This window comes from Helianthus annuus, chromosome 13 (assembly GCF_002127325.2).
Source record: "Helianthus annuus cultivar XRQ/B chromosome 13, HanXRQr2.0-SUNRISE, whole genome shotgun sequence".
Classification (NCBI taxonomy): Eukaryota; Viridiplantae; Streptophyta; class Magnoliopsida; order Asterales; family Asteraceae; genus Helianthus; species Helianthus annuus.
The window spans coordinates 147271040-147343128 of NC_035445.2; the positions used below are offsets into that span (position 1 = coordinate 147271040).

The 72089-nt window shown below is 38.3% G+C and overlaps 2 protein-coding genes across 6 annotated transcripts; one reads left to right on the forward strand and one right to left on the reverse strand.

Annotated features, from left to right (window-relative positions):
* The first annotated feature begins 20592 nt into the window (after window positions 1–20592).
* Window positions 20593–27732, forward strand: LOC110899661 (putative disease resistance RPP13-like protein 1). 2 transcript variants are annotated; one of them, XM_022146552.2, is made up of 2 exons: window positions 20593–24585; window positions 27513–27732. In XM_022146552.2, the coding sequence occupies exon 1, from the start codon at window positions 20705–20707 to the stop codon at window positions 24581–24583; it is 3879 nt and encodes a 1292-aa protein (XP_022002244.1). In that variant the 5' UTR covers window positions 20593–20704; the 3' UTR covers window positions 24584–24585; window positions 27513–27732. The 2 variants fall into 2 exon arrangements, with proteins under 2 accessions (XP_022002244.1, XP_022002243.1); XM_022146551.2 differs by lacking the exon at window positions 27513–27732 and adding an exon at window positions 25049–25353 and having other exon boundaries at window positions 20594–24585.
* Window positions 27733–57247: 29515 nt separating this feature from the next.
* On the reverse strand, window positions 57248–70135 carry LOC110899660 (protein transport protein SEC16B homolog). Of its 4 annotated transcripts, none has more exons than XM_022146549.2 (15): window positions 69931–70134; window positions 69529–69594; window positions 66947–68931; window positions 65597–65911; window positions 64892–65020; window positions 64069–64191; window positions 63809–63967; window positions 63065–63196; window positions 62832–62966; window positions 62157–62284; window positions 61945–62053; window positions 60908–61225; window positions 59888–60019; window positions 58862–59148; window positions 57248–57920 (listed from the first exon to the last, which is right to left on the reverse strand). In XM_022146549.2, exons 3-15 carry the CDS (start codon window positions 68459–68461, stop codon window positions 57413–57415), a joined length of 3990 nt encoding a protein of 1329 aa, XP_022002241.1. In that variant the 5' UTR covers window positions 68462–68931; window positions 69529–69594; window positions 69931–70134; the 3' UTR covers window positions 57248–57412. The 4 variants fall into 4 exon arrangements, with proteins under 4 accessions (XP_022002241.1, XP_022002240.1, XP_035837520.1 ...); XM_022146548.2 differs by having other exon boundaries at window positions 59888–60025; XM_035981627.1 differs by having other exon boundaries at window positions 59888–60025; window positions 66947–68389; window positions 69931–70133.
* Between the last annotated feature and the right edge of the window lie 1954 nt (window positions 70136–72089).

A 72089-nucleotide genomic window follows, 5' to 3' on the forward strand; every position in this document is an offset into this window, starting at 1 on the left:
CTTCCTCTTCCTCTGCCTCGTCCTCTTCCTGCATATTCTGATCTATATTGTTTTGATCGCTCATAACTATTACTATGTACTTGAAATGCTTGTTCCATCGGTGTATCATCATATTGTTTTAGTCTTAATTCATGCGACTGAACAGTGGACATGGTGTTTAAATCCTTGGATTCTTCGATGGCAATAACCACTGATTCATATTTACGCGTCATAGTTCTGAGGATTTTCTCTACAATACGTTGTTCTGTTATGTTTTCTTCATTTGACCGTAATTAATTTACTATGATTGTGGTTCTATTAATAAAATCCTCTATCGATTCATTCTCTTTCATTCTTAGGGCATCAAATTCACATCTTAGGTTTGAAGTTTTACCATTTTTACTCTTTGTTCGCCTCTTTATGCCTTGTGCAGGACATTCCACGCTTCTTTGGAAGTTATACATGTAGCAATTCGTTCAAAAACCATTTCATTAACCGTCTGGAAAATGATATGCAGTGCCTTCTTGTCTCTCTTAACCTTTTCTTTATGCACGTTTTGATCATTCTCAGATGCCCCAAATGCAAGTTGTTTATACCCTTCTTCCACAATCGTCCATAAATCGTATGATTCTAACAAAACTTTCATTTGTATATGCCAGTGATAATAGTTTTGTCCCAATAATTTTGGAATCTGGGTTTGAATGCCACCATTTGTTGTCATGTTCTGTGCTTTCTGAATCGTGAAATTGCAGGATCACCGAATGATTGTAATGATTTGGAAACGTAGATCGTGATGGCTCTGATACCACTTTGTTGGGATTGAGATTTTTTGTCTTAGGGTTTTGGAATTAGAAGAGAATGAATAGACAATAATGTTCTGAATTGAATTGGTGAATTCGAATGTGCATACACGAAGTACATATATACATGTGACGATATGTATATCATACCCGTCACTATCTATCTATAATAATATGTTACATGAACTGTAATAAACTAAGCATATATTATATCTAAACTAATAAAAGATCTAACTTATAACTCTTCTTCTAATAGATATGTAGGAGGTTGAAACTTGTGTATTGAAATCGGTGAATTAATGGTTTTCATCAACGGTTTGTTGTTCTTGAAACGAGTCAGCTGGTTGAGCAACCGAGGGTGCGTCCTTCGGAACGAAGAATTGTGGATTGATATGTAGGAGGAAGAAGGTGACTGGAACAACTTGGTTGGGCTCACTTCCCATTTATTTATTCGTCGGCAGTATCCGCAGGCAGGACAACAGCTCTAGGTCTGACCCGTCCTCACTACCCATTTATTTATTCGGAATCATATTTTATATAAACTCGTACTTTTGTTTTTATCCTACACAATTCTTCCAAAAGAATAGTTTGTTTTAACTTATTCAAAAATTATATAGGTGATTAAATTGACAAACTATTTTTTTTTTACTTTGTTTAAAGTAATCAATTAAGAGTAGTAATTTTGATTGACGTTTTAAGTGGTTTTTGTTTTATTTTATCAATATTTTTTTCCTCAAACTATTGGCTTTCTCTATTAAACCTGGCTTGAATGAAACATGTTTTTTTGGACGACAACTTTCATCAAAAACCAACTCGCAAGATGTTAGAAGAAAACAACAACAAATACAAAACATTAATATATCAATCTTTTCATATCAAAGAGTCAAAGGGGGATGTGTCATTTATCCAAAAGGTAGCCAAGCGATTTGAAGTTTTCCACTCTTAGCAGTTAAAGCGGTTTTGTTGGAGAAGATGTGGTCATTTCTCATTTTCCATAAGCACCAACAAGCCGCCAGGATCACCCCTTGAAATACTTTATTTTTTCGACGACCCAACTTAGCATGTATGTGCGAAAACTATTTGAGTATATATACAGTTTGTATGTATAATAGTCAGTTATGGTTGTTGTAGTTTGTTGATAGTTGTTAGTGAGTAGTTAGTCTACTATATATAGACAATCTTGTATCATAATCAGTAATCAGATTAATAGTTGTTCTTGATACCTCTCTTTAAACACCAATAGCAAATCACGCACCAAAAAAGTGAATATTGACTGAACTCCATACAAGTTGCTAGAAGTGCTAAAATTTGGTACGGTCGGAAGTTTTTTTCTAAATACTGGTTCAACCAGTTTCTGACCAGAAAAAAAGCGCATATAAATATTGGGTTGAAATGGTCGTGTTTTAGTACCAACATTTGTCGAACACTCGTCCTTCCACGGGCTGAGAATTGGCTTGAGGTGGCGGGAATTGGTGGAATTCTGGAACTTTTTGAGCTTGAAAACTTAGAGTGTCTATTGGTAAGAGATTCTTAACCCATTGCAGCACTTTTTGAGGAATATTTTGGTGTTCCGAATGGAAAAGTTGACATTGTTGAAGGTGGAGCAATCGCCGCTTCCTCTGCTTGTGGATTAACACCTTCCTCTACCCATCTTTTAAGTTTATCATCATAATAAAACTTGTTCTTCTCTCCAGTTTCATCTAAAAACGTACAAAACGAAGAGAGAAGTCAACCTAGCGGCCAAAATAATATTTTCAACAGGCCAAACAAAACGTTAAGGAACTATTACCTGCTATAATACAAAGAGTTAAGAACTATTACTTGCTAAAATGTTTGAAAGTTGGTAGGTTTATCCAACATTATATGTACTACAAAAATTCTATTTTGTCACATCAACTAACTTTGGCCTCTCAACTTTGACATTAACCAACTTTAGCCCCTCAAGTTTAATAATGACATGTTTAGCCTCTCTACTTTAGTAATGACATATTTAGCTCATTAAGAACTTTAGCTCCTAAAGTTGAGTAAACTGCCATTTTGGTCCCTGAGGTTTGGTCACTTTTGTCATTTTAGTCCAAATCTCAAACATTTTAAATCTGGGTACCTGTGGTTTCACTTTTATTGCCATTTTGGTTCAAAAATCAAATCACCTCTTATTTGATTATTAAAATCTTACTATTTTGTCTTTTTTTTTTCAGGGGTAAAATTTTCCATCTCAACTTATTATAACATATTAATAATTAAATTAATTATATTTAATTCATTTATACCCTAATAAATATGGCAGCAGATTATCTTCCCCAAATAATCTTCATCTTCCCCAAAATCGCCACACAATCTTCTACTAATTACTACTATCATGAGTCTAGTTTTTCTTGAGTAATTTGCTTTATGCTCATCAATGGGGGGCTAAAGTCTTCATCATCACCATTTATCACCTCCAGCGACCACCACCGAACCTGCAAACTTTACGATCAACTTCTCCGATCACCTTGATTCTCCGTTCACCATCTTTCATCGTCCTCGCTCATCATCATCATCAATGTTCATCTTTGGTCTTCGTCGGACGACAACCATCTGTAACTCTTCATCGTTCATCATCTTCGTCGATCTCTATCGTCGTTATTTTCAGTTCCGTCATCGTCTCCGGTCATCATCATTGTTCATCATCTCCGACAACAACCTGAAACCTGCAACATCGACCACCTCCGTTCTACGATCTCCATCACCGTTCACACCGATCACCGTTAAACCTCCGGAACACCATCACGACCTTCTGCCACCTTCGTCCTCCATTGTTGAACAGAAACGTCACCGTTAAAGCTCAGGCGGCTGAAGTTTTTCTTTTGGGACAAAGATAGTGAATTTTAGGGTTTTTATTTTATACTAATTATAATAATTAATTAGTGAAGATGAAGAAGATTGTTGTGGGATTAGGGTTTGGTGTGTGGCAATCTTGGGGAAGATAATCTGCTCCTATATTTATTAGGGTATAAATGAATTAAATATAATTAATTTAATCATTAATATGTTATAATAAATTGAGCTGGACAATTTTGCCCCTGAAGAAAAAGACAAAATAACCAGATTTTAATAGTCAAATAAGGGGCGATTTGATATTTGGATCAAAATAGCAATAAAAGTGAAACCATAGGGACCCAGATTTAAAAGATGTGAGATTTGGACTAAAATGGCAAAAGTGACCAAACTTCAGGGACCAAAATGGCAGCTTACTCTAAACTTTAATAAGAAACAACTTTAACCCCTTAACTTTAATAAAGACATGTTTAGCCCTTAACTTCAATAATAACATGCTTAGCCCCTTACCTAAAACAACTTTAGCCCCTCAACTTAATAATAAACAACTTTACTCCCTCAACTTGAATAATGACATGTTTAGCCCCTCAACTTGAATAATGACATGTTTAGCCCCACAACTTTAATATGACATCAAACAACTTTAACTCTTGCAATTTGCTTATTTTTATCTACGTTTTGAACCGTTGTGCAGCGTGGACGGTAACCCACTAGATAAACTTATTATATTAACTGAATATTTAGAGGGTGTTGATGCACTTGTGTCTGTACTTTGTCTGTATTCTGTCATGATGTAAAACGATGTCTTTGTTAGTCTTGTAAGTTTGACCAAGTCAACCATCCTCCTGGTTTGACTTGGACAAACAGTTAGAACATGATTGTAATATATCTGTGTCGAAGGATGGGTCATCGAAGGATTGTTTCTATCCTTCGATGAGCTCGAAAGATATCCTTCGATGGATACAGATGGACCCCGAAGGATATACCATCCTTCGAGGTATATGTGGATCCTTCGATAGATGTCTGATCGATAGATGATCTTTCGATCAGTAAACCTGATCCTTCGACCAGACGATCTGTCATGGGTATATATATACTCATGTAGTGTTCACTTGAACACACTTACTCACACAGATAGACACGAGAGACAGAAACAGAGAACACATAGTGAAAATCTGAGAGAGATTTCTGTTGAGAGCACACACACACGAGTGCTTTAGAGGGTTTGCAAAACACATTTGTAAACATAGCTTTGTAACCGAACCTTTCATTCGTATTAATACAAGTGGTGTTAATCGGTGAAGATTGTGTGTTGTGTTTGTGCTTGTTCTATCTCGGTTTGCACTCTAGCTTGGATTCCGCACTTGCTAGTGTGTTGAACATAACAAGGATAAGGTTTAACCTCATCCTCCGAGGGACCTACAAGTGGTATCAGAGCCGTGGATCTTTTCCTTGTTAAAAGCGAGTTTATACAAGACTTTGGAGTGTTTGGACAAAACTCACATAGTTTAGCACCCGTTTTTAGTGTTTTTCTCGCATTTCTAGACGTAAAAACGTGTTCTAAACTAACCGGGTGTGTTCAAGGACGGGTTGGGTAACTTAAAACTTGTTTTTAAGAAACTTGGTGATTTCCGGCCAAAATTCCGGCTTACTCCGGTGACCGGTTTCTGGATAAGGACTCTCCATTTTAGGCAATATTTTATTTGTCAAATCTGAGTTGGTAGAAAGCATGGTCTGAACATACCTTTCTGCCGAAAGTTGACTACCAACCCATCACCTTTTTCACCAACCTGTCACTCTGTGTCAGCTGTGTCAGAAGAGATCGAAGGATATCCTTCGAAGTCGAAAGATCATCCTTCGATCAAAGGAAGTTCGATAGATAAGCATCTTTCGAACATCCTTCGAAGTTTGTGACATATCCTTCGATCCTAGGAATCTTTTCGAAGGATATATTCGAAAGATAAGGATCCTTCGATTGGAGAATCTTTCGAAATCATTGTTCGAAATTCAACAGTGATCTTTCGAACACTGTTGATCCTTCGAACAAGCATTGATCCTTCGACCCTAGTCTGTTTAAGTTTAACAAGTTTGTGTTTTTCAGGTTTTTCGATCAGGGATCCTTCGGCTGGTCACTTATAACTTTTTAGTTGATTTGAGTGTGATTTCCAGGAATTGATTTCATAAAAGATGAATCCAAGTTGGTGGGGAACTCCGGCTCCAGATAGTGGAAAGTACATATGTACAAGTTTATCTCCATCATGGGCCGAATCTCCGGTGTCGACATCTTCACAAACAAATGCCATATCAACCGGTCAATGGGCATTCGTATCGAATCAAACTCCGAGCATTCAAAGTATTCTCTTAAGCGAAAGCGAAACAGGAAGTTTGAATCGATCTCCAAAGTTGATTCACTTAAACGAATATCCGGGTTGGGTTGACAGATTCCGTACATATGTTCTTGGTCAAAATACAGAGCTGTGGATACGTTTCACCACAGATTTCGATCAAGCTATAGAGGTTGCTGCTTCGTCGACTGCTACGTTTGCCGATCTTCCAGAAGATCAAAAGAAGATCTATGATTTGGAAAAGAAAGCGTACGCCATTCTCACTCAGGCGTTAAGCAAGGATATTTATCACCAGTTTGTCAGCTTCAAGACAACAAAGAAGTTGTGGGACGCGTTGAAGACAAGAGGGGTAGGGAATGAAGCAACACGTCAATTGCGTCATGATCTTCTCAAGAAAGAATTCGACGGTTTCACGTGTATGGATAAAGAGTCTTTGGGAGATATGACAAGCCGATTTTATCATTTGCTTACCGAGTTGAACAATTTTGGAGTAGTAACAACTACAGCAGAGGTGGTGAAGAAGTTTGCTGATGCGTTGCCTCCCCAATGGAACAGTTTCTTGGAGATTTTGAAATATAACGGGGTTTTGGCTACTACAAACATCAACGACTTCGTGCAGCTTTTAGAGAACAAGGATCAGGAGGAAACCTTAAAAGCAAAAAGAGTTCCAGTGCCACAGAATCCTGAAATGTATTACGGAACTTCAAGTACTTCTTCTGCAAGATCCATTGTGCCAAGCAACCCTGGTTCACATGCTCCATTTCAGACGACTTTTGTTACAAGCACGGATATGTATGGCAATCAGATACGAGTCCCTGTTAAGCCAGCTCCCACCACAGACATGTATGGAAATCCAATACAACCACCTCCTCCTACTCAAGCATGTTATGGAGGTACATCATCTGCTGGTCAGCAATCAAAGCCAGATATAGTACGGCTCAACACTTCAAGCTTCTCAAAGGTCAGTGTGGAAGTAGCAAAGGAACACATGGAGCTGCTTAACACTTTAGTGAGTGCGTACTGCGGGCTAGTGGAAGGTCAGATTGGTAACATTAATCTGACACAAGAAGACTATCAGCAGATCGATAAGGAGGAGATGGAGATGATGGACATCAAGTGGGCCTTTGCCAGTGCCGTTAGACGAGCAAAGGATTTCATGGAGAGAACAGGCAGAACCAGCTTGGAAAGCAAGAAAGACACCAAGTATGGGTTCGATAAGCAGGCTGTTAAGTGCTTTAATTGTGGTGAACGTGGCCATTTCAAACGTGAATGTACGAGGCCATCTCAACATGGGAACCAGAACCCTTTCAGAGGTCAAGGGAACAGGGCAAATCAGAACCAAGTAAGGAACAATGAGCGTACATTGGTACCTGTTAACAACCAGAGCCAAGCGGGACCATCAAATGCCAACCAGGCACTTGTGGTTCAAGTTGATGAAGGTTGTGATTGGTCAATCCAACTGAGTGGTGATGCTCCAGATGGAACAACATGCTTTGCTGAGGTTGTAAAGGATTTAGTTCACACCAGTGGTGGAGAATCTTCCGCCAATGGTGGTAAATCTTCTGAGGATGAAGACTCTTCGGGTTATAGCAGGAGTTCAGATGAAGAATCCTCAAGTTCAGGCGATGAAAATGTGGGTGAGACATCAAGTGCGTCAGTCGATGCAGATATTGATGAGCTTTTGGAGGAAGCTGCAGCAAGAACTGATAGAAGATCTATTTTGGTGGATCAAGCTGCTTATTCTTCGTCTTCTCTCCATTCAGCCTTTATGGCTAATGTCGACAGTTCATCAAGTCAGGTATGTGTCGATGAACCCACTGCTATTAATTGTGATAACTGTGATAGTTTGCGTGCTAAATGTGATGATTTAGAAGCAAACATGTCTGAGTTGCAAGGCAAACATGATGCTTTACAAGCTAGTTTGTTTGACTTGCAAGACAAACATGTTTCTTTGAAGGATAAGTGGTGTGACTTGCAAAGCAAACATGAGGCTTTGCAAGAGAAGTATGATGTGACATTCATCCACAACCAGAAGTTGACTGTGGATCTTTCCAAATGCACTGAAGCCAATATGTTTTACGAAAACCATGAAAAAGAGTTTAAGTCGGTAATTGAAAAGTTAAAGAAAGATAAAACCGAACCGACAAAAATGGTTTCAAGAAAACAAACTGACATTAATTTGTATATATCTCGCCTTGAGATTATGCAAAAAGAGATGGCTTGTGTGAAAACCGAAAGTGAGGCGATCCAACTTAAGCTAGACAGTTATTTGAGCTCTAGCTATGTGTTGGATCACATCATTGATGTTCAGAAAGAGAAGCGGGATGTCACATGCATAGGCTACAAGAAATGTCCACCACCAGTGAGACACAATTATGATGCGATGCCTGACGAGGAAGATAGAGTGTTCTTTGAACCATCTGTTCCTCTAGATGTAAAGGAGTTTGCTACAGGACTCGGATACCAGAAAGAAGTATCCTCAGATTCAGATGTGTCAGCAGAAACATGTGTGTCTTCTGCTGAATTGAATCAGGATCCTCCTGTCATTATTGAGGATGCTGATTCTTCTGATGATGAATCTGATGATGTTATCACAGCAAAGTCTGATGCGGTAGTCAAAGATGAGGACATACCTCTCGAGAATTACATTCTATGTGATCCTCCTGCAAAACCTGCTAAGACTGTTGCAATCGAGTCCTCTTCTGAAAAGGAGTCGGAGAGTGAGAATTTGTTGTACACTTTGGTTGGGGATGATAAGATTTATTCAGACAAAGATTTTCCGATTAAGAATGTTAATCAATCATTAATCAGTAAAGTCTTTGAAAATTCGACAAGTAAGTTTTTGGGAAAGACAGGACCACATGTTACAGTTACACAGTGTCCTTCTATTCCAAAGGCCGAAGTTCGAAAACAATTTGGCAAAAAGAAATTACTAACAGTGGAAAAACAGCAAAATCACACCAATCAAAAGGGAAAGTCACCGGCTCAAGCACAAAAGAAGCCGAATCAAAAGAAGAAGAAGAATGTGAACTTTGTGAAATCAAAGGGAACGGACAAAATTGAAACTTTTGAAAACAAATCTAACTTAGATTTTGTTAAGAAAGCAACTGTACAGAAAAGAAATGAACTAAGTAGTTCAAAACCTAGTACCTCGGGTTCACAAAGCTCATCATCATCGGCTAGACGATCATATGATACTTCGGGGTTTGTTGAACGAAGATCATGTTTTGAGTGTGGAACAATTGGACATATAATTCGAAATTGTCCATATCTTCATAAACAAAAAGGCAAAGTTGATGTTCCCCGTGACCAAACTGACCGTAAGCAATCTGTTTCTGTAAAACAAGATCCCCGACTTGTAAAAGAAAGGGAAATGAAACAGAGACGCCAACAGGTCAAGAAAATTGAAAAGGTGATTAAAACCGATGTGGTTAACAAAACATCTGTTTCTGTAAAACCAGACAATTCAAAAACTTCTGACAACCATGAAGTTCAACTTTTAAAGAAAAACACTGGTAAAACAAAACAGACCTGGAAACCAAAAACGGTTACTGAATCAGGGGGACCATCACAATTTACCAATCATCAAAGACAAGAAGTCATTGTTGTTGATGAAAATGGAAGACCCAAGACCACAATGGCTTGGGTCCCCATCTCCAACTAATCAATTGAGTTCATGTGCAGGGTGTTCCAGGAGGAACTATCAGTAGTCATTGGATTGTTGATAGTGGGGCATCCAGGCACATGACAGGCGACATGAAGCTTCTCTACGACGTCAAATCTATTAGAGGAGGTTATGTTGCTTTTGCTGGAGATAAGGGTGGTTATATTATGGGTGAAGGAATGATATCCAACGGGATTGTCAGCTTTGACAAGATTAACTTTGTGCAGCAACTTGATCACAATCTTCTTAGTGTTTCTCAAATCTGTGACAAGCAGTTCTCAGTACACTTTGATGCTAATGGATGTTATGTGCTGAAACCCGGCTTCAAAATCCCAAAAGAATGGATTCTCTTGTCTGCTCCAAGGATAAATGATTTGTACGTCCTTGATATGAGCCAGGCTATTACTACGTCTTCACAAGCAACATGTTTCGTTTCCAAAGCCACAGAAAAAGACTCTATCTCTTGGCACAGACGTATGGGTCACATTCACTTACGTAAAATGAATCATTTGGTTTCAAATGAATTGGTGAATGGTGTTCCTCTCAAAAATTTCCATCTTCAAGACGTCTGTGTTTCATGCCAAAAGGGTAAACAAACAAAGAAGAAGCACCCTACAAAGAAGATCAACACGGTGGCAGTTCCTCTTGAACGTTTGCACATGGATTTGTTCGGTCCTGTCAAGAACAAAAGTATTCGGAATGATCAATATTGCCTCGTGATTACTGATGATTATTCAAGATTTTCTTGGGTGGCGTTCATGGCACACAAGAGTGAAACCTTTGGAATTATCAAAAACTTGATCATTCAGATTGAGAATTTGTACAAGTTAAAGGTTAGGCGGATACGTAGCGACAATGGTACTGAATTTAAAAATCATGCCATGGCGGAGTTTTGCACTTCAAAAGGTATTCTTCATGAATTTAGTGCAGCTTATACTCCTCAGCAAAATGGCGTCACTGAACGTAAGAACCGCACATTGATCGAGACTGCTAGGACAATGTTGGTAGAGTCGCAGTTGCCCATTCCATTCTGGACTGAAGCTGTGGCCTCTGCATGTTATACATTGAACCGAGTCCTTACAGTCAAAAGGCACAACAAGACCTGCTTTGAGCTTCTTAACAAACGGAAACCAGATTTGTCTTATCTTGAACCGTTTGGAGCTCCATGCACAATGATCGATCCTAATGGAAAGTTTGGGGCAAAAGCGATTGAGGGATACTTTCTTGGGTATGCCACCCCTAACTTACGAGTCTGGAATCTAGAGACAAAAAGGGTCGAGGAATGGTCTGAGGTCAGAGTACAAAGGCACACTTTGCCAGTCAAATGTCCTGGTCAGCCTTGGATGTTTGAGTACGATGACTTTTTCAATTCGATCAATGTTGAAGCCGTTGAAGAAAATGCTGCGGCAAGGATGTTTTTCGAGAGTGATAATGCAACAGTCTCACCGGTGGTTCGTCCAATTCTTGTCAATCAAGAACTATCTTCGGTGAACAATAATACTCTCGACAATGAGGATTTTCACGATGCTGCCGAATTGAATGAATCTTCAGAGGATGATGAATTTCTAGATGCAGATCAAGAAGCTCCAACAACAGCAGTTCATGGTACTTCGGAAGGTACTCCTCCAGTGGATGCCACCAGAACAGCTGAAGCTACTGCATCATCCTCTTCGTCAATTCCGGGCATTGATTTAGTTGTTGATCTTAATCTCAACAACCTGGGTATAAATATTCCAGTTCAAGAAAATCCTGAAACAAGGATTCATAATACCCATCCTCAACAAAACATCATCGGAAATGTGCAAAGTGGCATTCAAACAAGAAACATGTTGCGGAACAACAACAATGCAGGCTTGTATGCAGCTATTCGAGAATCCGGGAAACAAAATGATTGGTCTTTCGCGTGTTATGTCTCACAGGAAGAACCAAGAACTTGGAAAGAAGCCATGAAAGATAACTCTTGGGTGGAAGCAATGCAGGAAGAATTGCAACAATTCCAGAAGCTAGGTGTCTGGAAACTCGTAGAGAAACCTGCTGGATACAAGAAGATTGGTACCCGTTGGGTTTTCAAATGCAAAAAGGATGACCGCGGAGTTGTTATCCGGAACAAAGCACGATTAGTCGTTCAAGGTTTTCGTCAGATTGAAGGGATCGACTACAACGAAGTATATGCACCTGTTGCACGTCTGGAAGCAATTCGAATCTTTCTAGCCTCTGCGTCCTTCAAAGGGTTCAAGGTTTATCAGATGGACGTGAAAAGTGCATTCTTACATGGTGTGGTAGAAGAAGAGGTGTACGTCGAACAGCCTCCAGGTTTTGAAGATCCTATCCATCCCGATCGGGTTTGGTTGCTCAACAAAGCTCTCTATGGTCTTCATCAAGCACCGCGAGCTTGGTACGCAACCTTATCTAATTATCTGCTGGAGAATGGTTTTCGGAGAGGGCTTATCGACTGTACTCTTTTCATCAAAGAACAAGATGGAGATCTTCTACTGGTACAGGTATATGTTGATGATATTATTTTTGGTTCTACTAATGATGTCTTGTGTAGGAATTTCGAGCGCATTATGCAGGATAAATTCGAGATGAGTGCTATGGGGGAAATGACTTTCTTTTTGGGCCTACAAGTGCAACAAACAGAGTCTGGGATATTCATCCATCAGACTAAATATGTTGGTGACATCTTGAGCCGGTTTCAGATGTCCGATGCAACGCCCATTGGTACCCCATTGCCGATAAATCACGGAATTACTCCAGACTTGAAGGGTGAAGCTGTTAGCCCCTCATACTATCGCGCGATGATCGGATCTCTTATGTACCTCACAGCATCAAGACCAGACATAATGTACCCAACGTGCCTGCTTGCCAGATATCTAGTCAATCCGAAGGCCTCACATCTTGCAGCTGTCAAAAGGATTTTTCGTTATTTGAAAGGTTACCCAGACACCGGTCTATGGTACCCTAGGGATAGTAACTTTGAATTGGTCGCTTTCAGTGATTCTGATTTTGGCGGATGCAAAATCGACGGCAAATCCACAACGGATGGATGTCAGTTTTTAGGAAATCGCCTAGTCACATGGCAGTGCAAGAAGCAGACGTGCGTCGCTACATCAACATGCGAAGCTGAATACATTGCTGCCTCAAGTTGTTGCTCCCAAGTCCTTTGGATTCAACAACAATTGCGGGACTACGGTTTTGAATTCCTAACTACTCCTATTTACGTTGATAATTCTGCTGCACTACAAATCACTAGAAATCCTGTGCAGCACTCAAAGACCAAACACATCGAAATCAAATATCACTTCATACGTGATTGCTTTGAGAAAAGGCTAATCGATGTTGTTAAGGTCCACACCGATGACCAACGTGCCGACCTTTTTACCAAAGCATTTGACAAATCAAGATTTGACTTTTTATTATTGGTAAACGGCATTCAGGTCAAGCCAGAGTAAAACCAAAATCGGAAAATCATTTTTGTAAATACCTTTGTGTTTAAATTTGTCTTAGTTTATTGATTTTAGGGGGAGTAAATCCAAAATTTGAAAAATCCAAAAACATCGAAAAATTTCAAAAACACAAAAACAATAGAAAAACAAAAATGAGTTCCTGGCGAGCAAAAGAGAAAATGATAGTACATCAGTGGTCTATCCAAACCTCTTTAAACCTTAAATGAAAAACGATAAGCAGCTCTATATAAGATGTATCGGTAGGCTCACAATCATTTTAAAGTGTGCAGGGTGATATAAATCTTAAACCGACTGAAGACCAGGTGGGAACCATTCATTGGCATATGGTCTTAGTACCGAAATTTCGTTTGATAGATTGCCGAGGTTCTGAGATATTCGGTCTTTATGCTGCTTATCATCTGTGTATCATGGTTGTATCTTTTACCGAAAAATAACGGGGACGCAAGTCTAGATCTTCCATGATACTATACATACGTGTACATATTGCATACGACCTCAATAAGTGATCAACAATCACATGTCCAAACAAATAAGTGATAAAATATCACATTTATCCGGGAGCCAAGTTCGTCTCTCTGCTGTACGAAAGTACTGACCTGTTCACGGACTTGCTCATGTGCCCTCATGCATATGAAAATCAAGTTCCTCATCAATAAGTGATTCTATCACATAGGGCTTGTTTTCAAATCAAAATAAGTGAGAATCTCACATCATATACGGTCAAACAGATGATAATCGGTATACTCACCGGTAAGATGAACCCTCGTGCATACCTTGATACGGGAATGTGTCGTGATGTGGATGAACACCGGTCGGTAAGTATAAATCATACCTTAATGTATCCCCTCGCCATGATTACATCTGATAAGATGAGCTTAAGTGGACGACAATACTGATAATTGTTATAGGATGCTTATCTTAATGTTAACTAACTGAACAAAGAGAGTGTCTTGGATTGACCGTACACTGATATGATTCTCTTACCCTCGAAACTCGCAAAAAGAATGTCTGTATATATTTATTTACTGCTTTCAGTCTTTATATTTTAAAATATTCTTAAAATACCAAAAAGATTTTAAGTGTGTTTTAATATAAACTTTATAAAAGCCAAAAAGATTTTATTTCTATTCTAATTTCGATCGTACGATGTTGGAACTCGAGTCTTCGTTGCCTGAAACCTGAACGAAAACCGAATTGACTAAATCTTCATAAACGGTCGAAATTTGCAAAGTTTTGAAAGTTGAAATCTAAAACGGACAAACTTATTAAACTTTCAAACTGTCGGACGGTGTTTGATTGAGACATGGTCATACGTGTGTCATTTGTTTATACTAACTATATTCCAAGCAGTTGTTCTCATTACGCGTTTAGATTTCTTGCATGTGCAGATTCTAAAGTCAAGGAGAACATGATCGATGACAAGCTTCGGAATGAAGACACAACGTGAAGGCGCTCAAAAGATGAAGATGATCGAGTTGCCGCTGGCCATCATCAACACCACAAGGATCTCAAGCTATAAATATCAAGTCATTCACGAGCATAACTCATGGGGGAGCTTATGTTAAGGGGGAGTTTGTCAACACACTTCATACATGATACGGGTAGTTTGTTGATACACTCTCTGCTTTCAAGACGTGAAAACTTTGAAGATCCTCCGACATTGAAGACTTGAAAGGACATCAGAGTCTTGAAGACATGAAGATCAAAGATGATCAAGATCGAGACAAAGCTACAGCCAAGGGGGAGTTTGTTGATGCACTTGTGTCTGTACAGGGGGAGTTTGTTGATGCACTTGTGTCTGTACTTTGTCTGTATTCTGTCATGATGTAAAACGATGTCTTTGTTAGTCTTGTAAGTTTGACCAAGTCAACCATCCTCCTGGTTTGACTTGGACAAACAGTTAGAACATGATTGTAATATATCTGTGTCGAAGGATGGGTCATCGAAGGATTGTTTCTATCCTTCGATGAGCTCGAAAGATATCCTTCGATGGATACAGATGGACCCCGAAGGATATACCATCCTTCGAGGTATATATGGATCCTTCGATAGATGTCTGATCGATAGATGATCTTTCGATCAGTAAACCTGATCCTTCGACCAGACGATCTGTCATGGGTATATATATACTCATGTAGTGTTCACTTGAACACACTTACTCACACAGATAGACACGAGAGACAGAAACAGAGAACACATAGTGAAAATCTGAGAGAGATTTCTGTTGAGAGCACACACACACGAGTGCTTTAGAGGGTTTGCAAAACACATTTGTAAACATAGCTTTGTAACCGAACCTTTCATTCGTATTAATACAAGTGGTGTTAATCGGTGAAGATTGTGTGTTGTGTTTGTGCTTGTTCTATCTCGGTTTGCACTCTAGCTTGGATTCCGCACTTGCTAGTGTGTTGAACATAACAAGGATAAGGTTTAACCTCATCCTCCGAGGGACCTACAGAGGGCAAGCAATCAATTCTACATATGTTGATACTAACTACAAAAAAGCTGATTTTGTGATACCTATTTTCCTGGCCAAGGTTCTAGACTATGGGGTGTGGGGCGTGTGTTGGGGTGGCGGATTGGGTTTAACGCTGGCCAAGGTTCTAGTCTTTGTTGACCGTTTAGCTAGCTGTTAAGCATAGCCGTTAGCCAAAGACTATTTAAAAATAAATTCTTTTAAATATTTCCTATATAAACCTTTCATTTCTTACTCATTTTTACCATACAAAAATTAAAAAACCACTATAAAACTCCAAAAGAATATATAAAATGAATTCTTCAAGTTTAAGCGATTCGTATGATAAATTTTTTTTTGTCATCCTCATCCGACGATGGGGCGGAATTATTATTATCAGCAGTGTCGATGGTGGTGAAAGCTATTGTTGAAGATGCAGATGAAGAGACTTCGTAACCCCAACCCAAATGGAGGAAGAATCCCAACCACGTGGCAAAAGGTTACGGTCACCCTAAGACAATTGGCTTACAACAATAGTTCCGATATAATGGACGTCTATTTAAAAAGGTCGGCATGAGTGGCTAGGGAAAGTCTTGACAATTTTTGTGCGTATATCATTGAATTATATATGAAAAGATACTTGAGAAAACCGATGATTGGGATGATCAGCAGTTTAGATTGTGTGAAATGGGAGTGGGAACTTTGTCCAACTACATGGCATGTCTCTCACGCAAGTGGATATCATGGAATGCCGGCTATGATACTTGAAGCGGTTGCATCACAAGATCTTGGATCTGGCATGCATTCTTTGGTACGTTTGATTCACATAACGATATAAACATTATACACCACTAGCCCATTTTCAATCATCGCATAAATGGTATGGGACCGAAAGGAACATGTTTTTGTAAATGGGTTGAATACAAGTATGGGTACTATCTTGTTGATGAAGTTTACCCTCAGTATGTTGTTTTTGTAAAATCATTTTCAAGAGATGGAACCCTAGATCCTAAAAGAATAAAGTTTAACAAAGTTTAGATGGCGGCACGCAAAGACACGAGCGAGCATTTGGTGTTTTGCAGAAAAGGTGGCGTATTTTGAGCATGCCTTGTCGATTATATGAAAAAGATCAACTAAGAAACGTGATGTACGTGTGCATCATTCTACACAACCTGAATTTAAAGGATGAAGGGCATGCAATCATTGAATACTATGGAGAGGAGCCTGAATCAAATAACGAAGATATTAGTGACGAAGAGAGAACGCAAAATCAATAACTAATCGAGTCAAGACAAATAAATCCAAACCTTTGAGCTGATTTGGTAGAACACGTTTCGACACTTCCTAGATTCGACTCCAATGAAGATGAAGATGAAGATAGAGACGAAGATGAAGATGATTGATTTTTTTGTGATGTAATGTATTTTTTATTGTAGTTATTTAATATAAATAAAATTTGTTTTTAAAATTACTTTACTAAATTCTATGATAAATATAAAAAACAAGAAATAGAAAATTAGGTGACACCTAACACCCCAATGCCGTCTGGCCACGCCCCTTCCACACCCCACTTTTTTCGTGTGGACTGGTGGAGCCCACACCTTTCACGTTAGGGATGAGATCGGTACGATACCAGTACTGTACCGGTACCGATACCGTAAGTACCGTTACCAAAATTGAGGAAATTGTGGATACCGATTACCGTACCGTATTTATAGATCCGGTACCGGTATTTTGGTACTTTACCATATCGGTACCGATTTGGTGTCATTCATTGTTTTACCTAAAAAATCTTATGTGCAACTCATCCATCTATTATTAATTGAACTAGAGTAATATATAGAGGAATGTAAACAAAGTGTAAACATATTAAGTCCTCAAAAAAATCAAAAGGTAAACATCCATGGGTTCAACTTTTAACATCCAGATTCCAACATGTCTAAAAAATCATCATAATTGATTAAATATAACCTAACAAAAGAAATTTGATATTGGTTTTTGTAAAACGATGTTCAAGAAAATATAACTTCATAGTGGAGTCTAAGATGATAGCAAAATACATAAGGTCATTATTAAATTTGGTATTAATACCGGTATTTACCGAAAAATACCGGGAGCGATACCATTTTTTACCGATACCGATTTTCGAAAAATCTATTACCAATACCGGTACTGTTTATGATCCGTACGGTACCGGTACGGTACCGGTATTTCGGTAAAAAATCTCATCCCTATATCATGTGTCGAGCAATGCTCCCAACCCAAGACCCTCCACAACCCATAGTCTTAAAGACCAAATCCACTTGGAGCAGGCGGGACCCAAACAGACCAAATCGTGATGTACCAGATGCTTTACTTTGTGAACCTATGGAGGTTCCTTTTTATGAATCAACCTGATTCAACGTCAAAATTTCTCACATCAGATAATAACCTAAATAGCTAGATCAGAAAAATATATGCAAGGCGTGGATTATGCTGGAAGGGTTTTATCCTAAAATGTGTACAAAGGAATATTAGAGCATCCACAATAGAGGCATTTTTTGGTGCTTTTAAGGAGAGAGAGTGTGATATGAAGTAGAGATAGTGTAGTGGTGTATGTGAAAAAAAAAAGAGAAAAAATGAAGGGAAGAAAGATATGTGAGTGTGATGTAAGAGAGAGGAGAGAGAAGATAAATATTTGATGGATTTTTTTTGGTAAAGGAGGACAACACCTCCGGTAAATTTTATAACTAACAAAAAAATATTTACACCCAAGGACGAAGGAGCTAATAAAAAGCAAAAAAACTCGGTCCCTCGCCCAAACTATACAAACCTCAAAACAAACGGCAAAACCTCAAACCCAAATATAACCTATACAATCAATCTATACCATAATCAAACTTTAAAAACAAAAAATTCTTCAGTCTGTCAGTCTTCAAAACAACATGCTTTTCCCTTAACTCTTCCGTGACATCCAGCTCCAAAGGATTAGTCTTCACCCATTCCCAAATCGACAAGCCCCAAACTCCATATCAGACACCTTTAGACCCCCATAACAGATTAACCCAGCCCAGCGATCCACATATTTGATGGGTATTTTGATTGTGAGAGAGCAAGAGAGAGAAATTTATGGGCAGGTGTCATTTGGCACCTTAAAAACATCTCCTAAATATTGCTTATCGTGGATGCTCTTATAAAATGTTGTCATAGAAAATACACAGTGTGATCCGCCTTTTTTGTTCAACATGGTGTCGTTCGTTTTTTTTTTCAACATGGTGTCATCTGTGCTTTTTGTTTCCTTGGATATGTGCCATTTACATGGCGGATTCCTACACTTTTAGTAGCGGTGTGCACAGTTCAGTTCAATTTTTAGTTTTTGAAAACCGTTCGGTTTCGAATTGATTTTAACAACGGTTCGGTTCAATTATTTGGTTTTTAGAGGAAAATTACGTAAGATTAAAAATAAAAGGTATAGTCCAAAATTTAAGAATATTTCTTAGATGTTTGCATAAATGTTATTATATTTAACCTTTTCGGTTAATATTTTTCACATAACCCTAACCTTCTAATCTTTTTTTATGTTTTTTCAAAGTTTTTGTTAAGACATTTTCTTTTATAATACTTTGAAAATCATTTAATTTTTATACTAAATTTTGGTATTTTTTGTAGGCAATAAATAAATAATTTTAAAGATAAACAAACATGTTAATGTTTTTTTATTATAGATACCTAACGTTTGAGAATAAAATTAATAATTCTTAAATCAATATATATCAAACATTAAAAAATAATTCTTTTAGGTTATTTGGTTTGCTCGGTTCGGTTTTTTTCGGTTTTCATAAAATGCAAAACCGTAAATGAGCCGTAAATTTCAATTCGGTTAAATTGGTTTTCTAGCTCACCCCTACTTTTTAGGATGAAAATCTTTTTTATCAGAACCCAAACCTACTTGGGTTATATGATTTTGTATGATTATAAAAAAGTTCACGCATAATTATGTCACAATCTGTCGAGGAGAGCGGCCAAAATCAGGCTCAGAAGCAATTCTGTTATGCATGATTCTTCTGTTGTTTCCCTCTGCTAATTGCTAAGTGATGGGCTCCATGGATGTACATGGTACTGATGATGACATGGCTATTGTTGACTGGCTAGACAATACTCGGTGTCCATTGGGTTGCTGATTAAGGTCTCATTGTGTATCAGAACCAGATGTTGATGGGACAAGTGGCGGTAATCCCCAAACACATGATGTGTGGTTAGTGCTGCAAACGAACCAAAGTTCGACGAACAGTGCGTGAATCGTTTGGCGGGAAGTTCTTTTGTGTTTATCAACGTTGGTTTCGTTTGTTGCCTAAAATAAACAAACAAACACAAACAAGTTCATTTTCTTAACAAACGAACACGCTCGTTTGGTAAGTGTTCATGAACAGTTGCGAACATGTATATTTCTTAACAAACAAACACAAACAAGATCTTGTTCGTGTTCATTCGATTCATTTGCAGCCCTAGTGTGGTGCTGTCAAAAAGGTTAAGTAATTTTCCAACTAATTTAACGTTGTACTGTGTAGTAGTGAAGATCAATTGTTGGGCCAAAATGAATTAAGGAAAAAGGTATCAGTTTTATTAGTTTCTTTTGGGCTGGCCAGAAAGACCAAGATTCAAACAAAACTAAGAATCTGAAATCTCAATTCAAAGTGTTCGAAAAATATCTTCTTTGTAAATTGAATTATTTACCACTTTTAAGTGTTCTATAAATTGTGCAAGTGTTTTAGCGTTGAGCTAGTCTTTGATTTGTCTATGTTCAATTGGTCACCTTTTTTTTTATTTCACCAATTCACAAATTTAAATAATAATTTGAAGTAATCACGTTTCTTACATATTCAGTAATTGTAAGGTTTAATTTCTGTATTTAACTTATATAAAAGGAGGTGGTGGTGGCCGGTGGGTGGTGGGGGGTGTTGGTGAAATCAAATTACAAAAGTACAAAATGAGTATATAAAAATATATAGGGGACAGCCGGCAGGGTAGGTATACCGCCCCTGAATGGTGATTGGTGCTTGGTGAGTGTGCAAAACAATAGCTAAACGTTGACCATAAATCTGAATCAAACACTCTTCATTATTTTTTCAATCTCCAGTCTCAAATCTTTCATCACAACTAAATTAAGACCCGATTCATCAACAATCTGACCATAACCAATGGCTGAACTCGTTCTTTCTGCCTTTCTCGGTGTGCTCTTTGAGAAGCTGGCCTCTGCAGCTTTGAAAAACATTGCTAGCTACAAGGGAGTTGATGCTGAGATCAAGAAATGGCAAAGATCCTTAAAACAAATCCAAGCTGTGCTTACTGATGCTTCTCGCAAGGAGATAACCAATGAGTCTGTGAAACAATGGCTCAATGATCTCCAGCATTTGGCTTACGACATAGATGACGTACTCGATGATCTTGCAACCGAAGCTATGCATCGTGAGTTCACCCATGACTCAGAAGCCATCACCAGCAAGGTAAGAAAGCTGATCCCAACCTGTTGCACAAATTTCTCACAGAGTACTAGGATGCATGCCAAGTTAGATAAGATTACCACAAAATTACAAGATCTGGTTGAGGAGAAAGCTACTCTTGGTTTGAGGGTGGAAGGGGAAACTAAGAAAAAAAATAAAAATAGAGAATTACAAACCTCTGTTGTCGATGCGTCTAGTATCGTTGGACGACAAGTTGAGGAAGAGGCATTGGTCAGCCAATTATTAGCGGACGAACCATGTGATCAAAACTTTAGCATTGTTCCCATAGTTGGTATGGGTGGGGTTGGAAAAACTACTTTGGCTACACTTTTGTATAACAACCAACAAGTCACGGATCACTTCGAACTCAAGGCATGGGTGTGTGTCTCAGATGATTTTGATAGCTTTGGTATAAGCAAAGTTATCTTTGAATCTGTGGCCCAAGAAAACAAGAAATTTGAAGATTTCAATCTGCTTCAAATAGCTCTTAGAGATCAACTGAGGGGGAAAAGATTTTTATTGGTGTTAGATGATGTGTGGAGTGAGAAGTATGAGGATTGGAAAACCTTAGTCGGCCCGTTTCATGCATGCGCTCCTGGAAGTAAAGTCGTCATAACAACTAGGAAGGAGCAGTTACTCAACAAGTTGGGTTACAATCGTCTAAACAAACTACAGTGCCTATCACATGATGATGCTATGTCTTTGTTTGCTTTAAATGCATTAGGTGTGAATAAATTTAATTCACATTTGTCACTCAAACCACATGCTGAGGGTATTGTGAAAAAATGTGATGGCTTACCTTTGGCTTTGATATCACTTGGTAGATCACTAAGGACAAAACAAGATGAGGAATCTTGGAGGGAAGTGTTAGAAAGTGAGATATGGATGTCAAAAGACGATGCAATTGTCCCTGCCCTTAGACTAAGCTATAGTGATCTTTCTGCAAGTTTGAAGCAATTGTTTGCATACTGCTCCTTGTTCCCTAAGGATTTCATGTTTGGCAAGGAGGAATTGGTTTTATTATGGGCAGCGGAAGGGTTTTTACACCGGTCAACTCCAATCGACGCAACAAAAGAACGTTTAGGTCGTGAATGCTTTAATGAATTGTTGTCAAGGTCATTTTTTCAACCTGCACCTAATAATGAATCATTTTTTGTGATGCATGACCTGATGAATGACTTGGCGACTTCTGTTGCTAGCGAATTTTTTGTAAGGTTAGAAAATGATATGAAAAGGAATATTAGGAAGGAGATGCTGGAAAAGTACCGCCATATGTCATTTACACGTGAGGAATATGTAACTTACAAGAAGTTCGAGACGTTTAAAATAGCTAAAAGTTTGAGAACATTCTTGGCAACATTTGATGGTGTGAAAGAAAGTTGGCAGGATTTCTACTTATCAAGTAAGATTTTGATCGACTTACTTCCTGAGTTACCAATGTTAAGAGTTTTATCTCTAAGTGGTTTTTGTATAAGAGAGGTACCACAGACCATTGGTAGCTTGAGGCACTTAAGGTATCTTAATCTATCTCGAACAGAAGTAACCCATTTACCGGAAAATGTTTGCAATCTCTACAACTTAGAGACATTGATTGTACGGGGTTGTTATTCGTTAGCTAAGTTGCCAAACAACTTCTTAAAGCTTAAAAACTTGCGGCATCTTGACATTAGGGGCACTCCGTTGTTGAATCAGATGCCTTTTGGAATTTGTGAGTTGAAAAGCCTACAAACTCTTTCGAAAATTGTTATCGGAGGTGAAAGAGGATTTCAAATAACCAAACTTAAAGAATTCACGAATCTGTGTGGGAAAATTTGCATTGAAGGTTTGGACAAAGTGCAAAATGCAATTCATGTTCGTGAGGCAAACTTTTCACAAAAGAGGCTTAGTGAACTAGAGGTTGTATGGAGTGATGAGCCATATGATTCTCGAAATGAAATGCTTGAAAAGGAAGTCCTAAATGAGCTAGAGCCTCGTAATGATAAGCTAATACAGCTCATTATTAGATCATATGGTGGCTTAGAGTTTCCAGATTGGGTTGGGAATCCTTTGTTTCTTCATTTGAAGCATGTGTCACTACGTGATTGTAAAAGATGTACCTCTCTACCCCCACTTGGGCAGCTACCTTTACTTAAGGAATTGTTTATTGAAGGCTTAGATGAGGTGGAAGCTGTGGGTTTGGAGTTTCTTGGAACAAGTCGTGCATTTTCTTCACTTGAAATTCTAAGTTTCAAGCATATGCATGAGTGGAAGAAATGGTCAACCAGTAGAGGGGTTGTGTTTCCATCATTGAATGTTCTGAAAATATGTGATTGCCCCAGTTTGGTTGAAGTCACACTTGAAACACTACCTTCAGTGAATGTTCTAGAAATAACTAAATGTGATAGTGGTCTGTTAAGAAGGCTTATTGAAATAGCTTCAGCAGTCACTAAGTTGAACATAGAATCTATTACAGGGCTTAATGATGTGGTTTGGAGAGGTGTTATAAGGTATCTTGGTGCAGTTGAAGAATTACAGATATGGATGTGTAGTGAAATAAGACACTTGTGGGAATCAGAAGTTGTTGCGAGTAAGGTTCTTGTGAAGCTAAGGAGATTGGATGTGTTTCTGTGTGATAACTTGGTGAGTTTAGGAGAGACCGAGGAGGAGGATAATTGTAGGAGCAACCTCTGGACATCTGTTAGGAATTTAAAAGTATCTAATTGTAGGAATATGGAGCGTTTAATATGTCCAGATAGCATTCAGGTGTTGAGTTTGTGGGGTTGTAAATCAGTTACAGTTTTATCCTTTCCAAAAGAAGGACAAAAGCTTAAGACAGTTGACATTTGGGATTGTAATGAATTATTGGAAAGAGAGTGGGGAGGACAAAATATGAACAACAACAATAGAAGCAGCATGCCGATGCTTGAAAATATACTGATAGAAGGTTGGACGAATCTGAAATCAATCAAGAATCTGAATTACTTGGTTCACCTCACCAAATTGTCAATAGTGAATTGTGAAAATCTGGAATCATTTCCTGATAATGAGTTGTCCGATTTGACATTGTTAAAGGATCTAAGGATAATAGATTGTCCAAGTATGGATGCTTCATTTCCTTGTGGAATTTGGCCTCCCAAACTGCAATCCTTAGGCATTGGGATGTTGAAGAAGTCCATCTCAGATTGGACCCCACAGAATTTTCCAACCTCACTTGCGGAACTTATCTTAGTCGGTGACGATGGAGTGAATAGTTGCAGTCAGTTTTCCCATCTTCTTCCTTCATCTCTTACTTCTCTCCATATACATAGATTTGAGAAACTGGAATCACTTTCAATGGGACTCCAACACCTCCAATGTCTCTCTTTTGACAATTGCCCAAATCTGAACAAATTATCTCATCCCCATCCCCAAAACCTCACTAGCCTTCAACATCTCTATTTTTCTAATTGCGCAAACATGATGGATCTACCAGAAGTGCTGCTGCCTTCACTTTTGAGGTTAGAAATTAGTGATTGCCCAGGTCTGAAAGAAAGATGCAGTAAAAGAGGTTGTTACTGGCCCCTCGTCTCCCATATCCCCTGTTTGAAGTTAAGATAAAGGTGTCTCTCCCTCCCTACCTTTAATGATTTGAAATCAAATAACTGATTTATTTTGCTTTTCTTTAAACAAACAGTTTATATGGTTTATTGTTCTTTTTAAGTAATCTATTGAACTGTTCAACTTAATGTGGAAATTTGTGTTTGCATTTTGCGTGCACATGATAATGCCAAATAATATTATTATTACATCCTGTTTAGAAACGTAATTCCAGATGGGTTTTCCATAACAAAAATATTTTAGAAACGTAGATTTTGTACAATGTTTGATTTTAAAACATGTCTTAAAAATCCTGAATCCGTCAATGCATATGGCTTCTCTTTGCTTTCATTTGCATAGAATACTAATTTGTTTATCTGTAGATCAATACTTTAATTTCTAAAAGAATATTTTAGCCTTGCTTTTAATATGACAACTTGATCTATGATGACCATGATTATATCCTTGGCTGATTTGATGGTGCAGGCTCACTTGCGACAGGATGCATTTTACTAGCGATTTTTAACGGTGTATGTCGGCAATGACAAAAGATGATGTTTTGGTGTATTATGCGGTGGATAAAAAGCCATGTAAATAGAAAGATAGCTGCAGATTATGATGTTGGTTTCTTATTTGTGGATACCTATTAATGAATTGCACATCATTGGTGGTCGTTGTACGTTGCGATTTCAGCCTTCTAGCATAAACAAACAGGATGAGTCTGGAATCATTTCCTGATAATGAGTTGTCCAATGTGACATTGATAATGGATGCTTCTTTTCCTCGTGGAATTTGGCCTCCCAAACTGCAATCCTTAGGTATAGGGATGTTGAAGAAGTCCATCTCAGATTGGGCCCCACAGAATTTTCCAACCTCACATGATGGATCTACGCTGCCTTCACTTTTGAGTTTAATAATTAGTGATTGCCCACATCTAAAAGAAAGATGCAGTAAAAGAGGTGGTTACTATCTTTAATTATTTAAAATCAAATAACTGATTTATTTTGCCTTTCTTTAAACAAATAGTTTTAAATATATCTCAAATATATGGTTTAACAACATTTTCTGTTGCCTAACCATAGTAGTTAGTAAGATTATTAATTTTTGAGTAAAATGCTATTTTAGTCCCTGTGGTTTTGGCCATTTTGCTAGTTTAGTCCAAAAGTTTCATTTTTCGCCTGTGGGTCCAAAAAGGTTTTACCGTTGCCATTTTAGTCCACCAGGTTAACTTCATCATTATTTCCGTTAACGAGAAGGGCAATTCGATCATTTTATATGGCCGAATTGCCCTTCTAGTTAAAAGAGTTACATATAAATGACTGAATTGTCCTTCTCGTTAACAGAAAATATGGATGAAGTTAACCCAGTGGACTAAAATGGCAACGGTGAAACCTTTTTGGACCCAGATGCGAAAACTGAAATATTTGGACTAAGCTAGCAAAATGGCCCAAACCACAGGGACTAAAATGGCATTTGACTCTTAATTTTTGCTACGTTTTGGTGAAAACTTTTTTACCCAACTTTTTTGCTTCTCTTTGCTTTCATTTGCATAGAACACTAATTTGTTTATCTGTAGATTAATACTTTAATTTCTAAAAGATATTTTAGCCATACTTTTAATATGACAACTTGATCTATGAGGAAAATATGACCATGATGTAGGTCCCTTTTCTCGGAGGATCGAGAACAAACCTAAACCTTGTTATACTAACCCACTAGCAAGTGCGGAATCCAAGCTAGTAGGCAAACCGAGATGAAGCAAGTAGAGAAACAAACACACAAGATTTCACCGATTAACACCACTGTATTAATACGTATGAAGGTTCCGGTTACAAGCACAATGTTTACAATCAGTTTGCAAACTCTCAAAGTGTGTGTGTGTGAGTTTCGGACAGAATGCTCTCAACTCTCTATGTGTGCATCTGTCTAACACTAACACACTGCATGAGTATATATACCCATACACAGCAGGTCCTGTCCGAAGGATCCGATAGATGGTCCGAAGGATCATCTATCGATGACAACAAGCTCGAATGATCAACATGTACCTCGAATGATCATCCTTCGAGGACTAATGGTCGAACCATATCTTTCGAGCACCTCGAAGGATCCACAGTATCCTTCGAGGCTATCCTTCGAGACAGACACTTATCTTTCTAACTGTTTGACCAAGTCAACCCGGAGGATGGTTGACTTAGTCAACTTACAGACTTAGGACATCGTTTATATACAGACCGAATGCAGACAAAGTACAGACACAAGTGCACCAACAAACTCCCCCTTGGCTGTAGCTTTGTCTTGATCTTGTCTTGATCTTCTATAGATGTAGACCCGTCTTGAACTTCGATGGTCTTTGGTCTTCGAGTTTCCAAATCTGGGTTACATGACAACCGAACTAATACCAAAGAAGTATACATCCGGGGAGAAACCAAGTGGTGATTTCTCCCGGTGAGGTCTCAGACCTCCTCACACTCTCTAGCACACACTTGTGCTCTCACTCTTGTGTTGCAAATGACAAAGTGTTGGTACTTATACCCAAACACAGGCTGCAGGTCGAAGGATCAGACTGACTGGTCGAAACATCATCCTTCGATCAGACAGTCTTCGAAAGATACACATATACCTCGAAGGATCACATATCCTTCGAGGTCCATCTTCATCCTTCGATGGGTATCTTTCGAGCTCATCGAAGGATATTCATAATCCTTCGATGCCTTATCCTTCGACACCCATCATAGCACAACCATACTTTGTCTAGCAACACACACACGGTCAAACGAATAACCCTCTCGTTTGACCACTTCAAACGAGCGGGTCTATACACGTTCGTTTGACCGTTTCACTAACTATTACAAATTCAGCATAAAATAAAACTAATCTATTCGACAAGCATCGGACACAAAATCTGCATCAACACATGATTCTATCCTTGGCTGATTTGATGGTGCAGGCTCAATTGCGACAGGATGCATTTTACTAGCGATTTTTAATGGTGTATGTCGGCAATGACGAAAGATGATGTTTTGGTGTATTATGCGGTGGATAAAACGCCATGTCAATAGAAAGATAATTGCAGATTATGATGTTGGTTTCTTATTTGTGGATACCTATTAATGAATTGCGCATCATTGATGGTCGTTGTACGTTGTGATTTCAGCCTTCTAGCATAAACGGACCAGATGACTCATATTGTATTTTGTTTACTGGTTGTTTAAATGTTGAAAATTTCTCGCAATGTAGTTAAATTACAGAAAACATATACATCAGCCAACTTCAAGGGTGGTATATTCTCATCAATAAACAAAATAGTAAACTGTACAAGTGCACCATTTCAGCAAAATAACCACATATTATAAACCAAAACCTATCTCTATACAAGTACTTATACTATAGAACCCAAAGACCACCTCCATACACGCGGTTTCTAAAGTTCAACCTCATGAAGGTCATCATTAAACCCATCACCATTACTCGTTTGTGCTAAACCACCTTCACGTGGGACAAACGACCTTGAAGCCGTACCTAAAACCTCACCACTTGATCTCATATCCCTACTAGAACCTGAAAACCGTTCATCGATACCTCCGCCCCACGAAACCGTTCTTCGTGAGTGAGGTGAACCGGATGTGCTCGGGTATGAGGGAATGATTCTCCCTCTTGCGATATCATCCATGCTTGCAAATCTTTGCATGGAAGATTGATATGTAGGAGGTTGAAACTGGTTGTGTATTGAAGTCGGTGAATGATTTTCATCAACGGTTTGTTGTTGTGTGTTATCTTGAAACGAGTCAGCTGGTTGATCAACTGAGGGTGCGGCCTTTGGAACAAAGAATTGTGGATTCGATTTTGTGACGGGTTTGATCGAGGACGCAGAAGGAGACTGGAACAACTTGGTTGGGTTCCCACCACCTTGGTTAAACGTGTCAACGTACCAGCAAAAAAATCTGAAATTTCTTACACCTGTTTTTCTAGGAAATGCGTCATAAAACTGGCTTTTCTACGCATTTATGACAAACACTTGATGTAGGAAAACAGCTCGTAGGAAACCTGTTTTCAACGCATTTCCTACGCAACTTCCTACACATTTTCTACGAAACTAGTACATCGCAAATTGCTACGAATCTCCTACAATATATTTAATTATTATCTTCCAGCATTTATTTTTTTTGCTACACATTTCCGACCAAAATAAAAAAAAACAAAAAAATTAACAAATTTTAATACAACATTATTTGTGACCCACTTCCTACAAAAAGACTAGAAGTGTTGTTACAAATTTCCATAAAGATATAAAAAACTACAACTAATTAGAGGGAGGACGCCAATTCTTCATAAACTCTTGAAGTTGTTTTTGAAGTTCTTCCCTTGCTTTCCTTTCGTCATCAAGACGAGTTGCAAGTAGATTCCTTTCTTCTTCAAGACGAGATACAATTAGATTCCTTTCTTCTTCAACCCTAGCTTCAAGATCAACCATTCGGATTCGCATAACTTGAGCCTAAAAAGTTGTTAAAGTATATATAGTTATAGTTAGTAAATATATTATATAAAGAAATGTTTTGAGGCAAAAGATAAGGTGTTTATTAGTTTAATTTCCAAAGATAATAAATGCATGCATACATTCTATATACATATATACATACATACATACATACTATGGTATTCACGGTTTGGTAAAACCGCGAACCAAACTGTTAGATCTTGCAAAACACAACCATCCCAATGGGTCGTCAACTTAGTGAGATCTTAGTATGTGAAAGTTAAACTATCAAATGGTTGGGTCGGCTTAGTGACAAGAACCAACTTTTTTAACATTTAGTAATGCCAAATGGTAATAAAGATACCTCTTCTTCAGACCGTTGGTACTCTGCTTGCGATGGTGCAGACCCGGCAGAAGAAGATGTCCCGGTCACCAAGTAATTTAGATCCGAAGATCCTATCCCGTATACACGACGCGTGCAACCTTCTCCAATCACACGTGCCCACACCACAGGGTCATCTGGATACTCACTGAAGTTTGGCCCGTAAATGTGACACTTCGGACTTTCCCGGATAATCCTTCGATGTAACTTACGTGTGTATATTTATTAAATGAAAACCCGTGAACTTTCGTGTTACATGTTATGTGTATCTACGTATTGGTGTATTTAGATATGTATATATATATATATATATATATGTGTGTGTAATACATATGAGCCGAAACCACAAGCAACCCGACTCGAGACCACGGTCTCGAGTGAACATTAGTAATGGGCCGGCTAGGCCTTGGCCTTGTAGGAATTAAACCCAACCCGGAAACCCCCTAGCCCAACTCGGTACATTATATAAACCCAACCCCACCTCCCTTAACCATTTTTACAACACTCATCACACTCTCCCTCATTCACTCTCTTCTTCACTAAACCCTAAAACCCTAGCACAACACTACAATCCCTCTTCTTCTTCTCGGGTTCAACCAACATCAAGAACATACTCGGCTTTAGCTCGGAACCACCAACCGGAAGCTCATTCATCGATCCATCATACCCACACACCTTGAATCTATAACCGGTTAGTGGTTTTAGCTCTTTCTAGATGTTTATGTGTTAATAAGGTCACTAGGATAAATATATGTTGTGTGTTACTATGATTCTTGTGTATGGATGATGTTTGTTCGACATGTTTGTGTGGATCAAAATGTGTTAAATGGATAACCGGTTAGTGTTTGGCTTTAATATGATCCTTATTGGTTTGTGCTTGTGATGTTGATGATTAAAAAGATGCTTGTTGTTTTGCAAATTATTGTGATTCCGGTTTGTGTATATCTCAGTTTGTTAGGAAGTTTAGATAGATTGTGGTCATTATAAATGTATGTTTCGGATATGTGCTAATTGCTTGAATGATCATATCAAGGGCTTGATTATGAGGTTTTAAGTGCACGGTTTTGGGTTTTAGTAGTATGTCGTTGTTTGAATGATTTTCAGCTTATTGCTTGAATGTTATGTAAAATGATGATGATGAACATGAAGAACAATTTGAATGCCTTTGGAATATTTTTGAAATGTGTATATTTGATCTGTTTTGGCTAATGATCAGACAAACAAACATGTTTTAGTGGAAATGGTACATATTGGTTTCATGAAAATGCAATTCTATTGGTTCGTACAAAATGACAGGTTCTAGAAGGGATTGCCATGCACGTTATCACGGTTGCGAGTCGCAACCTTTGGTTGCTACTCGAAACCACGCATGACCGGTCGAAACCTCCCAGTTGCGAGTCGCAATCAGCACGCATCAAACCTGGTTGCGAGTCGCAACCACACCTGCTAAGTCGCAATCTCCGGTTACGAGTCGTAACCAAAACGTGTTGGACCGAGACCTCGGTTGCGAGTCGCAACCTCGGTTGCGAGTCGCAACCACCTTAGTTTCGACTGGGCTGTTTTGTGTATTGGGCTTTGACTGTTTTTGTCACACCCCAACCAATGGCGGAAACATCGGGATGAGACGAAGTGTGAAGATTGCTCGAGACATCATAACGCTATTTGTGACAATAATTTAATAATCCCAATTTCATTTCCAAAATAAATTGTCAAAACATTACAAGAAAAGCAAATAACAACATTGTTCAACATAACATAAACAAAATTGATACAACACTTTAAACCTAAACGTCTAAGTGAGTATCTAGGCATCTTTGCTATCCGTTTTCATTTCATCATCATCAACCTGTAACATGTTTAAAAATACAATTCAATGCAAAAGCAAAGGCGAGTATACAAGTTTGGTACGTACATAGCATAAGATAAAAAGTGTGAACAATTCCTCATGGCAAGCATATGATTCAAGATAACATTAAATATGGCATGTGTCTAACATATCAAACCAAGAAAACGCAATATGCTCAAGACATAACCTCAAGTTTACGGGCGGGTCGTTAATCCTATAGCGCTACATATGTCAAGGTTTGGCTCGTACGAAGTTAATGATAAGTTCAACACATAAGAATAACCCAAGTTTAAAGTATCAAGCCATCACATATACAAGCATGTTATAGGAACGTTCATGTGTTTAACAAAGTGTTCATGTGTAAGTTTTCAATAGGTAAACATGTTACACCCCAAAAGTGGTAAAAGTAAAAAGGGGAAATACGAGTATACTCACAAAGTTTGCATACGTTTTCCGATTATCCAATTGTTGACGAGTAGAGATTTAGAGTCCGAATGTATAAGGGTTAAAGTTCAAGTATGTTTAGAGTCGAGATTCGGTGTTTAAAACAACATAAAAATAAGATATGAGAATAACATGGAAAATAATCATTTAGTACATATGATGCTTGTTCTTGACACTAGGAAACTCGAAGGAGTTTAGATGTTTTCATGGAACAAGGTTCCATTAGAATCGTGACAAGTTATCATAGTCTAGGATGATGTAATCTAGTACCCCGACATATGAACACTAGTTCATCATCAAAGATTCGATTATTCGAATAATATATTTAGGTTATATAATATATGTCCAATAGTTCAAGCATGAGGTAGAAGATTAAAAATCTTCATTTTGGTACCTCTAAATGTCATAGAAGTCATGTAGGAGGTAGGAAGATCAAGTCTTCCATTTAGGCACCTCTATGTGTTCACCACTACACTTGATGTAAAAAAAACAACCAAGGAGGGTCATGAACATACAATAAAGAATAAGAAATATACACACTAACTAAGAGAAATCATCAAATCATGTGAGGATTGTATGTTTGGACAACCCAAGTTGTTCCATAATCACTCATGTATCAAAGACAAAGTTTGACATGACTTGTGGGTTAAAAACCCTAAATAAAACACCAAGTTTATGAGGTTTAATCCTCTGATTTTAAATGTCTCAACCTTGTTTTTAAGCTTAACCAACCATGGGATAAGTTGTAAGCATTAGGACATAGGTATGAGATGTGTTGGACACAAGTTGCATAGGTTTAAACAAGTTTTTGATGAACATAAAAACAAACAGAAAGTTTATGGACTATTTCGGGGCATTTCCAGGTCTGATTTCTCCAAGGAGAAGTCTAGGAATCGAACCCCATGATTATACAAGCAAGTAGGAAAAAGAATCGAGTGAATCGGATAAGAATTGAGTGAGTTATGCTCATTTTCGTGAAGGGGTGTCAATCTACTCGAACCCTTGTTTTCAGCTACGGTTTGGTGGATGTTTTGTGAGTTTTTAGGGTTGCAAAAGTGGTAGGGAGGCTGGTTATAAGTGGTATTTATAGGGGGAAGGATTAGGGTTTCAATGGGTTGGGCTTTAGAAGTGTTTAGAAGGGGTTACACCTTGAAACTAGCCCACAAAACCCAACTATATGGGCTGAATTTTGCTGAATTGGGGCTGCCATATTTCTTTATTTTTTTATTTTTTTAAAACATTATAATGAGTAATTTTGTTAGTTAAGTTGTGTAATAATGTGCAACAATGTTTCCCCTAACTTGTAACAAGGTGAAATATGAAATAAAACATGATTTAACTAGGTAAAAAGTGTAATGTACAAGTTTTATTTACGAAGCAAGTTCCGTATTTTACAACGATTACAATGAAAGAATGGTTATAAGAACACAAGATTTCCAAATTTAGAATTTCACGTAAGGTTTCTAAATGTAGGAAGTTTGAAAACGCAGGGCGTTACAGTCTCCCCTCCTTTAGGAAATTTCGTCCCGAAATTTATTTAAGAGGAAGGCTTGAAAGAGTTTTTGGCATAAAGGTGATCATTAAGAATTGAAACTTGGGAAGTTTGAAAGTTTTGAAAAGTACCAAATTTTGGAGAACATCAAGGTAGATTTGCAAGGGGAAGTTTTTAAGGATAGTATAAAAATCATACTTTCGTAAAACCTGTTTATTGAGAGGAACGAAAAGGTTTGTTACTTTAAATAAAGCAATAGAGAGATACTAAGTATAGTTACACAAGAATCAAGAATAGGGAGGCTATTTTATAGGTAATGAGGTAAGTTAGGACTCAAATGTTTAAACAAGCTGGATTGCGAACGAGTTTTGTATAAAATAATACGAGTATAGAATGAACGAATGGCTCTTAAAGAGTACAAGTATGTGAATAGCATAAGTGTTGGATAGATGAACGTAGTGTGTTAAGGATGAAGTCTCGTCATGAATAATCGGATATAATGCGTTTGTGAGTTGCGTGAAGTTGTATTAGGTCCAAAAGGTCTGCAACACACTGAATTTCTCATGGCACGTTTTACGAAAGTTTGGTAACATGGTGAAAACCCTTATATATAGGAAGTACCAGCGGCGTATCCACCATGTTTTGACCACGTTACGTCCGTTTTGTCTTCGGTGTCATGTTACGTTTTGTGTATTACCATACGCAGTAGCACACTCTATGGTTCTCATACGCCTATCACTATAATCCCGTGTGCACCCGTGATTATTTTGATCGTCGCATGGTCCGCATAGCTTGTACTAGTTGTGTATGAATCAGGGTATACATAAAAAGTTTAGAATGTGTACGTACAAGAATATAGTATATAAGCAAGTCCATGTTTAAGTATGTGTGGGACCCACGCAAGCGAATCCCTCAGGTTACGCTCGCGTATAGGTACGAATGTATGAACCATGAGTAAGGATGAAAGTATGAGCATAAGTTTAAGTATGAATACGCATGTATGTATGAGCATAAACATAAAACGTGTAAGTAGTATGTGTATAAGCAGAAGCGTAAAACGTATAAGTAGTATGCGTATAAGTACAAGCATAAAACGTATGAACATAGGTGTAGTTATAAAAAAATAAATATTGCGTATATAGTGTACGTTGAGGCATTGCGGATTAGAAAGGCTAAGTATGTAGATACGAACGATATAAATGGTGTTATCGCGAGATATCGACTAAAATGTGTATGACGATGTGCATGTATAGTTGTTCCAACAAAACGTTGAGTTTATCGAATCAAAATTAGATTGAGCCTGGTTTGAAAGGTAGAATATAGTTTGTATATGTAAAGGAACATAAAGTACTCGTTGGTTATGCAAAACGTATTTTGTAACAAATAGAAATGCTAATTTTGTTTAAAAGGGTTTACGTAATCCGAAAAAAAATGGTCGGTCCCTATGAAGTCTTCTTGCGCACGTGTTTTGTAAATTGGTGTAGGAAAAAGGTTTTCGTTAAAAAGTAAGTTCGTTTCATCAAAGAAGAAATTATGAATTTAGGAGGTTCTTGTGAAAACTAGGATCCTTAGAAGAGAAATTTAGCAAAAGGACTTAGTGATTAAAAAAATTAACAAATGATTTGTTGATGTTGAAAAGGGTATTTGGTAAAACAATCATATAACTTCTATAAGATCTTATAAGTATTTGAGAAAGGTTGGTTGGATTTTGATTAAAAGTAGAAGGTGAGCATGTTTTAGTGATTAAGTCGAATATGAAGTTCATGGGCAAGAGTTTCATTGAGCCGATTAAATTGATAGGTAGCATTTCGTAAGGTTTTGAAGTTCGAGCAATAAAACGTTTTAAGACATGATTATGAATTTCGCGTATATGAGTTGAGTGAAAATAGATTGTAGAATAAGAAGTACGTTTGATAAAACAATGCATTTTGAAATCGGTATGAGTGGGTATTTTGAATAATCATAAACAATTTGGGTATAAAATATGATCGAGTTTGCATAATAAGATATTTTTGAAGAGATGTTTTGGTAACGATCACCTAGGTAAGGGAATCACCCCTAACTCGTTGGTGAGGTCGTTTTAAGGGAAGAGGGGTGGAGTCAATCGTCAAGGTAAGGAAGTCACTCCAATCTCGATGATACCTCTCCACTAGTTGTTACAAGGAATATGAATTTAAATTATATGAAAATCATGCATATATAAATGTATCGAAAAGGTTCGATATGTTGTGCGTGTGAAAAGAGAAATCAAAGGTAAACTCGAGGTTGAAAGATTGCATCGTATAAAATGAACAATAGAAACACATGTTTGACCAAAGTTTGGAGTGTTCCAAATGGAACTTTGACTAACCAAAGTGGTCGAAAAGTCTTTTGAATTTGAGAAGCATGCTTTGGCCTAATAGGTAAAATACTCTCGCCGACAAGTCGGTTAACGGTATTTACCCTTCCGGTTACTACATGTCCCAAATCAATCGAAGTTTCGAGACTTGGCGGGATTTATAAAAAAAAATACCAAGGAGTGGAACTAGTCGACAAGGTGCGGGTTTCACCCCTAACTTGACGATTTCGTATCCTAAGTGTGGTTGGTACTCGTCGGGTCAAAATTTAATTTCGACATGTTGACGAGGGTCCACTAGAATTTGAAATTTGAGTTTTACCATTAAGATGTGGATTTCACTCCTAGCTTAATGGCGATATCTCGTGTAAAAAAAGAATATGTAGATTGAGAGTCGTTCACCAAATTGTGGGTTTCACGCCTATTTTGGTGAATTCGTCTCGAGTGTTTACGGATTTAGAATAGTCGAGTAAAATGCATGAGGGAAAGAGTATGTTAAAGGAATAAACAACAAATATAAACTCACAATGAAGCATATTAAGAATAGCACATAATGAGTGGGACAATAAAACATGTATTAGCACATAATAAAGCAAGTATAGCATGTCAAGTGTTAACACATAAGCGACATATATGCTTAAAAGATCAAAAGAGAATAAATAAGAGCAAATAAGGTAGCATGCAAGTAGTTTCAAGTAAAACATAAGAATAAGGCTCTAAAACTATAGACTAGGCTAAAGCATTCCTACTTTTCCTAATTCCCTATAGTTATGGCTCTGATACCAATCTGTCACACCCCAACCAATGGCGGAAACATCGGGATGAGACGAAGTGTGAAGATTGCTCGAGACATCATAACGCTATTTGTGACAATAATTTAATAATCCCAATTTCATTTCCAAAATAAATTGTCAAAACATTATAAGAAAAGCAAATAACAACATTGTTCAACATAACATAAACAAAATTGATACAACACTTTAAACCTAAACGTCTAAGTGAGTATCTAGGCATCTTTGCTATCCGTTTTCATTTCATCATCATCAACCTGTAACATGTTTAAAAATACAATTCAATGCAAAAGCAAAGGCGAGTATACAAGTTTGGTACGTACATAGCATAAGATAAAAAGTGTGAACAATTCCTCATGGCAAGCATATGATTCAAGATAACATTAAATATGGCATGTGTCTAACATATCAAACCAAGAAAACGCAATATGCTCAAGACATAACCTCAAGTTTACGGGCGGGTCGTTAATCCTATAGCGCTACATATGTCAAGGTTTGGCTCGTACGAAGTTAATGATAAGTTCAACACATAAGAATAACCCAAGTTTAAAGTATCAAGCCATCACATATACAAGCATGTTATAGGAACGTTCATGTGTTTAACAAAGTGTTCATGTGTAAGTTTTCAATAGGTAAACATGTTACACCCCAAAAGTGGTAAAAGTAAAAAGGGGAAATACGAGTATACTCACAAAGTTTGCATACGTTTTCCGATTATCCAATTGTTGACGAGTAGAGATTTAGAGTCCGAATGTATAAGGGTTAAAGTTCAAGTATGTTTAGAGTCGAGATTCGGTGTTTAAAACAACATAAAAATAAGATATGAGAATAACATGGAAAATAATCATTTAGTACATATGATGCTTGTTCTTGACACTAGGAAACTCGAAGGAGTTTAGATGTTTTCATGGAACAAGGTTCCATTAGAATCGTGACAAGTTATCATAGTCTAGGATGATGTAATCTAGTACCCCGACATATGAACACTAGTTCATCATCAAAGATTCGATTATTCGAATAATATATTTAGGTTATATAATATATGTCCAATAGTTCAAGCATGAGGTAGAAGATTAAAAATCTTCATTTTGGTACCTCTAAATGTCATAGAAGTCATGTAGGAGGTAGGAAGATCAAGTCTTCCATTTAGGCACCTCTATGTGTTCACCACTACACTTGATGTAAAAAAAACAACCAAGGAGGGTCATGAACATACAATAAAGAATAAGAAATATACACACTAACTAAGAGAAATCATCAAATCATGTGAGGATTGTATGTTTGGACAACCCAAGTTGTTCCATAATCACTCATGTATCAAAGACAAAGTTTGACATGACTTGTGGGTTAAAAACCCTAAACAAAACACCAAGTTTATGAGGTTTAATCCTCTGATTTTAAATGTCTCAACCTTGTTTTTAAGCTTAACCAACCATGGGATAAGTTGTAAGCATTAGGACATAGGTATGAGATGTGTTGGACACAAGTTGCATAGGTTTAAACAAGTTTTTGATGAACATAAAAACAAACAGAAAGTTTATGGACTATTTCGGGGCATTTCCAGGTCTGATTTCTCCAAGGAGAAGTCTAGGAATCGAACCCCATGATTATACAAGCAAGTAGGAAAAAGAATCGAGTGAATCGGATAAGAATTGAGTGAGTTATGCTCATTTTCGTGAAGGGGTGTCAATCTACTCGAACCCTTGCTTTCAGCTACGGTTTGGTGGATGTTTTGTGAGTTTTTAGGGTTGCAAAAGTGGTAGGGAGGCTGGTTATAAGTGGTATTTATAGGGGGAAGGATTAGGGTTTCAATGGGTTGGGCTTTAGAAGTGTTTAGAAGGGGTTACACCTTGAAACTAGCCCACAAAACCCAACTATATGGGCTGAATTTTGCTGAATTGGGGCTGCCATATTTCTTTATTTTTTTATTTTTTTAAAACATTATAATGAGTAATTTTGTTAGTTAAGTTGTGTAATAATGTGCAACAATGTTTCCCCTAACTTGTAACAAGGTGAAATATGAAATAAAACATGATTTAACTAGGTAAAAAGTGTAATGTACAAGTTTTATTTACGAAGCAAGTTCCGTATTTTACAACGATTACAATGAAAGAATGGTTATAAGAACACAAGATTTCCAAATTTAGAATTTCACGTAAGGTTTCTAAATGTAGGAAGTTTGAAAACGCAGGGCGTTACAGTTTTGCTGTTTTGGGCCTTAACTGTTGGGCTGTCTATTGTTTGGGCTGTTTACTGATCTGCTACTGTTTGTATGTCTACATGTTACTGTGTGTATACGTGTTTACTTGTACCCGACTTGACCCATATTTGGTAACCATGTTAGGACGTGGTGACCAACATACTTAACCAAGTAACGTATCATACCGAGCAACCCAAGGTGAGTTCACAACTTAAAAGCATGCGTCCCGGTGGTTTGGGACACGAGACTACAACAACCCTATCCCCTTGTAAAAGGGGATACCGTCTACATTCCTTCCCTAGTTATTGGGAAACAAACTTACTTTATCTTCCCTTGTATTGGGAAACCCTTTTAGTTAATTACTGTTTATACGGATTGCAACTAACGGCACTAAACGCAACTCTATCACTCAAGTCCCTACTACATAATACCGATTAGTCGCCGGTGCCAGGCGAACGGGTTATTAGTTGATAGCGCTATTTAGGTCTTACCAGCCTCACACCGTGCCATGGTATGGGATCGGTCGTGAACTAATGTACTCAGGCATCCGTCAATGATGATAGAACATTGACATCGGGGCATCCTGCGGAAACGCATTCGGTTACCTAGTGTTCGGTATTGGAAAAACAGTTTAGTCGCTAACTTTTGGGGTAGCTCCCCATGGCATGTATAAATGGATAAATTAACTGGTGAAACAAGTTTTTGGTAATTAAAACTGGACAACTAGTGAACTCACTCAGCATTATTGTTGACCCCTTTACTGCATGCTTGCAGGTGGCCAGTGACTGGAGCAGCTACTTGGGATGTGTAGTGGTCGTCTGCCCGTGTGTTGGGCATTTATTATGTTTACCTTATGAACATTGTTTAAAACTGTTAATTATGCTTCCGCTACATATACTCTGAACTTAAGACTTTGAATATTGAACTTGATATTTGCTAATCTTATGGTTAGTAAGTATTACTTAAACATTAGCCAATGCTTAGTATAATTGGTGGCTGGATCCTGGTCAGTCACGCCCTCGAAGCGGGTGTTATCCGCAGGTGGAATTTGGGGGGTGTGACAGATTGGTATCAGAGCCATTGGTTATAGTGAACTTGGTTTTAAAAAGGGGAAAAATCTTTTTGAGAAAAACCAGACTATAACCCGTGACTCGTGACGACACTACACTCCAAGTACGAGGCTCGACTTATCTGACCTCATAGCTCGAACCCATAGTTACTTGCTCACTTGTCTTATGCTTTCTGCTTTACTATACGTACTAGTTTGCCTGAATAGATAGATACATCTTCTCTTTTCTATCTCATTCTCGCTATGTTGCGACACCACACTCATACTATGCTTTCTGGTTATGAAGACAATGAGTGGACGCGGACGAGGAAACGTCAACATGACTCAGGCTCAGCTCACAAACCTGCTCAACACTGTGGCTGCAGCTTTCGCAGCTCACCCTATAGGTAAACTCGTTGTTTTAGGATGTTTAGATCCTACCGCCACATCGTCTTTTCGCCTCTAAACCTATTTCGCTTCACTCCTCACAACAGGTCAGCCTGCACCTGTGCAACCACGTGTCTGTACCTTCAAGACCTTCATGGATTGCAAGCCTCTTCCTTTCAATGGCACGGAGGGTGCCATAGGCCTTCTGCACTGGATTGAGAAGGTCGAAGCTGTTTTCGCTGTCTGCGAGTGTCCCCCTGCTAGTTGGGTGAAATTTGCTACTGGTACTCTAGAGGGAAGCGCACTTTCATGGTGGAAGGCGCAAATTCAAATGCTTGGTTTGGAGACTGCAAACGCCACTGCGTGGGAAGATTTCAAGGATATGATCAAGGAAGAGTACTGTCACCGGGATGACATCCACAAGCTGGAGAATGAGTACTATGAACTCAAGATGGTTGGGTCTGAGATTGAGACCTACACGAAGCTGTCCAACGACTATGCTGCTCTCTGCCCGAACTTGTCTCGACCCATGTACCGAAGGATCGAACTGTACATCAAGGGTCTGGCTCCAGAAATTCGAAGCCATGTAACTTCAGCCAACCACACTACCATTCAGCCGATCGTTCGACTTGCCCACAAACTCACTGATCAGGCCGTGGAAGAGGGCAGGTTGCCCAAAAGGATCAGTGCTGCGGAAGGAAGTTCTAGTGATGGTAAACGAAAGTGGGATGGAAATCAGGGCAAAGATGCTAACCCTACTCAAGCCCCAGCACAGCAAAGGAAAACTGACAACAACAAGGGCACTCAGCAACAGGGTGGCTACCGGGGAAACTACCCTAAGTGCAACAAGTGTAACAGGCACCACAATGGGGCATGCAACAAGGGTCAGTGTCAGCGATGCCACAAGATGGGGCACGAAGCAAAGGATTGCAGAAGTCAGTTCCCAGCAAGGCAGAATCAGCAACAACCCCAACAGCAACAGCAGCAGGGAAACAACAGAGCTTGTTTTAAATGTGGGGTAACAGGGCACATGCGGAAGGATTGCCCTGAACTGAATCAGAATCGCAACAACAATCAGGGAGCTGGGAACAATGAGCAGAATAACAATGCTGGAAATGCAAGGGGCAGAGCTTTCGTGATTGGAGCTGGAGAAGCAAGGAACGACCCCAACGTCGTGGCGGGTAAGTTCCTACTTGATGATCGTTATGTTTCTGTGTTATTTGATTCCGGTGCCGATGCCAGTTATGTATCCCTTCGCATTAGTAAGAAACTTAAGCACTCGCCCGCATTATTAAGTTCTAAGCACATCGTCGAGATAGCTAATGGTAAGAGCATCGAGGCCACGCATGTGATCCACGACTGCACCCTAGAATTGTCTGGCCATACGTTTAGTATCGATCTTTTCCCTGTCAAACTTGGAAGCTTCGACGTCGTCATTGGTATGGATTGGTTATCCAAACATCGCGCTGAGATCCTCTGTCAAGAGAAAGCAGTTCGTATACCTCGCCGTTCTGGTCAACCCCTCATCGTCAAAGGCAACAAAGGTGGAGAGGTCACAGGCATTATCTCGCTTCTGAAAGCCCAGAAGTGTTTGCAGAAAGGGCACACCGCTATCCTAGCACTTGTCACCAACACCCACGAAAAGGAAAAGAGGATTGAAGATTTTCCTGTAGTACGCGACTATCCCGAGGTATTTCCTGAGGAACTATCTGGACTCCCTCCTCATCGTCAGGTCGAATTTCAAATCGAGCTAGCTCACGGAGCAGCACCCATACCTCGTACACCGTATCGTTTAGCCCCTGCAGAACTGAAGGAACTCTCTACGCAACTACAAGAACTATTGGATAAAGGATTTATCCGTCCTAGTTCATCACCCTGGGGAGCACCAGTACTTTTTGTCAAGAAAAAGGATGGCACATTCCGAATGTGCATCGACTACCGTGAGTTGAACAAGGTTACCATCAAGAATCGTTACCCTCTCCCGCGCATCGACGACCTATTCGATCAGCTGCAAGGATCGAGCTACTATTCAAAGATTGACCTGCGATCAGGCTATCATCAGCTGAGAGTTCGTAACGAAGACATTTCCAAGACTGCATTCAGGACTCGTTATGGTCATTACGAGTTCCTCGTCATGCCTTTTGGAATGACCAATGCGCCGGCAGTGTTCATGGATCTTATGAACCGCGTATGTAAGCCTTACCTCGATAAATTCGTGATTGTGTTTATCGACGACATCCTGATTTATTCGAAAAGTCAAGAGGAGCATGAACAACACTTACGTCTTATTCTGGAACTCCTTCGCAACGAGCAACTGTACGCCAAATTCTCTAAATGTGACTTCTGGCTTCGAGAAGTCCATTTCCTCGGCCATGTGGTTAACAAGAACGGAATTCACGTCGACCCCGCTAAGATCGAATCGATAAAGAACTGGCCTACGCCTAAGACTCCCACTGAAGTTCGCCAATTTTTGGGTTTGGCGGGCTACTACCGCAGATTCATTCAGGGATTCTCGAAGATTGCACAACCCCTCACAACTCTCACTCAAAAAGGCGTCGCCTACAAGTGGAATGCAGCTCAGGAATCTGCTTTTCAGAGGCTTAAGGATAACCTCTGTAGCGCTCTTATTCTCTCACTACCTGAAGGTACTGACGACTTTGTGGTTTACTGCGATGCGTCTATTCATGGACACGGTTGCGTGTTAATGCAACGCGAGAAAGTTATTGCCTACGCCTCTCGACAACTCAAGGCGCATGAAAAGAACTACACGACGCATGACTTGGAACTGGGAGCAGTGATTTTTGCTCTTAAGATATGGAGACATTACCTGTACGGTACCAAGTGCACTATTTACACCGATCACAGGAGTCTCGAGCATATCTTTAGGCAAAAGGAATTGAACATGCGACAGCGTCGATGGGTCGAACTCTTGAATGACTACGAATGCGCCATCAAGTATCATCCGGGCAAAGCCAATGTCGTGGCAGACGCCCTCAGCCGAAAGGACACCGTACCAAAGCGCGTGCGAGCACTGCAACTTACCATCCAGTCTAACCTCCCTACCCAGATTCGAAATGCTCAAGTTGAAGCATTGAAGCCGGAAAACATCAGGGCTGAGTCTCTGCGAGGGTCGAGGCAGCAACTAGCGCAGAAAGAAGATGGTGCTTACTATGTAACAGGACGCATTTGGGTTCCACTCTTTGGAGGTTTACGTGAACTCGTGATGGGCGAAGCCCACAAGTCCCGCTACTCAGTACATCCTGGTTCGGACAAGATGTACCACGATTTGAAGACTACGTACTGGTGGCCTGGTATGAAGGCCCACATAGCAACATACGTCAGCAAATGCTTGACTTGCGCGAGAGTCAAGACAGAATACCAGAAGCCGGCAGGTCTACTCCAACAACCAGAAATCCCGAAATGGAAATGGGAGCAAATTTCCATGGATTTTGTTACAGGGTTACCTAGATCTCAACGCGGAAATGATGCTATTTGGGTAATAGTAGATCGACTGACCAAGTCCGCGCACTTTCTGGCTATTAAAGAAACGGACAAGTTTTCTACCCTGGCGGAGATTTACTTAAAGGAAGTAGTTTCGAGGCACGGAGTGCCAACCTCGATTATTTCTGACCGAGACGCTCGATTTACCTCGGAATTGTGGCAAGCTATGCACAAATGCTTTGGCTCACGTTTGGATATGAGCACTGCTTATCACCCGCAAACGGATGGACAGTCCGAACGTACCATCCAAACCCTAGAAGACATGCTTAGAGCGTGTGTGATCGACTTTGGCAAGAATTGGGAGAAGCATCTACCGCTAGTAGAGTTCTCTTACAACAACAGCTACCACACTAGTATTCAGGCAGCACCTTTTGAGGCATTGTACGGACGTAAATGCCGGTCACCTCTCTGCTGGGCAGAAATCGGTGATAGTCAAATCACAGGCCCAGAGATGGTGATAGAAACAACGGAAAAGATTGCCCAGATCAGACAACGCATGGCGGCAGCTCGTGACCGTCAGAAGAGCTACGCTGATAAGCGTAGGAAACCCTTGGAATTCCAGGTCGGTGACCGGGTTCTACTTAAAGTCTCACCCTGGAAGGGCGTGGTCCGCTTTGGTAAACGGGGCAAGCTTAATCCGCGATATATCGGACCATTCGAAATTACCGAGAAGATCGGTAAGGTTGCTTATAGATTGAACCTGCCTGAAGAACTGAGTGCGGTGCACAACGTTTTTCACGTATCCAACCTGAAGAAGTGTTTGTCGGATGAAACACTTGTAATTCCTTTTAAGGAACTAACGATTGACGAACAGCTACACTTTACTGAGGAACCGATCGAGATCACGGATCGAGTGATCAAAACCCTCAAACGTAGCCAGATACCTCTTGTACGAGTCCGTTGGAACTCGCGACGTGGCCCAGAGTATACCTGGGAGCGGGAAGACCAGATGAAGCACAAGTATCCCCAGTTGTTCCCAAACGAAAACCCCAGCACTGAAGCTACAGCCGAATTTCGGGACGAAATTCCAAACTAACGGGGGGATGATGTGACACCCCGTTGAAACGCTTTCATTTACACTAGCTTGACAGTGGCTGCTTTAACTTTCGGGACGAAAGTTCCTAAAACTTGGGGATAATGTGACACTTCGGACTTTCCCGGATAATCCTTCGATGTAACTTACGTGTGTATATTTATTAAATGAAAACCCGTGAACTTTCGTGTTACATGTTATGTGTATCTACGTATTGGTGTATTTAGATATGTATATATATATATATATATATATATATATATATATATATATATGTGTGTGTAATACATATGAGCCGAAACCACAAGCAACCCGACTCGAGACCACGGTCTCGAGTGAACATTAGTAATGGGCCGGCTAGGCCTTGGCCTTGTAGGAATTAAACCCAACCCGGAAACCCCCTAGCCCAACTCGGTACATTATATAAACCCAACCCCACCTCCCTTAACCATTTTTACAACACTCATCACACTCTCCCTCATTCACTCTCTTCTTCACTAAACCCTAAAACCCTAGCACAACACTACAATCCCTCTTCTTCTTCTCGGGTTCAACCAACATCAAGAACATACTCGGCTTTAGCTCGGAACCACCAACCGGAAGCTCATTCATCGATCCATCATACCCACACACCTTGAATCTATAACCGGTTAGTGGTTTTAGCTCTTTCTAGATGTTTATGTGTTAATAAGGTCACTAGGATAAATATATGTTGTGTGTTACTATGATTCTTGTGTATGGATGATGTTTGTTCGACATGTTTGTGTGGATCAAAATGTGTTAAATGGATAACCGGTTAGTGTTTGGCTTTAATATGATCCTTATTGGTTTGTGCTTGTGATGTTGATGATTAAAAAGATGCTTGTTGTTTTGCAAATTATTGTGATTCCGGTTTGTGTATATCTCAGTTTGTTAGGAAGTTTAGATAGATTGTGGTCATTATAAATGTATGTTTCGGATATGTGCTAATTGCTTGAATGATCATATCAAGGGCTTGATTATGAGGTTTTAAGTGCACGGTTTTGGGTTTTAGTAGTATGTCGTTGTTTGAATGATTTTCAGCTTATTGCTTGAATGTTATGTAAAATGATGATGATGAACATGAAGAACAATTTGAATGCCTTTGGAATATTTTTGAAATGTGTATATTTGATCTGTTTTGGCTAATGATCAGACAAACAAACATGTTTTAGTGGAAATGGTACATATTGGTTTCATGAAAATGCAATTCTATTGGTTCGTACAAAATGACAGGTTCTAGAAGGGATTGCCATGCACGTTATCACGGTTGCGAGTCGCAACCTTTGGTTGCTACTCGAAACCACGCATGACCGGTCGAAACCTCCCAGTTGCGAGTCGCAATCAGCACGCATCAAACCTGGTTGCGAGTCGCAACCACACCTGCTAAGTCGCAATCTCCGGTTACGAGTCGTAACCAAAACGTGTTGGACCGAGACCTCGGTTGCGAGTCGCAACCTCGGTTGCGAGTCGCAACCACCTTAGTTTCGACTGGGCTGTTTTGTGTATTGGGCTTTGACTGTTTTGCTGTTTTGGGCCTTAACTGTTGGGCTGTCTATTGTTTGGGTTGTTTACTGATCTGCTACTGTTTGTATGTCTACATGTTACTGTGTGTATACGTGTTTACTTGTACCCGACTTGACCCATATTTGGTAACCATGTTAGGACGTAGTGACCAACATACTTAACCAAGTAACGTATCATACCGAGCAACCCAAGGTGAGTTCACAACTTAAAAGCATGCGTCCCGGTGGTTTGGGACACGAGACTACAACAACCCTATCCCCTTGTAAAAGGGGATACCGTCTACATTCCTTCCCTAGTTATTGGGAAACAAACTTACTTTATCTTCCCTTGTATTGGGAAACCCTTTTAGTTAATTACTGTTTATACGGATTGCAACTAACGGCACTAAACGCAACTCTATCACTCAAGTCCCTACTACATAATACCGATTAGTCGCCGGTGCCAGGCGAACGGGTTATTAGTTGATAGCGCTATTTAGGTCTTACCAGCCTCACACCGTGCCATGGTATGGGATCGGTCGTGAACTAATGTACTCAGGCATCCGTCAATGATGATAGAACATTGACATCGGGGCATCCTGCGGAAACGCATTCGGTTACCTAGTGTTCGGTATTGGAAAAACAGTTTAGTCGCTAACTTTTGGGGTAGCTCCCCATGGCATGTATAAACGGATAAATTAACTGGTGAAACAAGTTTTTGGTAATTAAAACTGGACAACTAGTGAACTCACTCAGCATTATTGTTGACCCCTTTACTGCATGCTTGCAGGTGGCCAGTGACTGGAGCAGCTACTTGGGATGTGTAGTGGTCGTCTGCCCGTGTGTTGGGCATTTATTATGCTTACCTTATGAACATTGTTTAAAACTGTTAATTATGCTTCTGCTACATATACTCTGAACTTAAGACTTTGAATATTGAACTTGATATTTGCTAATCTTATGGTTAGTAAGTATTACTTAAACATTAGCCAATGCTTAGTATAATTGGTGGCTGGATCCTGGTCAGTCACGCCCTCGAAGCGGGTGTTATCCGCAGGTGGAATTTGGGGGGTGTGACAGTAAACATTTTCCATCGCACTCAAATAATGCCCCTACAATTTATCAAAACAACGTGATTGTAACTGCAATAGATACGGAAATTATATAAAAATAATACGATCATTTACATATTTTCCCCTATTAAGATCATTTATTACATAAGGGAATATATGTAAAACTCCCAACATAATAAAAGTTAACTATAACAACAAAATAATACTCAAATAATAAAGATAACTTACATATACTTTTTCGGCTCGTTTCGTACAAAACTTCAATTCCTCCAAGTTATATATGTCAATCTCCCCGTCCCGTAATTTTTGTTTGCATTCTTTAGTGAGGTGGGTTTCCATAAATATTTGTTTAAAATTGGGTTCCTCGTTCATTTTCCTTTTCTACATAAAATAGAGTGCAGTTAATGTTAAATGTTGAAGTAAAACAAATTACTTAAGATTACAAGTATGATTAGCTTACCATTCGGGCACGACGCTCAGCATATCCCATTGATCCACCCGTGTGTCGCGATGACTTCCCACTCGTATCAGCGCTTCTGCGGTTTCTTGACCCACTAATGGACTTGTTAATCCAACCAGTTGTGTTCCAACGCTATAAAGAGTGTGTATGTATATGTTTGTATCATATGTTAAAGGCAATAATGATAAGAAAAAAAAGGGTACTAACTCGCTTACCCTACACAATTCACACCATACTTCAAGAGACATTGAATGAGGCGGATAATCATGAATTATGTCAAATTGTATATAATTTTTTGGATCCATATCTGGTCGAACAACTAATGCCATCCTTGTGGAGGTTATTCTCAAATGCCTCATTATGTCACTATAACGTGTCTTTAGCACGTTAATAAACCCTTCATGTATGAGTTGCTCGCTTGCCGGATCCCACCTCCAACGGGTCTACAAAAATAAAAAAAGATGTCACTTAAGTCGTTCATACACTCTTATTAATACTTAGTAATACAAGTGGTCTCCTGCTTATGGGCTTTGATTGAGTAATACAAGTGGTCTCCTGGTGACTGTGAACAAAAGGTCATTTGGCATTAATGTAAATAAGATCTAATGCTTGTCCAATTGATATAATGTTCATGGGAAGATACCTAAATTGTATACAGTACTGGTGTTTAACTCCCGTGTTGCGGGTGCGGGGTTCGTAAAACCATATTAAGTAGTAAGAAAACGACAAACAAAACCGAGAAAAATTGTAAAGCAAAAAACGCTAATTTATATCGTCACGTGACGTAAAATGCAGGCAAAAACAAATGCAAACTTATACCATGTACTGCCATAAAATGTAGATAAACTCGGATTTGTAGCAAAAGCTTTTATTCAAAGACCCAAAAAATAAACAAAACCTTCATATTAAAAAATAATGTATACAAACCTAAAGGAAATAAGTATATAAACCATACTATAAAACAAAAACAAATAATGACAAGGACCATACTATCCATTCAATCGTTTCACTATTGCTGTGTGATGAAAAAATAATTTGGAAATTACAACATTGGCACCATTGTAAATATATCTTAAATGAAGGGTTTTTGAATTACTGAAGACAAGAAATACTCTAATTGTATTATATAATAATGTTGCAGTTTTTCTTAAATCATGTTAACGTAACTGTATCTGTTTTTTCATAAATCATGTTTGAAAAGCAATGTTCGCAAATCGCGATTGTTTGAAAACAATTGGCCTACGTGAGAACTTTTTTCTTTACGTTATACTAGTCTTTCAAGAAACTAAACCTGCCAAAAACTAGAGTGTGTGTGAACAATTTGTCTCACATCGGGATTATACTGGTCTTTTACTGGTCTTTCAAGAAACTATACTGGTCTTTCAATATACTAAACCTGCCAGAAACTAAACCACATAATTAATTTACTTCAGATTATAATTAATTTACCTGCCAGCAATTTACTCTATAAATTATCCTAAACCACATAATTAATTTACTTCATATTGAACAATTTGGGTTGTGATCTGGTTTCGTGGTTGATGGCCATGTTTTGGGTTGTTGGTCTCCGCTTTTGGCATCCGCTCCTGTATGCTTGTAACACAGGCTTACTTAAACGGTTTTCTCATGGGGCTTGGGGTTTATTTTAGAAGGTAGGGCCCTGGCTGCAAGAGGGTTAGGAAGGCCCACCAGCTGCCTAGGATGAGCTTCTGGATCTGTCTATTGAAGGCCCATCTTTGGGTGTATTACATTATGTCCGGGCTGGTTAACAAGCCCACTGTTTTCTGCCTTGGTATTCAGCCAACATAACTACTTGGGCTTATCTTGTTAATATGAGTGATGGCCTAAATAGCTACTTATTGGGTCCGAGTTCCGTGAGGTTGTTAATATGAGTGATGGCCTAAATTGCTACACTTGTTGGTGTAGCAGTTGCAAGTGAAGGGGCATACAAAAGATTATGAACTAAAGAAGGAATTAAGATATAGGAACTAAAGAAACAAAGAGCTGAGGAATAAGGTCTAGTATTGAAGTCTGTAAAACTCAAGACTTGCTTAGCTACTAACCCAATGAGTTTTTAGTTACATATTTAACTTCTTCTACAGACGAAATTTCCATAGGATTTCTGATAAGTCAATAAGCATGTGAACGCTAGATGCAAGTTATTTTCCAATCCCTTTGTTAATAATATATGTCATTACAATATTATCATTTTAAAATGACTGGAGGCTTACCCACATTTTTTTTCTACTTTTACATGACTTCTATAACAATGAAGACCTTTTGAATTTAGAAATTGTAACACATTTTTCTATTGATGATATCACTATGAGGACTACATGTGTCTTTTACATATTTGACAAACAGACAATTGTAGCAGTTATGAGTATTAATATGTTTAAAAAACGGCTGGATACCTGTTCCGACCCGAACCCGTTCCGATCCGAACCAAAACAAACCCTAAAGACCACAACAACTACCCACAACACTTTGATCATTAACGACCCCATTCCCATTACAGATAACACTCTATGTATAAAAAAAAGTGCTTCACAACACGAAATTGTAGCAAACACTATTGTATCAATGCATAAACTAGTAATTAATGCTTCACATTTCAAAATATCAAATTAGGGTTCAAACATAGAACTAAACAACAAAAGTTCAATAAATAAATCAAATCAGAAATACAAACCTTGTGCTTCAAATGCAATATTAGAACGAGCCCTTGCAGATTCTTGGATACGAGACCGCCGATGTGACTAGCGGTGAGCAAACGAGCAGCGTGCTCCAACCGGTGAACAAAAGTTCGAACTTGCTGAAAGGATGAGAGGTGTAGGGTTTATGTGGGTTAGTGTAATGTAGAGAAGATGAAGAGGTGGGAACTGATCGTGTAATGTAGAGAAGAGGAAGAGGTGGGAATTGATAATTGGGTTTTGAAAAGTTTTTAAGTGGTATAGTAAAATGGTAAATTAAAAAATTTTTAAGTGATATTCCTCACTAGGTTATGACTAAGTTAGGGGTGTGAATTTCCGACACGATCCGAAAACACGACACGAACCTAACACGAAATTTTTGGGTTTGGGTTTAACCTAAACGGGTTCGGGTCAGTTTCAGGTTGAACCCGCCAACCCGTTTAGCTAAACGGGTCAGGTTCGGGTCAACCAGGTCGGGTTGGCGGGTTGACCCGTTTAACCCATTTCTATAATATTTTTTAACGATATATTTTATGTTATAAATTAAATTTGGTGTGTATTTTATGTTATACTTATAACTTAAAAATAGAAATTAACATAAGATTTTATGATTTTAATGTAATTTTATTATCTAATTTGTGTTTTTTTTCTTGTAGATGTTAGTTTTAATATATAATTTGCTGAAAAATAAAAGAAATCGGGTTGAACGGGTTGGGTTCGGGTTAGCCTGCAAATATTCGGGTCACGTTCGAGTTCCCCACACATCGGGTTGAACCAAGTACCAAACGCTCATCCCCACACATAGGTAGGTACATACGTTTAATAAAATAAGAATTATTATATGTGTTGTTTTCTACATATTTGTGACAAATACTATAAAATCGTCAGAAATGTGTCACAACTTGTGACGGATTTCCGACAGAATATAAATTTGTCATAAATGCGTAGAAAATAGCTACAAACTTCCTACATATTTCTGACGAAAAAATTTTACGAAAAAATTAGTGGTATTCTATAGTACTAATAATGCCTTCTTTTAAGATATATAAGTATTCATATAACTTAGCCTTTTTTAACGTTATATAACTTTTAATACATTGAAAGATAGATAAAAATACGGTGTTAGTTCGGCACAGTTTTTGGTGATTTTTGGTACCGGTATTTTAATGTAATATTCGGTATACCGTGCCGTGTACCGTACCAAATCGATACCGAACCGAAAGTATCGGTACTGAAAACGCCAAAAAGTGGGTACCGGTTCGGTACCCACTAAAAAATTGTTATGAAAAAATCGTGGTACCGGTACCAAGTACCAAACGCTCATCCCCACACATAGGTAGGTACATACGTTTAATAAAATAAGAATTATTATATGGGTTGTTTTCTACATATTTATGACAACTACTATAAAATCGTCAGAAATGTGTCACAACTTGTGACGGATTTCCGACAGAATATAAATTTTGTCATAAATTCGTAGGAAATAGCTACCAGCTTCCTACAAATTTCTGACGAAAAATTTTTACATTTCGTCTTTCTAAAGTCCAACATCGTTTTTTTCAATCAATCTTTGGTACAGTTTTATTGTACATGATATGCTTTTGTTTTACAAAGTTATACAACTTTAGTGGCAATTTGTATAAGTACATATATATTTAGTGGTTTATATACACTGTGATACATACTCATATACATACACACAAACATATACGCACAATACACCCACACACATCCATACGTATATCATTATCCACCATCCACCACCCACCACCGTCCATCACCACAACCGCCGTCCACCACCCACCACCACCACCGTCCACCATCCACCACCGTCCATCATCATCACCACCACCACCGGCCACCACCCATCAACGTCCACCACCCACCACTGTCCTCCAACACCTACCACCGTCCACTACCACCGTTCATCACCACCACCCACCATCACCATCGTCCACCACCCATCAACGTCCACCACCCACCACTGTCCTCCAACACCCACCACCATTCACCACCCACCATCGTCCATCGCCGCCACCACCGTCCACCACCCACCACCACCGTCTACCACCATCACTGTCCACCACCACCCACCACCACCGTCTGTACACCACCACCAGTTTATTTTAGAAGCCTGTAGAAGTTAAACAACAAACAGTCTTCTTCTTGTAGACTGCATACATTTGGTGCACCTCTTCTGCTACAGATGTCTGTAGATGTGGTGGTACCGGTATTTTAATGTAATATTCGGTATACCGTGCCATGTACCGTACCAAATCGATACCGAACTGAAAGTATACGGCGTTAGTTTGGCACAGTTTTTGGCGATTTTTGGTACCGATATTTTAATGTAATATTCGGTATACCGTGCCGGGTACCGTACCAAATCGATACCGAACCGAAAGTATCGGTATTGAAAACGCCAAAAAGTGGGTACCGGTTCGGTACCCACTAAAAAATTGTTACGAAAAAATCGTGGTACCGATACCAAGTACCAAACGCTCATCCCCACACATAGGTAGGTACATACGTTTAATAAAATAAGAATTATTATATGGGTTGTTTTCTACATATTTGTGACAAATACTATAAAATCGTCAGAAATGTGTCACAACTTGTGACGGATTTCCGACAGAATATAAATTTTGTCATAAATGCGTAGGAAATAGCTACCAGCTTCCTACAAATTTCTGACGAAAAATTTTTACATTTCATCTTTCTAAAGTCCAATATCGTTTTTTCAATCAATCTTTGGTACAACTTTATTGTACATGATATGCTTTTGTTTTACAAAGTTATACAACTTTAGTGGCAATTTGTATAAGTACATATATATTTAGTGGTTTATATACACTGTGAAACATACTCATATACATACACACAAACATATACGCACAATACACCCACACACATCCATACGTATATCATTATCCACCATCCACCATCTACCACCCACCACCGTCCATCACCACTACCACCGTCCACCACCCACCATCACCACCGTCCACCAATCACCACCCACCACCGTCCATCATCACCACCACCACCGGCCACCACCCATCAACGTCCACCACCCACCACTGTCCTCCAACACCTACCACTGTCCACTACCACCGTTCATCACCACCACCATCCACCACCCACCATCACCATCGTCCACCACCCATCAACGTCCACCACCCACCACCGTGTTACGCCCTAACACGTTTTACCTTAAAAATGACGCAGCGGAAAAGAGCTTTAAAATTTCTTTCCTTATTAACTACATTACTTTTGAGAAGGTTCCAAAAGCTAAAATGTTAAACGTTCTATAAAAGAATTCACAACATTCATACTAAAATTTACATTTCTAGACGTTATATATTTCAACTATACGATCGATCTATCCGTGCAATCCTTGCTCTTGACTCGATCTACGTCCGCTTCACTTCCTAAGTAGCAGAAGAAGTCCGTGTAGCACATGTGGGCATCACATACAACTTAGCCATTAGTCAACGACAACATTATATAACATTAATCTCATATAATTAAGGATTGAATAACGTTCGACAATTTAACATTAGTTCATCCAACTATCTTTACTCATCCTCTTATTCCGGGTTGGGCTTAAATTTCATAAGGATCCGATGTACTCGTTCCTGCATTACATACCAACCTCAAACGCATAATTAGTAACGTTAAAACTCTACGTATTTAAATAATGCACACGTACCATCTTACATGCATACATACTCCTCTACATACATACATACCTTTCTTACAACTTTACATACGTACATACACTCATACATGTCTTTACACATACATACCTACACAACCACATACGTACATATCTTTCCTACATCCTTACATAATCATACAATATTTACATGGGACTTAGACTTAGATTTATAGCCCATAGACATCTAAGGAACCATCAAAATCATGTTTGGAAAGTTCACCGTAGTCCACGGATAACAAACCGAAGCCTACGATACATAAATCAACTTAAATATCAAATTTTTAGGTTTTTGAACTTGGGGAGGGCGTCGGCGACGGCCCTTGCAATTACCCGTAGCCAAAAATCCCCGTAGACAGTCAAATAACCCGTCAGCCAAAAATTCACTTTCTGGAGCCCGTCGGCGACGCCCCCATACCCGTCGGCGACGCCCTCTAAAATTTGCAGTTTTCTGCAGTTCCATTTCGTCATCCATACGCACTAAAACGCGCATAACTTTTGAACCGTTTACCCGTTTAACCTCCCGTTTCTTCCTACATGCTTGTAAATTCACATTTTATCATATTAACTTAAAATCCTACCTCCGGATTAAGGAAATTCTTAACTTACGTGCATTCGACATATTATCATTTTCTAACTATTTGACCCGTTCGTGCATTTATCAACATAATCTGTTTATTTGACCTCAATCTCATATGAACTTTAATAATTTCATTGGCACCTATCATAAAAGATTAAATTCTCGGACGTCTTGCATCCTCTTAACCCATTTTCGCTCAAAAGCTTATTTTTGACCCGTTATGGGTATTTGCGCATTAAGTGGACTATGACATACAAAACCCTATACTTCGCTTTCATACTTGACCAAGACATTACTCTAATCGAATAGCTCGATTCCAAACGACTTCTAAGGTCGTTTGCCCGAAATACCTATCAAGGGCATTTTAGTCAACTTTGCTCTATCCTTAATACTAAGAAATTCTTTACATAAGTAACCAATCCTACTACTTATCTTCAATTCTTAATCACACATACCTTGCTCGGATCAAAACTAAGATCCGTTTAATACTTCATTGACCTCATACAATTCATTCCTATTTGACCTCAATTATCATATATAATTAAGTTGCATATAACATTACATAAACAACTAAGATGTGATTACGGAATCACTTACCTTGAGCGTCCGTTTTCGTATTCCCTTCCTTGTCTCCTCTTGACCCGTTAGCTTTCCATGCTTGATCCCTTGCTAATACGACGCATATCCTTTCATTCCATCATATTTCAACATTGTTAGTATACATGATCATTCCTCGTATCAATCATTCTATTCCTATGTCACCTTGACTTTCATTGGTCACCACTAACATTCATAAGGCATAGACTCGTTACTACACTATTCGTAGTTCAATCAAATCAACCTACCATCATGTGTGTCGTATAATTATCTAGCAAGTTTTTACATTTTGTACACGTTCACCTCTTAATCACCACTAGACAAATAACGAAAGCCATGATGGCCGTCACACCATACAAGTACAAGGTAAAATCCCCAAAACGCATGATTTTGATCAAAGCATACATTCAACCCGAATTCTCATATGAATTCCATCTAAAGCATATTATTCAAGCTAGTTCACTATCAATTACTTTATTAACACCTTCTATGCGTATTCATCGATTCATTGCATACAATCTCATATATCAAACTCACCTAAGCATTTCATCAAGCACTTGGCGTGCATACCACAGTTTATGCACAATGTACAAGCATCTTAAGCACAATTTCCATACTTCACTCATTGATTAACATAAACATCCTACTAACTTGAAATCTACCATTCTAATCATGAGCACATAGTTCTAAATCAATTACTCCTAACAATTTCACCAACACCAACCTAATTAGCATGTAGAACTTCACAAATTCTTAACCATCTTTTGTCATGCAAATGGGTTTTGCCCTAAACCACTCTCATATTCAATATTTAGCATTTCTTGATGTTTTAACAACCATAGCAACCATTAATCATACCAATTAATGCATTATATTCACGAATTTTACTAAACCCACAAAATCAAACATCACCAAATCATGAAATTTCACTTACTTGAGGTTAAGAACACTTAGTACATCAAAATTCCTTGCTCATGCATCCGATTCCTTGCTAATTTCGCCTTTAATTGATGGAATTTTAGTGACTTAGGGTTTATGAGAGGGAAAGAGTTCCATGGCCCTTCTCTCGATCGCACACCAGACTCAAAGTCTGGTTTCTTTTTTTTATCAACTTTATAACATAATTACACATCTAGTCCCTTATCTTTTTAAAACATATCACTTTACCTCATATTTACACACTAACTTTGCTAAACCTTAATAATGGTAAAATTTCATGTTTACCATTTCTTTTCGCTAACTCATTGCGAATTAAACATTATAACGTGTCCTACGAAATTTGGGGTGTTACACACCGTCCACCACCCACCATCGTCCATCTCCGCCACCACCGTCCACCACCCACCACCACCGTCTACCACCATCACTGTCCACCACCACCACCACCACCACCACCCACCACCACCGTCTGTACACCACCACCAGTTTATTTTAGAAGCCTGTAGAAGTTAAATAACAAACAGTCTTCTTCTTGTAGACTGCATACATTTGGTCCACCTCTTCTGCTACAGATGTCTGTAGATGTGGTGCGCAGACTGCAGACATTTTACCTATTAAAAAACAAACAACACCTAAGTCTACCAAATCATGCCTAATCCGCTACTCCCAAGTCAATATCGGCCTGCATATACATGCATACATGCATACATGCATCCATGCATACATGCATACATGCATCCATGCATACATGCATACATGCATACATACATACATACATACCCACATACACATATAGATACAAACATGCATATACGTACACATACATACATACATACATACCCACATACACAAATACATATATACATACATACTCACATTATACTCATATCCATTTGTCCACATAGTTACGTACATTTAATATTTAAAATAAAAATAATTATATAGGTTGTTTCTTACACATTTGTGACAAATCCTTAAATGTCGTAACAAATGTGTAACAACGTGCAATTGATTTAAGCATTTTGTCATAAATGCGTAGGAAATTGTATTCATACATGGATTGTTTCCTACGCCTTTGTGACAACTATATTTAAAAATAAGCATTTTGTCATAAATGTATAGAAATATGTTTATTTTATAATTATAGTTAAATTACAGAAAGCATATACATCAGCCAACTTCAAGGGTGGTATATTCTCATCAATAAACAAAACAGTAAACTGTACAAGTTCACCATTTCAGCAAAATCACCACACATTATAAACCAAAACCTATCTCTATACAAGTACTTATACTATAGAACCCAAAAACCACCTCCTTACACGCGGTTTCTAAAGTTCAACCTCATGAAGGTCATCGTTACACCCATCACCGTTACTCGTTTGTGCTAAACCACCTTCACGTGGGACAAACGACCTTGAAGCCATACCTAAAACCTCACCACTTGATCTCATATCCCTACTAGAACCCGAAAACCGTTCATCGATACCTCCACCCCACGAAACCGTTCTTCGTGAGTGAGGTGAACCGGATGTGCTCGGGTATGAAGGAATGATTCTCCCTCTTGCGATATCATCCATGCTTGCAAATCTTTGCATGGAAGATTGATATGTAGGAGGTTGAAACTGGTTGTGTATTGAAGTCGGTGAATGATTTTCATCAACGGTTTGTTGTTGTGTGTTATCTTGAAACGGGTCAGTTGGTTGGTCAACTGCGGGTGCGGCCTTTGGAACAAAGAATTGTGGATTTGATTTTGTGACGGGTTTGATCGAGGACGCAGAAGGAGACTGGAACAACTTGGTTGGGTTCCCACCACCTTGGTTAAACGTGTCAACGTACCTGCAAAAAAAAGCACATAAAAAATAGGGTTGGCAAATCATGTCTTATCTTGTTTGGCAGTTCTCTGACAACGCGAATAACACAAGTATTAAACATGAATACAACTCGTTTAACTACTTTATATCTCATGTCTATAACACCGTTGTATGTTTTATCTACTAAGAAGAAGAAATGATGGATCATAGTCTCCTAATTTTTATTTATTTATAAAAAGTAAAAAAACAAGTAGTGTACTTTCAGTTAATAGGTCTAATCGTGTCTTATACTGGTGACCTATTGCCAGCCCTAATAAAAAACATTAGGGTCGAAACGGTCTTGTTTAAGTACCAACATTTGGGATGGTGATTTGACATGCTATAATACTAATCTTTGGTAATCATTATTGCTACAGTAATTTATTTAAAAAAAAAACTGGTAATCGTAACTAATGCATAAAAATTAGACATGAGGTGAATGTCAATGTGTTTGACCACTTTCCCTTTTTGCTAAAATTTATGATTTTACCCGTTTGAGATAAAGTCGTAAAAACGCAACCCAAATTGATCTGTTTATAAGTAGAGGTACAAACGAGCTGCTCTAGATCGGCTCAAGAAAAGCTCGAAACAAGCCGAGTCGAGCTTATTTAAACTTGTTTATTGAACCGAGCCCGAATCTGAAAATAAGCTTGTTTAGTAAACGAGCCTGAACTTCACTTATTGAGCTTGCGAGCCTAAACGAGTCTATTATTTATATTATTTTTATTTAAATATTAATTGATAGATAATAAATGAGCCGAGCTCCAGCTCTCATAAGTTAACCAAGCTCGAGCCTGAGCCTGAGCCTGAGCCTGGTCGAGCTCGAGCTCGGTTCGTTTGCACCCCTATTTATAAGTAAATGGATCAAGATTACCACCTCAACGATTTTTTTTTATAGTTGTAAGAAAAGAAAACAGAACCAATCACCTTTGTCGAACACCTGTCCTTCCACGGGCTGCGAATTGGCTTGAGGTGGCGGGAATTGGTGGGATTCCGGAACTTTTTGAGCTTGAAAACTCGGAGCTTCCATTGGTAAGAGATCCGTCGCCCTTTACAGCACTTTTTGAGGAATATTCCGGTGTTCCGTTCTGAAAAGTTGACATTGTTGGAGGTGGAGCAATCGCCGCTTCCTCTGCTGGCGGATCAACACCTTCCTCTACCCATCTTTTAAGTTTCTCATCGTAATAAAACTTGTTCTTCTCTCCAAGTTTCGCCTAAAACGTACAAAAAGAGAGAGAGAGAAGTCAACTTATAGGCCAAAATGACATTTTCAACAAGTCAAACAAAAAAGTTAGGAACTAAACTGCTAAAATGTTTAAAAGTTAGCAGGTTTTATTCCAACATTTTATAAATATACTTAAAAGGCTATGTCGGTTCGCCAATTTGACATAGCCACATGCCACCTTGTGGTTGTTCACTAGAATTTTACTCATTTTACACTTAACTTGGGTAATTTTTGTGTTTAGTCCTTTTACTTTAACTTTTACATGTTTAGTCCCTCTACTTTAATAAAGCTATTTCCTCATTGATTAACTTTGCTTATATACATGTTTAATCCCTCTACTTTAAATTTGCTAGAATACATGTTTAGTCCACTACTTTTATTCCCTTTTAGTGTTTTTTTTTCTCTTGCTAACGTGACAAACCAAACTGATTCCAATCAAACAATATTGTTACCGGTATCAGTATCATCAAAACCAGTATTTTTTTTCATTTTACTATTTCGCCTTGTAGTATTTTTATATGTGCATTGACGTTTCAATGTTCTTTTCCTCGTGGTTTTACGTTGTTCATATACTGAGTGTCGGTACTGTACTGATAATCAAACTTCCGCCGCAATGCACAGGGTAAAATTACTACTTAAACTTAATATATTATCTGAATATTTAGAGGGCAAGCAATCAGTTCTACATAATTTTGATACTAACTGCAAAAGAGCGGTTTATCTGATACCTGTTTGTCCGGCCAAGGTTTTAGGACCAAATCCACAGTCTTTTGGAGCAAGCGGGACCCAAAAAGACCAAACCGTGAAGTACCAGATGCTTTACCTTGTGAATCTGTGGAGTTTTCTTTTGATGAATCAACCTGATTCTACATCAAAAGTTCCCACATCAGATAATAACCTAAATAGCTAAATCAGAAAAATACTTGCGATGGTTGGGTTATGCTAAACGGGTTTTATCCTAAGAAGTGTAGAAAGTAAAAAAATAAAACGGTCTCAGAGAAAATGCACAGCGTCATCCGCCTTTTTTGTTCAACGTGGTTTCATTCGTTTTTTTTTTCAACGTGGCGCCATCCACATTTTTTGTTTCCTTGGACACGTGGCATTTATTACCTGAGGGCTTCCTACACATTTTAGGATAAAAATCCTTGTTATCAGAACCCAAACCTACTTGCAAAAAATGATTTTGTATTATTTTCATTAGGGTTGTGAATTTTTGACACGACACAAACCTAACATGAAATTCGCAGGTTTAGGTTAGTCTAAACAAGTTCGGGTCAGTTTCAGGTTAAACTCCGCGAACCCATTTAGCTAAACGGTTCGAGTTCGTGTCAACCCGGTCAGGCTCCCATTTATATTATATTTTATTTTTTACATATGTTTTGTGTCATAATTAAATTGGGTGTGTATTTTTGCCATAGTTATAACTTAAAAAGAGAAATTGACATAAGATTTTATAATTAAAATGTAATTGTATTATATAAATTTGTGCTTTTTTAGTTAAATGTTAATTTTAATATATTAACTTGTGAAAAAATTAAAAACATTAAAAAAATCCGGTAGAACGGATTGTGTCCGGGTCAACCCGCGAATATTCGGGCCGCGTTCAGGTTCATATGAATGACACAATTTTTGGGTTTGGGTTCGTCTAAAATTTTCGGGTTCTGGTCGGGTTGAACCTGCCAACCCGCAAACATGACCCGTTTAGCACCCCTATTTTTAATAAAGTTCACACAGAATTATATCACAACCTGCCTAGGAGACCGACCAAAATCAGGCTCGGAAACACTTCTGTTATGCATGATTCTTCTGTTGTTTCCCTCTGCGGACTGCTGAGTGATGGGCTCCATGGAAGCAGATGGCACTAACGATGACATGGCCATTGTTGACTGGCTAGACAATACGCGGTGTCCGTTGGGTTGGTGATTAAGGTCACTTTGTGTACTAGAACCAGATGTTGATGGAACAGGTGGCGGCAATCCCCCAAACACGTGATGTGTGGTGCTGTCAAAAAGGTTAAGTAATTTTCCAACTAATTTACCAGGAGCTAAGTTTGTAGAGAATCCACCCTGAAAATGAAAAATATAATAGATAATGAAAAATATCATAGTAGTATTAATTATAATACCAATAATTACAACTAGGCTACAAGCGAACCGAGCGTTTCAGTGAATAGTTCGTGAACCGTCCGGCGGGAAGTTCGTTTGTGTTCGTACGTTTAATAAATGACTCAACACGAACACGAACATGAAATTCCGTTCGTTTAGTTAAATGAACAAACATGAACAGAGGTTGCATTCATTCATTTATGTTAGGTAACATGTTCGTTTGTGTTCGATAGTTCATTAGTGTTTTTAGCTTTTAGATATATATATATATTTTTAAATACTTCAAAGTTCACAAATAAAAATTATATTTAATAAGAATCAATGTATTCTATACTATGTTCATGAACGCTTGTTTGTGTACGTTTGTTTCCATTTGTGTTCATGAACATTAGTGTTCATGAGCATTAGTGTTCATGAACATTAGTGTTCATGAATGTTCGTTTGGCTTGTTGCCTAAAACTGGCAAATAAACACAAACGAACACAAACATGAACACGTTCATTTCCTTAATGAACAAACACGAACATAAAATCTATTTCCTTAACAAATGGACATTAACAAGGTCGTGTTCGTGTTCGTTTGCAGTCCTAATTACAACAATAACAAATATATTTCCTTAACGTGCATTTTTATAGTTATTTATTTTCCCAAATATCTCAGTTCAGCTGTATTGCTTTTACCTGTTGATGAGTTTTTATTCTGTCTTCTAAGGATATAACCATATGCCTCCATGTTTCTACTTCAGGGGCTCGGCCAGTTTTTAATGATTTCGTAATTACTTGACAATACCTAAAATTAAGGAAAAAGACAGTTAATTGGAAAAAAAAAGGAATAAAACAAAACAAAACTGTAAAAAAATATAAATAAAAAATATCGATTTTTGTATGCTTACTTTAGTGAGTCGGATATTCTTCCGACTTCAGCCAACATATAGGCATATATAAGCTTATACGGTTGAAACGGTAGCAAGGTGAACTGAGAATTCCCCAGAAGCTTTGAGTATTCATACACCTCTGTCCTCTGTTTATAAAACCACATCAAAGTATTTTATAAACTTTTTAAGAAAGAACAAAAAAGAAAGACAAAAATGTCATTTTCGTCCTTTGAGGTTCGGTCAGTTTTGTGACTTTTGTCCAAAGGTTTGTTTTTCCGCATCTGGATCCAAAAGGTTTGAAATCTATTCATTTTCATCCAGCTCGTTAACTCCATCCATTTTTCTCCGTCAAGTCAGGAATATTTTCGTCTTTTTTGTTAACTTAAAGGGCAATTCAGTCTTTTTCACTTTATGTAAAAGCATTTAGCATAATTTACAAATATTAAAAAAGACGAAACTACCTTTAAGTTAACAACAAATATGCAAATTTCCCTTCTTTAACGGAGAAAAACGGATTGAGTTAACGAGCCGGATGAAAATGGCAAGATTTCAGACCTTTTGGATCCCAATGCGGAAAAACAAACCGTTGGACAAAAAACGCAAAACTGGCCAAACCTCAGGGACGAAATCAGCATTTTATTCAAAAAGAAGTATGTGGGTGACCTGACGAGACCAGACCCGACCCGTTTATACCTGAATGGCTTCTGGAGAGGCATATGTTCGGGAATGTTTCCAGTGATCTGCGCCAATGAGACAAAGTCTTGCACTGTCGGAATAAGGCTCAAAGTTTGCTTCAGCGACTAAATAGCAAATGTGTGCAGCAATGATCTGAACCGTTAATTAAAAGAATCTCAAACTTAATTGAATGATCTGAACCATTAATTAACAGTAGTATGCTTAGGTGGATTATAATGTGTAGCACTTACGTTACTTGTTTCCTTCCACAAACAGTCACCGAGATGAATAAGCACCAGTTCATCATCTTTGGTCCTGTTAGCAGTAATCATAGCCAAATTCTCTTCCCAATCGTCAAGCATAGCGTTTGCACCAAGTTGAGCCTACAGCCAATCAATTATAAGATTCAAAATGAATGGGTCGGTCAGGTTGGGTAGCGGGTCAATAGGGGTGCTAAACAGGTAGTGTTCGCAGGTTCAACCCGACCCCAACCCAAAAATCGTGTCATACATATGAACCCAAACACGGCCCGTTCAAGCCGAATTTTTTTATTTTTTTACTTTTTTTTCACAAATTAATATATTGAAACTAAAATTTACTACAAAAAAAACACAAATGTATATGATACAATTACATCTAAATTATAAAATCTTATGTTAATTTTTCTTTTTAAGTTATAATTATGGCATAGAATACACACCTAATTTAATTTATGACATAAAACATATGGTAAAAATTATAATAGAATATAAATGAGTTAAACAGGTCAACCCACCAACCAGACCGGGTTGACCTGAACCCGACCCGTTTAGCTAAACAAGTTCAGGGGTTCAACCTGAAACCGATCCAAACCCGTCTAGACCCAAACCCGCGAATTTCGTGCCGTGTTTAAATTCGGATAAGGGGTTCAAATTCACATTTTTGACAGCTTTAAACAGTAAGACGTGATTAAAAAATAATAAATCTACATGATGAGCCGAAAACAACAACAATACCTGTGCAGGCTGCTGAAACATATAAGTTGCATCACCTGCTGCTGGGTCAGTTGAGAACACATCAGCGGGTTGACCCGCAATAAGTAGGCATAAAGTCCGCAAAGGTGAGCCCGCTACTAGCTGGCGAAGAGCCATCTTCCTTACAGTATCCACATAGAACTGCAATAAACAGCCCGACCCGATAAGCAAACAAAATTGTAACAACTAAAATTCATGTTAACAATAAATTAACCAAAATTTAAATAAAAAAAATAACTAACCTGATCACCGAGTTGTGCTGCAAGAATAAGGGCAAGCCCCCATAATTGACCCTCTTGTGCACGATGAAGGGCTTCCATCTTTCTACCGGAAACTAGAAGAGTTTGGACTTCAGCAGCAGTTGCCTACGTCATATAATTAATGCTTTAAATATGTTTACAAAAACTAGATCATAACATCATGAAATATTTTTTTAGTAAAGTGATTTGACTAAAAATACAGTTTCAGAGACTTTCAACTGTTTGAGCTGTTTCCTTTTCAACTAAAAAAGTTATTTGATTAAATAAACAAAAGAAAGTGCAAACTGCAGAGGCAGGAAAAGATGCTATCCTAATATCTATGCAGTTAATATCGGTGATATATCGGTTATCGGTCCCCATAAATATCGGTCTGAATATCGGTACCCATATTATTGGCGATATTTAACCGATATATCACCGATTTTCCAGATATCAGTATCTTTCTTCGTAGTTCTACCATTCGTCTTTCTTCTTATTGTTACTATTAGTGTTTTAAGCGGTTAATTGTTAGTGTTGAATGTTACTGTTTTAAGTCTTAATCAGTTCCTACTTGCTACAATTGTTAGTGTTTTGCAAGTTGCAAAAAGTTAATTTGTTAATGGTAGGAGAGTATACTGAATTGTTAGTGTTAGATTGCTATATATATAATATCTACATGATATCAAAATAACCGATATCCCAGCGCAATAACCTATATCTCAAATATCGGTCCTTGACCGATATCCAATATTTTACTACATTAACTGCATAGCCTAATATAGGGACAAGTTAATCATTTAAATAAGAAAAAAAGATGAATACATACCCTGGTCCGCCCTTCCGAAGGTAACTGTTGCAAGCAGTTGGAGAAAGCGCCATAATCAGCATATTCTGCACTGTTTTTCGTTGCGGATGCAAACAGTCTAGCAACAGCAACATCTGGAACATCATTTTCCTGGTTCAAGTACCAATGTACTAATATGAACATTTACAGTGTTATCAAGTTGAAACGCTGTAGCACTTATCATTTACAAATCTTAGGGGTGCAAATGAGCCAAGCAGCTCAAGAAAAAGCTAGAAACGAGCCGAGCTTGAGCCTAAAATAACGCTCGTTTATTTATCAAGCCCGAGCTCGATCCTGGCATGTGAAGCTCGTCAGGCTCGTCGATCGAGCTTTAGTGTAATATTAGTTTTTATTAATATTTAATAACATTTACCCCTTATTTAAAGTTGTTTAGTAAACAAGCCGAGCCGAGCTTATTTAAACTTGTTTACGAGCCGGTCTGAATCTAAAAATAAACTTGTTTAGTAAACGAGCCCGAGCTTCACTTATCGAGATCGCAAGCTTAAACGAGTCTATTATTTGTATTATATTTATTTAATATATTAATTATTAGATAATAAATGTGCCGAGCTCGGCTCAGCTCGTTTGCACCCCTAGTCAAATCTAATAAATTAATCTAAGCAATATGATGATAAAGTTATAAGTATTGTTGTTCAAAACGAAAACACTTAGAAGATTAGAATTTACCTTTGTTGTGGTATCAGTTCCGAAAGGAGAACGAAATTTCCCGTAGTGTTGTAAAGCGATTTTTAGCAAAGAAAGAAGCAACCGAAGAACTTGGTCTTTTTTGTGATTTGTGTCAGTAGGGCGTGTGATTCTCTCATCGATCCATCTAATCAACTCTTTACTGCCAAAATTTCCACCCGCCAGTGGACCGGGAAACGACTGGCGGCAAAGAGTATGAAAGTAACCGTGTACACTTGTCGCACTGCTCGACACATCACCTACTCTAGTGACAATTTCCATTAGGTTAAGAACAGAAATTGTTCCGGCACTACAACCCTTCAATAAAACAAACGCGCCTTTGTGAGTAACATGGTTAATTTAGGTAAATTCAAAGAAACCAAAAGATATTCTATTGACAACTTATAGTTGGAATCAAAATAAGAAAAGAGTAAAATGCTATTTTCGTCCCTGAGGTTTGGCCAGTTTTGCCACTTTCGTCCAAAGGTTTGTTTTTCCGCATCCAGATCCAAAAGGTTAAAAATCTTGCCATTTTCGTCCGGCTTGTTTACTCCATCTATTTTTCTCCGTTAAGTCAGGGGTATTTCCATATTTTTTGTTAACTTAAAAGGGTTTTAAAATACTTGTACATTATGCTAAATGCTTGTACATAAAGTGAAAAAAAAGGGTTATTGGATTTTATCACTCTTAACTATTGGCCATTGGCCGCTGCCACCCCCAACTATCACTTTGACTCCCGTCACCCCCAACTTATAACTTAGTGTGTTCTGTCACCAGATCACTCACTTTTGATCCTGTTATTATACTTTTGGGGGTGTTCTAAGATCCCTAAAACCTTCCTAAGATCCCTATGACACCCCAAAAAGTGTAGTAACATGTTCAAAAGTTAGGGATCGGTTAACGACGGGCGTCATAGTGATAGTTGGGGGTGGCTGCGGCCAATAGACAATAGTTGAGGGTGATAAAATCTAATAACCCAAAAAAAAAAAGATTTGCCTTTAAGTTAATAAAAAAGACAAAGATACCCATGAAACCGAATTGCCCTTTTAGTTAACAGAAAAGACGAAAATACCCATGAAATTGAATTTCCCTATAAGTTAACAAAAAGACGAAAATACCCATGAAACCGAATTGCCCTTTTAGTTAACAGAAAAGACAAAAATACCCATGAAATTGAATTTCCCTATAAGTTAACAAAAAGACGAAAATACCCATGAAACCGAATTTCCCTTTTAAGTTAACAGAAAAGATGAAAATACCCATGAAACCAAATTGCCCTTTAAGTACATATATACCAAATTGCCCTTTAAGTACATATATACCACTGATGAAAACAAAGATTTACAAGCTCACCTGGCTTCCATAAGATGAATTTATTACAGCACTTGTATCCTTCATCACAATTAGCTTGCCGCCAAAACCGAACGTAACCAACGCATGAGGAGGTTGACCATCAGATGACCTTCCAGCAGTAGACCCATAAGAATTTTGATGTCCACTTTGATGTACGCTTTGCTGAGAATAGTTTAGCTGGTTCTGACTCCCATACACCTTTGTAGCATTCATCGTATTACTTTGATCCATCATCGATTGACTAATATTCCCACCAGAACCAAAAGATTGAGCGCTAGAAACAGCAGGAACCTCATTACGAACCTGGCTAGATTTATTAAATGATGAAACCACTCCACCGTAATCGTAAGATTGCTGTTGATTAATATTGTTATCTACACGAAAATTAGTACCATAAGATTGCTGTTGACTATGTTGACTAACATTGTTAACAGTATCAGCTTGCCATTGTTGCTGCTTACCAAACGACCCGTTCCAATTATAGTCTAACTGTTCATTTCCGTAATAACTATTACTTGCAGGAAAACTATTTTGATCGTAAATCTGAGAATTATACGCATCTAAAGACCGCCATTCCTGCGCATTCATGTCGTAATACCAACCGGGATATTGCGGATCGAAATAAAAATGCGGTGGATACCCGTTATTTCCTTGTGATGATTGACTCCAACTCGATAAACTCTCGTTAGTGTGACTAGTTTGTGAATTTGGACTCCAAGTCATGGCACTTTCACTAGTACCTCGTTCTGCCAACAAAGATTGGCCAGTTTGCTGCAAATACGCAACCTCGGTTTTCGCATTCGAAACTGTCCAATCAGATGCGGAAACTGTATTATCGGCCATTTGTACGTTTGACATTGCCTCATAACTTCCATCAACTTGATACCATTGTCCGGTATTCGCATCGTACTTCCATCCCGGATAAAGACTCTCCCAATACTGACTACTATTAACGTCTTGACCATCCGAAATAGCATACGATTGACCCTCTTGAAGCTGATGTGAATAATCCGTAACGCTCCCAACATTTGATGAACCACTGTTAGCAATCTTATCCCCTTTAACAGCCGGATCAACCAAACTATTATCAAACTCCGAGAAAAAGTCATACGACCCGTAAACATTAGTATTATTGTTTACAGCCTCGGCTGTGAACGCACTCCACTGCACCTCCTTAACACCCGCACCACCCTCCGTTCCATGATACTGATCCATATTATTCGATTCTCGATTCGGATTCACATTATCAAACGCGTTCAAACTAGACGACACTGACTGACCGCGGTCCACTCGATCATCCTTCACACTCGATTCTCGATTCACATTATCAACCGCACTCGAAGCAGCTTTATTATCATCTTTTTTACCCAATGCATTATCAAACACACTCGAATGCTTCACATTCGCGATTCCGGTTGCCGTAACCGAAGACGATGAAGTGATCTTAACCGGATCGTCAACATTATCAACATCATCAACCAATTTATCGAAAAAATCCTCATCAGTATCCTCCATTATCAACAAACCATTTCACTCAAAACCTAACCCTAATGAATGATCTTCTCCAATCTCAATCTCAAAATCAACACATGCATGACGTCATACACACACAAACGAACAACAAATTCACAAAATCCCCAAAAATTGTGACGAATTCAGAACATAATCGACGAAATATGTATCTAGGGTTTTACCGATCGGCAACTAATAAATCAAATGATAAACGCATATTATTATCGATGGCGAATTTACCTTTGAATACTCTCAATTCATTGATCTGAAACGGTTTGAAATTCGGAAAATGAAGAGTAATTTTGGAGATCAAGATGTTAATTACTCGAAGGTGATACATATAGAAATCTGTATGTATATTAGAGAGAGAAACAAGAGACGTGCCCAGAATTTCGCGCCAGATGACTCAATAACACACAAAAGCATGAATGTTTTGTAATGAGGAAGTTACGAATTTGACCGTGGGTTGTTAACTGTTGTGTAAGAAAATTAGAAAAAAAAATGAATAAGAAAATAGAAAAATAACTGTTGTGTAAGAAAATTAGAAAAAAAATGAATAAGAAAATAGAAAAATGATTGATAAAAAAATTGTTAAATAACGGTTTACTACTAACCTATATATTAAGGTGTTGATTGTTTTTTTTGAGATAAAATGTCTGCAGTCTGCGGACCATATCTGCAGACATCTGTAGCAGAAGTGCTGGACCAAATGTCTACAGTCTGCAAGAAGAAGACTGTTTGTTTTTTTATTTCTGCAAACTGCTGAAATAAACTGAAATATAAATAAACTGATTTATCCCATAACATAAATGAACAAAAATTATACCCAAAGAAGCAAAAAAATATTTAACTTTATAAGCGAAAGCATCAAGTAGAACAAACAAAAACTCTAATCAAACAAACAAGCGAAAGCATCACACAATCTTTAATCAATCGATTCATCAATTTGAACAACTAATCCAACAAACAAACTAACAAAAATAACAATTATAAACAAAAATCAGAATTAAACTAACAACAAATAATAAAAAGAACAATTTTTTGAATTTTTTTTTTAACTTAAAACATACCTGTGTCGGCTGGAGTGGGTTTCGGCTGGATAGGTGTTGGCTGCAGTGAATTGACCAACTACGGTTCTGTTAACAATTGTATAAATCAATAATATGTTAAAGGCTACCCTCATTTGCCTCATAATCATGAGAAAAATCAAGTTGTATAAATCAGTTCTGTTAACAATTGTATACATCAGGTTGATTTATGGAATTATATGACACAATATATACAAAAATGGAGAAGACGTCAATTTAAGATCGAGTTGAACTTCGGTCAATTTCAAACCATGTAGTGAGTTGATTTCAGAACCATTTACAATATATATACACAATACATTAGTTCTGTTAAAGGCTACACTCATTTGCCTCAATTTAAGGAACTGCAAAAAAAGGAGTGGAATTATAGGACACAATACATACCTTTCTTCAAAGAGTGGTGGAGAAGACGTTGGAGGAGGTGTCGGCTGGAGTGGAGGGGCGACGGAGGTGGGTGTCAGCTGGAGGAGGAGGGCGACGGAGGTGGGTGTCGGCTGGAGGAGGAGGGCGACGAAGGTGGAGGGGGTGGCGGAGGTGCAGGGCGGCGGAGGTGGAAGGGGTGGCGGAGGAGGTGAGGTGCGCTTGAGGAGGAGATGGGTGCTAGGGTTAGTGTTTTGTAAGAGGGAGGATTGGAGAAGAGGAATGAAGATGTTGGGCCTTGTCTGCACGAGGAAGTGGTGGGGAAGAGATTTTTTAATGAAACCTCTTCCAAAAAACAAACAGGCTGCAGACCTCTACGTCTGCGAGTCGTCTGCGTTGAGAAGACAAAAGAGGTTGTGAAGTACTTTTTCTAAAAAAACAAACACCACCTAAGTAAACTGTGTTACAGTCTTCTTTATTATACGGGTTAAACAATGAAAATTGTTTATTTGCAGAGCATAATAAGACAAATATGTATATCTAATAATATGTTTAATCATCAATTATTTAGGAAACTTCTTAAGTATTTTTACATTGTTAGCCATAAAATATATTTGGACAGATATATCCTTCAAAACAGGGGCGGAAGTGTTATAAGTGGTAACCCCCGTTACCCCTTGACACTCCGGTGACGCTCCAACGGTAGTGTAAATTTTGGAAGAATTTGACCTTTTTTTTATTTCGTTACCCATTTTTTTAAACGTTACCTTATGCTGATTTTCTAGATCTGCCATTGCTTCAAAATTATTTGTTTAGAAGATAATATAAAACAGTTCATGATTGTATAAACCATTTATTTTGCAAATCGAATCTGGAAGTGAGTATTGTGTGCGTTGTAAGATTAAATATTTATTTATATGTATTTAATCTATTAGCCATCATTATCATTTATATAACTAGTGTAAATGCCCGCGCGTTGCCGCGGGTACTTATGGTTTTTAACACGCGTTGCATGGCGGGTTTCACATAATTTTTTTTAATACTAACTTGCTCAAACTCTTAATACATCAAACCATTATCTATACTACTTTAATAAGCATATAGGAAGGGCAAGAATGGTCATTTGCCATTTTACAAGTCTTTAAAGCATATTGTACAACCAACAATAGCACAAATGTTGAATCTGATCATCTATACTATTTTGGGCGACCAAACAAAACACGCGTACATCAAAATCCAAATTAGGTTTCAAAACACGCCGCTCCTCTCCTCAACTCCCCCCTTTCTCCCACTGGCGGTTCTAGGGTTTCAAAACCAGGCACTCCAAGATCAGGATCTAGGGTTTCTCTGTGATGAATCTCTTTACATCCGACACCAGATCGACTTCCTCATTATCATCACCACCATTTCTAGGGTTTCTTTACCAGTCGCTTCAAGATATACGCTTCCTCAGCGATGAATCTCCTAGATACAACACCAGATCGACTGGTTTGACCGCTCGGTATCTTTCTTTTTACAGTATCTTTTTTTTTGTTATTTGAATCGGATCTGTGTAATATTTCAGATCTGCCGTTGAGTTGTTCGTGTTAGGGTGCACCGAAATACCCAGATGTGGTATGTGTTCTGTAGTTTAGTTTTTTTTCTTTAAAGAAGTTTGTATCTTTAATTTGAAGTTGATTATTTTGTTTATCTTGCAAGTATCATCTGGAATGAACAAGCTGGATAACCAGTCGATCTCTACAAAATTTCATCAAGGTATTGTTCGAGCCCTAGCTTTTTTATTCTGCGAAATGTTTGTTTGTTTACTACTGGATAACCAGATGTGGTATGTGTTCTGTAGTTTAGGTTTTTTTTTCTTTAAAAAATTTTGTATATTTAATTTGAAGTTGATTATTGTGTTTAAATTGCTTCTGTTTTCTGTTCGCCTTTAAACCCACTTTGAGGATTCAAATCAGGTATAATTTTAAATGAATCACTTGTGTTCATCCTTTTTAATTAGCTGGTATTGTGTTTAAGTTGTACCGAATGAATCTAAGATGTCAAGATGTACCGAATGAATTAGAGGCTTAAGTGATTGTAAATGACAAATGACTGTTTAATAACTGTTTATATAATAGAATATTACGATTTTAACCTTTTGTGCATGAAATGGCATTTACAGGGAGCTCCTCATCCTCTTCAAG

Coding starts and splice junctions, on each gene's coding strand:
- LOC110899661 (XM_022146552.2), top strand. CDS start 20,705: ATGGCTGAACTCGTTCTTTCTGCCTTTCTCGGTGTGCTCTTTGAGAAG.
- LOC110899660 (XM_022146548.2), bottom strand. CDS start 68,461: ATGGAGGATACTGATGAGGATTTTTTCGATAAATTGGTTGATGATGTT. Junction 63,197..63,808: donor TGTTTCAGCAGCCTGCACAG/GTATTGTTGTTG, acceptor GATTGGCTGTAG/GCTCAACTTGGTGCAAACGC. Junction 61,226..61,944: donor GAATAAAAACTCATCAACAG/GTAAAAGCAATA, acceptor TTTCATTTTCAG/GGTGGATTCTCTACAAACTT.